General features: G+C 52.8%; 1 protein-coding gene across 1 annotated transcript; it reads right to left on the reverse strand.

Moving 5' to 3' along the window:
* Positions 1-11,695: 11,695 nt before the first annotated feature.
* Positions 11,696-41,990, reverse strand: ADAM33 (ADAM metallopeptidase domain 33). The gene is made up of 24 exons (XM_054391436.1): positions 41,867-41,990; positions 38,957-39,039; positions 30,756-30,832; positions 28,297-28,372; positions 27,784-27,860; positions 27,048-27,234; positions 26,240-26,305; positions 26,057-26,128; positions 25,423-25,589; positions 25,246-25,330; positions 24,372-24,514; positions 22,504-22,681; positions 21,876-21,965; positions 21,482-21,677; positions 20,997-21,105; positions 20,280-20,484; positions 18,313-18,390; positions 16,761-16,869; positions 16,276-16,426; positions 15,552-15,642; positions 14,390-14,635; positions 13,936-14,099; positions 13,136-13,153; positions 11,696-11,747 (listed from the first exon to the last, which is right to left on the reverse strand). The coding sequence occupies exons 1-24, from the start codon at positions 41,988-41,990 to the stop codon at positions 11,696-11,698; spliced, it is 2,844 nt and encodes a 947-aa protein (XP_054247411.1).
* Between the last annotated feature and the right edge of the window lie 30,099 nt (positions 41,991-72,089).

A 72,089-nucleotide genomic window follows, 5' to 3' on the forward strand; every position in this document is an offset into this window, starting at 1 on the left:
CTCTGTGTCCTCCAAAGGTGTTCAACCTACAGACTCCCTAAGGCTTTGTGGTTTTCTAGGGATCTGATCAAGATGCCCAATAAAGGTTGGTTCAGCTGGGAGGCCTTTATAGATTTTCCTTTTTATTGCCTTTTTTTTTTATTCTTACCTTTTTTATTTGGCTTTTCTTTCCCTCGATATGCTTGCTGGGAGTTTGCAGGGAGGAAAGTTGAAAAGTGTAGCTGTAGATGGTTCCTTCTTGCCTTCTTTCACACCCCACAAACAGGACAAGTTTTCAGTGGAGCTTCCCAAACCAATGGCAGGCTCCAGCTGCACCTACTTGCCCACAGACAGCTTGACTTTGTCCTCATCCTTCAGGTATCAGCTTGACCTCCCTCCCTTCCTCTCCCACAATGGTACCCCAGGAAAGTAGGAAACACAAAAGCAATTCCTGTCTATTCCCCATGCTATTCCCTCCAGAACTTGGACCTCTCTGAGCTGCCTCCCACCAGTTTGGCAGCACCCTGCAAAACCAGAAGACAGGTCCTTTTCTGAGGGGGAGAGCTGCCTTTGGCTGCTCCAGCATGACATGGAAGCCAAAGACAACTAAGGATGCTTAATGGCTCTCCAGGCAACGTGGCCACACGCTGCCAAGGCTGCTTCATTCTTTTCTTTGGAGGAACTGAGCTGTCATCAGTTAACACTCCTTTTATCACACTTCCCCCCAGATTAAGCAAGAGCAGGGACAGATACTGCTGGACTTGGTTCTCCTGTTCAAGCAAAGACAGAGAGTCTGCTCAACTCTCCCAATTGCAGCCACATCTCCAGCTTAGCAAATCAATCCAATTTTTCCACAAAGGGAACAGAAAGATGGCTAAAAGTGCAGCCAGAAGCTGACTATCACTAAGCAAGGAGGCACAGAGACAAGGACCAGCTTTAGTTCCCCATCGTATCAGCTTCTTCAAAACAAAAGAACACTTGGGTGATGTTCAGCCTGGAGAAGAGAAGGCTTCAGGGACATCTTCTGGTGGCCTTTCTGTACCTAAAGGGGCTGATCAGAAAGCTGAGGCAGACTTTTTAGCAGGACAAGGGATGATTCAGACTAGAGAGAGACATTTTTTACACTGAGGGTGGTGATACCCTGGTGCAGGTTGCCCAGAGAGGTGGGAGATGCCCCATCCCTGGAACCATTCCAGGTCAGGTTGTCTGGGGCTGTGAGCAACCTGCTCTAGGTGCAGATGTCCCTGCTGACTGCAGGGGGTTGGACTGGATGAGCTTTATAGGGCCCCTTTAAGTACTGAATTCCTGGAGCCTTCTCCAGGCTGAACAACCCCAACTCTCAGGCTGGCCTCCCAGCAGAGTGCTTCCAGCCCTCCCAGCATTGCTGTGGCCTCCTCTGGTCCTGCTCCAACAGGTCCCTGTCTGTGCTGTGCTGAAGACTTCAGAGCAGGCCCCAGCACTGCAGGGGGAGTCTGAGCAGAGCAGAGGGGCAGAATCCCCTCCCTCCACCTGCTGGCAAACAAATCAGAAAACCCTTCCCTGCTGAAACAGGGCTTAAATGGCAGCATCTCTGCCATCTCTTGGTGGCATCAGGGATGGTGGTTATGGGACAGGGGAGGTGGTGAGCAAAACTCTGTGATTAAGTGATTGAACTGAAGAAAACCATTCCTTGGGACCTGTCTGGAAGGTGTACTTTTCAATGTTTCCCTGGCAAATCATTTGAACAAAATGAGTCCATTTTGTTTGCTGGAGAACTTCTTTCCATTTGAAATAAATGGTTCTGTGTTTTAAACTGAAGTGAAGCAAGGGAAATGTTGTCTCAAACAGAGACACCAAACTGTGTGGGGGGTGGGGGAAAGAGTAAATTGAAGCTTTTCTTTTTCACAATTGTCTGGTTTGGTTATTTCCACCCAGACAACAGAGCAGGTTTGATATAAAACCACAGCATGTTGCAGGTGACCTGAAAGTGCATTTTTCAGAGTAAAAAGCTCCAGGTGAAAAATGTTTTCCTGGCTCCAGCAACAATGGATTCATGAGCAGAATTAGGATTTAAACCTTGAGCCACACAGTTTAATCCACTCCCCCCCTGCCCCAAACCCTGCCAAATCTGCTTTCAACAGGACCAGAGTGGAGGAGAAAAGAAGTGGGGGGGAAGGTGGGCAGAGAAATCTGCAGGGGAAATAGAAGAGCAGCCTTAGAAGGCTCTGGCATCCACTTAACTTGAAAATGAGAAAGAAAGCAGCCTAAGACCAGCACAATTAGATCCTGAGCATCACAGACCTTTCCAAAAATGAAAGGCAGCAGGGGGAATTAATGGGCATAAATGCAAGCCAGTAATTAATTGATAAATGGCATTAGAGAGTTTCTAAAGAGGAAAATTCCAACGTGACTTATCATCCCAAAGGCAGGAGACAATTTCTCCCTCCTTTCACCTTGCAGATAAGGACAGAGAAAGGGATCTTTCAGTTCTGAAGCTGGAGAGGACTCTGGAAGTTGAAGACAAAAAGAGGAAGGAGAAAGTCCCATGTGGTAGGAGAAACTACACAGGGGGCTGCTACTGACTGAGCTGCCCAACCCAGAGAAGAGCAATCTGCAACTCTTCACCATCAAATAATTCATGGAATTATTAATTACTAATTCCTCCTGCAAGGGTGAGAGCAAAGTGAGGAGTGAACTGGGAGCAGGAACGAAGCACATCCTGCTGCAAAGGCAGTGGGATTACACCTCGTAGGGAAGAGGGAGACCCAAGGGCTGGTCCACAGCTTTCTGCACAACCCCCCTTCATCTTCCTCACTAGGCAGTGGGGCAGAGCTGCAGTGTGGAGCCACTTCTGTTTGCTGAAGCTTCAACTTCCCAGCCAGCACCTCCAGCAAAGACAAAGCCCAGCTGTGGGCTTTCCATCTTACCCCCACACACACAGAGAAAGGTCTCCACCCCAGCCAGGACACTCAAGCCAATGCCCCCCACAGCTAACCTGCAGGGTCTACCATCTCCTGAGGGTCCAAGTCAAGCAGCTCTGTCACCACAGGTACCCAGCAATTCAGCAATGGTTTTTTTTCAAGGCTGAATAAGCCTAATAATTGAGACACTTCCCTCCTGCCCTGCTAGACACTTAATATTAACAACCACATTGAATCCCTAGGCAGGACTGACTGATAGATGGGAATCCATAAATTTCAGTGCCCAAGTGTAGATGTCTGTGCTCCTGCCACAGCCAGTGGAGAGCAAAGGCTCCATTCATTTTCCTGAAGTTAAGCTTCTTGTGCCATCTGAGATGCCCACAGGTACACAAGACATCTGCATTCTAGGAAGGGCTTCTTGTGATAGGACAAGAGGGGATGGAGTGAAGCTTGAGGAGGGCAGATTTAGACTGGAGATTAGGAAGAAATTCTTTACAGTGAGGGTGGGGAGACACTGGGACAGGTTGCTCAGGAAGGTCGCTCCCTGGAGGTGTTTGAGTCCAGGTTGGATGAGCATCACAGTCTAATGGAAGGTGTTGGAACTGGATGATCTGTAAGGTCCCTTCCAGCCCAGCCCATTCTGTGACCTTGTCTTTCCCAACCCACACATCATCACTGGTCCCATAAAGTGGCCTGTGACTGGAAATGCATCAAGTATTTGTCTGACACTTTGCCTCTTCCCAGAGCAGTTCCCTCCTTCCTAGTCAGCCTGGGCAGCAGGCAGAGAGAGCAGCTCAGCAGCTATTCATTCTTGCCAGGAAAATGGCTGTAATCTCCAGCCAACACATCAAACCAGTTCAGCAAAACCCTGCACAACTGCCCTGAGCTGGATCAATAGCCCCCAGCCTCATCCCTGGAACAGGTCACCTGCTTAGCAAGGAAGAGCTGAAATCATTCCTTGGATGCTCGTCCTTGTGCTGGCTTCCCTGAACTGCCCACAGCAGAGCCGTGGCCTGGAGAGTCCATTAAAACAAAAGGGCATGGGAAGAGAAGGAGGGAAGGGAGGAGGAGGAATGAGCTGAGTGTCCTTGAGGTCATGTAGCCTAACAAATCAGGGAGAAGCCATTAGCACCACGGGATGAGAGGAGCACAGCAGGGCAGGACGCTGTGCACCTGGCGCTCCCAGAGCCATCGGCTGCCCCCTGGCTCTGCCAGCCTGTGGGGCAGTGTGCAACCAGCACCACTGCTGTGCTGCTGCAGACCAGCCAGCTCCTGCTTCCACCCCAGGCTCTCTTTTGCTGCTCAGCAGGGGTCAAGGAGAAAGGAAAGAGTCATAGAATCATGGAATCAGTCAGAGTTGGAAGGGACCACAAGGATCAGCCAGTTCCAACCCCCCTGCCATGGGCAGGGACACCTCACACTAGATCAGGCTGGCCAGAGCCTCATCCAGCCTGGCCTTAAACACCTCCAGGGATGGGGCCCCAACCACCTCCCTGGACAACCCATTCCAGGGTCTCACCACTCTCATGGTGAAGTTCTTCCTCATGTCCAGTCTGAATCTCCCCACTTCCACCTTCATTCCATTCCCCCTAGTCCTCTCATTACCTGATATCCTAGGTATCCACCTCACATCACTTCTTGCACAAAGTCTGTTCATGGAAGAGTGTGACCAGCAGCTTGAGGGAGGTTCTCCTGCTCCTCTGCTAGAGTGAGGACACATCTGGAGTCCTACATCCAGCTCTGGACTCACCAGTCCAGTTCTGGGTTCACCACTTCAAGAGAGATAGGGAACTACTGGAGAAAGTCTGAGGGGCTGAGGGGCCTGGAGCATCTCTGTGAGGAGCAAAGGCTGAGAGCCCTGGGGCTGTTGAGCCCAGAGAAGAGCAGCCCCAGAGGGCATCTGATCAATGCTGGGCAAGAGCTAAAGAGCAGGGGGCAAGAGGCTGGGGCCAGACTCTTGTCAGTGGTGCCCAGTGACAGGACAAGGGGTAATGGGCACAAACTAGGACACCTTCTTTGAGGGTGCTGGAGCACTGGACCAGGCTACCCAAAAGATTGTGGAGACTTCTCTGGAGATTTTCAAAACTTGCCCTAACACAATCCTGGGCAATCTGCTCTGGGTGTCCTTGCATGATCTCTTGAGGTCCCTTCCAACCCCGACCATTCTGTGAGACTGTGTGGTGAAAAAATCATGTCAGAAATAATCTGAAACACAAAGAATGATTAAACTTTGCCTTGCAATTGTGGCTTTTCTTCCTGGAAAGGGCAAGCAGGGGGAGAAAATTCAGCAAAATGAAGCAGAAGAAAAAATAGTTGGAAAATTCACCTTTCATTTCCTGCCCAGGAGAAAATTGGGTTGTTTTTCCAAGCTGTGGCAAAATGGCTTTGCAGATTGCACTCTGACATTTAGTCACCCCAAGTCCAGTGCAGACCAGGTACCTCCAGTAACATATTGCCTAGGTGACACCTCTCCCTCTGCCCTGTGTGTTAGACTTGATGTATGCACTCAGTCCAGGTCCTGCCCTAGCAAATATATCTGTGGCTGGAGACCTTTGCACAGCAGGAGCAATCTTGATAGAGCAATCTTGTTAGGCTCTGGAGACTCTGTTTTAGTGCTCCCATGGTAGGTCCTGTTCTGCAGCTCTAAGCTCTGTCTTGCCCTTCCCCATGGGCTTTCAGCCCTCCTTCATCTTAGCAGAATCTTGCTGCAGTTCCAGAAGGGTAAATTCACACCTGGCTAGAAGATGAGTCCAAAGGCTGTACCAAGCTGATCCAGCTGGGAATGGTACAGGAACAGGCTGCTGAGGGCAGGGGTGGAGTCCCCATCCCTGGAAGGGGTAGCTGTGGTGCTGAGAGACATGGTTTAATGGTGAGCTGGCAGTGCTGGCTTAGTGGATAGACTTGATCTTAAAGGTCTCTTCCAAATCAAGTGGTGTTATGATTCTGTGACTCTTCATAAAAGAAAGGCCCCTTGCAAGGCTGCCAGCATTTTCTTGTCCATCACACACACCACAGGTGTGTGGTCAGTGACAGTGGACACTGGCACCAGGGACTCCTAATCTAGACATCTAAACTCTAGACTCTTAGACCATTCCTGCACTACTGCTGTCTAAGATGACATAAGGACTCTCTTCTTTTATCTTCATCCTTTCTCTACCAACCATGGCCAGAAGCAGAAGGGCCAAAAATGGACCAGTCTTGGTTGAGGAGAGCCAGAGAGATGAAATATTCTGAGTGCCAGAAGCTGTGTCTGTGCTTGTGAACTGAGCAGTGGACTGAACTGCAGCTGCCCAGTTGTTAGTCCTTCCTGACACGTTTGGCCTCAGCATGGAGCACTTTATGATTCTTGCATGGGTCAGCCACTTATGTGGTCCATGAATCACCCCAGCAGACAGCTTGCTGATGGCCACTTTGTTCTGAAGCTAGGAGAATATAATAACACAGCTGAAAATTGCTCTGTGCCATTGGCCTTGGGACCCTCAAAACATTCCCGAGCACATTTTAATCTACAAGCAGACATGACCACAGCTCCTTGCTCTGCAAGCCTCACAAAGTCCTCAGTCACAGGAGGTTCTTCAGACTGGAGCAGCTTCTTCATTTATTTTTATGCAAACCCAATAAAGATGAAATTATCTCTTTATGACAAAAATGTCATCCTATATCCATTTCTTTAAAGCACCTTTGGGTACCAAGGTGGCAGTGATAGCAATAAGCAGCCCTCTGTCCTTGGGTGATTCTCCAAGGATTCTCCACACAGGAAAGACTCCAGCCTGGAGAGAGTCAGAAGGAGGCCAAAAAACCTGACTGAGGGCTGGAAGCCCTCAGGCTTAGAGAGTTGGGGTTGTTCACCCTGGAGAAGAGAAGGTTCCAGAGAAACCTTCTGGTGGCCCTTCACTGATTAAATTTAGAGGCTGATAAGAAAGATGGGGATAGACATTTTATCAGGGCCTGTAGTGACAGGACAAGGGTGATGGTTTGAAACTAGAGGTTTGAACTGGATAGAAGGAAGGCATTTTCACACTGAGGGTGGTGAGACCCTGGCCCAGGTTTGAGGTGGGATGTGCCTCATCCCTGGAGCCGCTCCAGATCAGGCTGTTTGGGGCTTTGGTCAACCTGTTCTAGTTGCAGATGTCCCTGCTGACTGCAGGGGGTTTGGACTGGATGACCTTTAAAGGTCCCTTCCAACCCAAAATATCCTCTGTTTTGTGATTTAAAACAGAAAGGAAAGTTGGAGGAGGGAGAGCTGCATCCTGCTTTGACACTACTGGCACTTAAGTGCTCCCTCTCCAAGCTGGCTTTGTACTCCACAGAGCTGGGACTTGAAAGACCTCACTTCTTTAGGAAATGCTTGGAAATTAGAGAGACAAGACAACAAGACACCAGCTTTAGGCACCACTTCAGTGCCAGCACTCAAGAGGACCTCAGCCTGTCACATGTGTGCCTGTATGATATTATACATTTATTTCTCTCCTTCTCCCTGCTTATGCAGAAGTTTTTGATGCACTGAATTAAAACCAAGCTGTGCTTTACACTTTGGGTTTTGATGGAGCCCATTCTTGGCTCCAAGGAGAGGACTATCAGCCCCTGAATGGCAGGAATGAGTGGAGAGAGCAGTCGCCTTCTGCCAAAGACAAATAAAGTGAGAAGGAAGCAGAAGCCTGGAAGATGATGAATGGTTCAAGCTCCTCTGCTGCAGGAGCCTCTCTTCATTAACTGCTTCACTGCCTTTTTATTTTCTTTTTTGTTTTGTTTTGTTCTGATTTGGTTTTTCCTTTGGCTCTCTGCTTGCCTCTCTTTGTCTGCAGATGTCTGTGTGCCCAGCAGTGTGGTGTCTGCCTGCAGCTATGTGGCCCCAGTTCCAATGGCCATGCCCTCCATCTCTCCCAGCCCAGGATGCAGCATTACCTGAGAATAAAAAGAAGATAGGGGTTATGGCTTTACATCTCACACCAGCAGTGTCACCTCCTGCTGCATCCCAGAGAGCACAACCTGCCTGGTATCAGGACACCCACTGCAAACCCAGTGCAGACTTGGTGCACCTCAAACTGCAGCATCCAGGGAGGCAAAGAGGACACTTCCTATCCCAAGCTGACTTCCCCAGTGTGCTCCAGAAAAGCACTCCTCTGATATGTCTGGATCTGGTTGGGAAGTGGACATGAGATTAGCAGGACTAAGGGGATGGACCCAGCTTGTCTTACAAGATGTTACAGGGAATTGACAGCCAGCCTGCTCTCTCTCCAGCATGTAGAGTGGAAAGCCATTTGATGTAGGCATGTTCTCCTGAGCCAGCCAGCAGGTTGGTGTCTTCCCCATTTCAATGTCACAGACTCTGCCACATGGATAAATGAGAAATGTGCACAGGAAGGGATTGCTCAAACCACCAGTGAAGCACCAGCCTGAGCCTCTCAGCCTTTGCTCAAGAGCTTGCTGGAGGTGGAGTTTCAGCACGTCTCTGTAATCACAGCTCCAGGTTCTCCTTTACCTGGCTGGAGGGGGAACAGTAAGGCCCAGCTTCCCAGCATTTTGTGGACATTTTTGTGGCAAGGCCAATGTCAAAATGCAGATGGGCTAAAGCAGGCTACAGCACTCAGCTCTGGTGCTGGGCTCCAAAGTGCACACAAGACAGACGTGGCTATGAGCTGGCCTAAGCAGCAGGCAAAGCTGTGACAAGCACCCTGAAACTCCAAGGGGGTGAAGGTAGAAGTGGTCTGATCCTCTGTCCCACACCCCCTCCCTCCAAGCCTGGGGGAGACTGAAAGACAAATTTAAGCAGCATCTGGGCCCATGATGCACACCTCAGAGCCCCAGGTTTCAGCGGAATGACTGAGACAGGATCACCACCACAGAGACCTTTCCCTTTCCCCAGGCACATGCTGTCCGAGCAAGGCTGACTGCCAGGAAGGTGCCTTTGATGCTGAAGATGCAGTATGGTGATGGGCTGCTGCTCAAGCTTGCAGTGGAAGCTCCACTGTGATGGACTTAAAGCTCAGGTGACTCCATCAGAGGCAGTCGGCGACTTCATGCCCAGCTGACCCTTCTAATGGGATTGCAGGTGATGGGGCAGGGCAGAAAGAGCAAGGAAAAAAGCTGCACTGGAAGAGCTGGTCCTTGGATGTGGCAGCAGCAATTTCAAGGCAGAGCAGAAGGTTTCGTGGTCACCTGCTGCCACCTAGTGCCAGCTGGACACCGAGAGCCCTCCCCGGGCTCGGGAACTGAGCTAGTGCCCAAGCCATGCCCATCTCATGGACCACAAGCTACGTCCTACACGCGGATGCGTTGGGGTGGACATCGCCCACCTGCCCTCCCTGTGACCATCTGAAGCTGGAGCCAGCAGACAGAGCACCCTGCACCTCCCCTGCGTTCCGATCTTCTCACCCCAGTGCAGCTGAGGGGCAGGGGAGCTGGCTGGGTCTGGCTGTGTGCACCGGCAGGGCTGCTGTCAGCACTGCTGCTCTTGCCTGGGGTAAAGAGATGTAATGCAGCATTCAGCACCATGGCACAGCCAGGCTGCCTCAGATCAAATCCACTGGTGCATGCCAGGACAGCTCCCAGGTAGAGACAGGGTCTTTGAGAAGGCTAAAAATACCTTTGGGTGCCTACTATGCTGCTGAGCAGAGCCTTACACCAGTCCATCTTTGCAGGATCTCCCAGGTTCTAGCAATTCCTTTCTAGCCTGAAGAGCTCAGATTTAGCTCCTAGATGTGTGTGTCTGAGCTCTGCACTGCTGGTGAAGTTTGGACAGCTGGAGAGGGAGATCTCCCCCTCTCTCCTCACTGATATCAGGTGAAGGCGAGTGTCATGGCCAGGTAGGTGACATTAATGGGCAAGAATCCAAGCCCAGGGATGTTGCATCAGCTTGGTGCCATCACTCAACTGCTGGTCTGACAGTGAGGTAGGGTTTTGACTGCAGTGCTGTCATCCCTCACTTGGTCATTAAGCTAAATGGTCCAACTCAGTGAGTAAAGCTTTTCCCAACCACTTCATCGTTGCAGGGACTTCTCCAAACTCTCTCCAACTGTTTAACTCCCTGCTAAGACCTATGCTGGACAGCAGTAGGGAGGTCATTCACAGGCATAGAGCAGAGCTTCTCCTCTTCAGGAGGTCCTCAAGTCTGACCATGTGAGAAGTCCTCTGGAGATCATTGAAAACAATGGGACCTTGGGAAGGTTTAGGGACACTTCATACACCTTGTCCTCTGGAGGTATAAGTAGGATATCAAGAGGTTCCTGTCAGCATAAATGACATTGTGGTTTTGTGACTTACCAGAGTAGGAGAAGCTGTTGGATCCTACATCCCACTCAGATATCCACCAACCAACACAAATATGGAGGTAGAAGAGATGCTTCAGGGAAGATCCCTGTGTGTGACCAAAGACTTGGAAACAAAGTCTGATTGTAAGAGACTAAAAGCATCTTAAAGGTGGCCTTGACCACAGTCTGTAACCAGCAGCCCAATTTATAACACTGGGGGATAATGAAACACCAGAACAGTTTTCTGAGGGCTGTCCCTGGGGCTACACCATGAAGAAACTTCACATTGGTTGGACATAGCTCCAAAGCTTTGTCCCAGGATGGATGGAATCAGCACTAGGGCATGCCACACACTGTTGGACCAAATGAGCCCAGGGGTTCCAGTGGTGTTTGCACTGGTGGGGTGGGAGACCCTGAGACTTTGGTGTCTGAAGGCTCAGAGACCCTATGAGCCAGAAAAGAGGCAGAGGAGCCAGGGGACAGTACAAAGCCTTTGTTTTCATTTCAGGACCTGACAGCTGCACGTCAAGTCACAGCAAAGTTGCACCATATAGAACTGTGCAGGTCAACAGCACCTTTCATCTGAGGATTGTAAAGCCCTTTCAGGACATGAGTTTGTTAAACCTCACAACACCCCTGTGAGGTAGGTATCATCCCCTGCTCTACAGAGAGGGGCACTGAGGCACAGAGAAAAGCAACGGCTTGGCCAAGGCAACGGGCAAGCCAATGACACAGGCAGGAGGACTTCCTGCTCTTGATCCCAGCTCGTGGCTCCTTCCCCCTTTGGACAGCAGAGTGTTAGCAGCTCACAGAGCTTCTGCTGGGCTTGCCCCATGAGCAGGGAACATGCAATGTTTATGGAGGGCTCCCAAGCCCCTTGAAAGCACCCTGGTAACCAGCTGCCACCAGCACTGCAGATGTTAAATCATTTCCCAAACGGCTTCTCCTTCCAGGTACGGCCCCAGGATTGTCACTGCATTGTCTTGTGCAGGCAGGGAGGAGGCCAGGAGGAGCCTGAGAACTTGGATCCTTCATGGAAATGTCCCAGCACTGTATGGCACAGTCCAAACTGGAAACCATTTGTCTCTTGTGGCAGATGTCTCCCCAGAGACAACAGCCAGCATTGAACCCTGGTGGTGGGGTCTCACCAGGCCTGCAGGAGGAGGAGGAGGTAGCTAGAAGGCTATTACATGGCTTTCACTGCCACTGTCAGTGTTGGATGTTCTCCTGACCCCAAGTCACCCCAGCCCATGTGCAACGTCAAGAGGAAAGCAGAGCTGGAGGGATAAACTGGCAAGGAAATGATGCCAGGACCTGTGGTGGAGTCTCCCTCGTGGTCACCCCACCACCAGCCCCCCCAGCTCTTCGTTACATCGTGGTAGCGATCTCCCTTCTCCTCCCCCCGCCACTGCAGTTTTTGTGCTGAATACTTCTTCTGTCTTACAAAAATAGTCCTCTGGTATCAAAAAACAAAACAAGAGAGGAGCAAAAGACCCCTGTGGCCAGCAGCAGTGCAAATCAGGAGAGCCAGCTCAGGAGGGATGGGCTCAAGGTGTCCTTGGTTTGTCACTTCTTCAAGGGGAAGGAGGTTGATTGGACTTTGATGGCTGGGACTGGCCTAAAGCAAGAAGAAAAAGAAAGGGGGCAATTCATTTGAGTGCAGAGACCAAGCATCTACCACCTCCACCACAACCAGCCTTCCACAGCTCCAAGGAGCAGACCAGTCACTGTCCCTGAGACCAGAGGGGACCAGCACCTGGCACGGCCACCCTTGGCATGTCCTCTCTCAAATACAACCCCAAATTCTATTGCTTTGTCCCTGCTGTGGGTGCCCCTGCCTCAGCAGAGGAGTTGGACCAGATGATCTCCAAAGGCCCCTTCCAACCCCCTACCATGCTGGGGTTCTGCAGTTCTGAGGTGGTTGCCTTTGAGGTACCCTCAAAACCCTGATAGGATGCAGAGTCCACCAAAGCCTGTGGTGGTACTGGGCAGCAACAAGCAGTGAGAACTGTGAGCCCACCAACTGTGAGCACCATCTCTCCAAAGGGGTTACTGCTCTCAGCTTCCCCAAAGCAGCCAAGGAGGTTCATGCACTACCAAGAGATGTCACCAAACCAGCCAACTCCACCCCCTGTGGATCCCAGAGTCCATCTGGGAATTATGAAATCTCTCATCTCATCCATCTAGAGAATAAAAAAACCTCCCTGGACCTATCTTACCATGCTGGTGGTGTCAAGTGACTAATCCAGACCAGAACAGGGGCACATCCTGCTCCCTGGCACAAGGCTGGCCAGCCCTGGGCACCATTTCAAGAGAGGATGGCCAGGGACTGCTCCTGGTGGGCAGCAAGGACTAAACTAGGCCATCTGGAGAGGGAGCTGAGTTTGGCTGCTGGGATGTGCCAAATCTTTCTCTTTAGAGACCACAGCACAGGGCTGGCTTTAGCTACTGGATGAGATGAGCTACAGGGATTGAGCTGTGCTGAGAAATTCAGGGGCACATTCAGCCTCTTTGTGGTGGCAACTACAAAGGTGTAAGAACCTAAAATAGCCCAAGAAGATCAAAGCTGTAATTAGCAAAAGAGGCCATCTGGGGATGAGGGCCAGCTTCAGACCACCATGGTGCCTTCTCTCCATGGCTGGACATGGCCCACGAGCCAGGCTAGCAGGAGTGGATGGAAGCACAATGCCCTGAGGCTCCACTAACCTACTTCCAGAGGATTTAGCAACGTAGCAAGAGCTGAAAGTAGCAGTGACACTGCCCAGGACTTGGGCTGAACCTCCCAGCTCCAAACTGAGAAGCCCATGTCCTCCGTTCCCTTGGACACAGGTGCCCAAGCCCTGCAATTTCTTGGCTACCCAGAAGGTCTACACCCTGCTCATCTAAGAGCCTCTGGGAAGAGGGACACTGAATCCTGTCTCCTGGATCTCAGCCCCGTGCTTCACCAGAGGCCATCCCCTCACAAGCACCAAAGCACCACAGCCCTGCATGGTGTCTGTGACTCACCTTTGAGGTGGCATCGGTCTGTAGGGAGGAAAGAGGAAACAGAGCATCAGTGTCCATCACTCCACTGTCCCCCTGCAGCTCACCAAGAGCTCCCTCTGTAATGTGGGGCATGGGGCCTTATGCACCCACCCAAGGATGGCATCTCCTTTAACCTGTAAGGACCTTTTACAAGACCCAAAGCCCCAGCTTTGGTCAGTGCTGGCCAATCTTGGCCAAATCCCATGGGCTCCTGCCAGGTGGAGGCATGGCTGCAGACCCCAGACATCCCCAGGGCCCTTGCTCAGCTGAGCAGGCTTTTCCCCTGCCCCATGCAAGAGGCAGCATGGGCACAAGGCTGTTTATGTGCCATGTTTTAGGGTCCCCATCTGGACAAACACTTTGCTTGGGGTTGTTCCCTAGGTCATAACATTTGGGACATCTGATTTCCTTCTCCATCCTGCTGCTGCTCCCACATGCCCATACCCAAGATCCCTGACACCTACAAGTCAGCTACCTCAAAGCTGGTGGGCTTCAAATTTCTCTGTAACTCCAGCAGCAGGTCCAGACCCATACAGCACAGAGCACAGAGCCCTGAGCAGAGCACAGAGCACTTCTGCTGCTCAGCAGCCAGCCTGACATGCACACACCAGCCACACCAGGGAGGAGCAGGAGAAACAAGGCCACAGTGAAGACACCACGACAAGCAGAACAGAGCACAGCACAGTGCCACCTGGCAAACGTGACCCACAAGTCCCCACCCTGTGTCCACCTGCAGGAGCCCAGGAGTGGTAGGAGATAGCTCAGCTCCTCTCTCCACTCACTTTGATGGCCTGGTGGGCTGGCTCGTGGCACTTGTACTCGATGCCTTGAAGTTGGTGGGAGGGACCATGACCAGCAAGGTCTGTCCTTGTGCAGCAGGCAGCTCTTTGGCCAGAAGAGGACTTCCAGGAAGCGGCCGACGGGGAGGCTGATGCTTTGGGGCAATCTGGGGTCACAAAGCACATGGGGAGAGACAACATCCTTAGAGGCACATCCAGACACCTCCTGCTAACCTCTCCCCTCTGCTGCAGAGCTGAGAGGCTTCAAAACACGCAGCAGTAACACCCAAACTACCTTAAAATCTTCTTCTTATCTAATGAGCTTTCACCACCATTGAGACAGACTCATCTCTCAGGACAATGTGACAGCTCCCCATGAGTGCCCAACCCAGGCAGCCAACCCCAAGGGAATGTGTCTGGGCGCGGAAGGAAAGCAGAGCCAAGCAGCAGAGCTCACCAGTGGGGTCCTCACGGGGCTGCAGGGAAGAGGTTTCTTCGGAGGCGGCAGCTTAGCCTGGGAGACGACCGCTTTGGTGGGGACCAGGGGAGACTTGCTGACTGGGGGAGGTGGCCTGGCAGGCTTGGGGTCTCTTGGGCGTGGAGGCATGGAGTGGGGAGCCGGGCGAAGAGGGTGGACAACGTTGACAGGCTGGGAGCCAGGCTGGTGAGCACTGGATTTGGGGGGGAACGCAGCTCGCGCTGCCTGCAGGGACGAGAAAGGCAGAAGTGTGGAGGGAAACCTTCAGGGTGCTTTCCTGGGTGCTGAAGAGAGGATGTCCCCTCGAGGTCTGGGTGCCAGGGAGTCACAGGAGGAGCTCTGGGTATTTATTTCCCTTTCTGGGACCACCACTTTTTCCATCCCACCCGAACACTGAGCATATTTGCTCCTCATTAACCTCATGAGAGCACACAGGGTTGAGAAAGGTGCTGGGTTCAGGAGATCAGGACCAGCTCTGGTTGCCACCAAACTGAATTACAGAGATGGGAGGCATCATCCCTTCTGCCCTGCTTTCAGCCATTGTGGCTATGCCCAAACCCCCTGAATTCTTCCTAAAGTCCACCCTGGGCTTACCCATGCCTAGGTCACCAGAGCTGACACAACCAGCAGCAGAAGCATCTGCTAGCCCAGACACCCAGCACAGAGCCCCTGCCAAGCTTGGCCATGGTGAGTTTGTGAGAGAGGTTTCTGGCAATCACTGGGGTCTTTTTGAGCAGGTAGAGTTCAACAGACTCCCTTTCAGGAGGGATATATACTACTGACCAAGAGCTCACAGTGCAGGCACAACAACCAGCATGGAGCACCAGCTGCTTGCCCAGTGGCTAGAGGGAGATGCTCCTGAACATGAGGAAAATCTTTACTGTGAGTGTGCTGGAGCCCTGGAGCAGGCTGCCCAGAGAGGTTGAGGAGTGTCCTTCTCTGGAGAGATTCCAAATCCACCTGGACATTGTGATCCTGGGCAACCTGCTCTGGGTGCCCCTGCTTCAGCAGAGGGGTTGGACTGGATGATCCCCAGAGGTCCCCTCCAACCCCCACCACGGTGTGATTCTGTGATGTGATCACCCACAAGTATCAAGCCCCAGGGAGGGAAAGCAAACCTGGAAGGTGAGTTATTACTTACTTTACCAGTGTGGCTGGAGGTGGAAATGTTCCTCAGGGTGAAAGCAGCTTTGGGAGGGCCACCAGCTGACTTTCGACTGATGGTTTTGCTCCTGCCCAGGATCACAAAGGTAAATCAGAAATGGCTAAAAGACAGCAACCATTTTTGCAACAGCTGCTTCACAAAATGCTGCACATCAGCAGGATCCTGTCTCTGCTGACAGATTGCTAACAGCCAGTCTTGCAGTGCTGGCTGAGCAGGCATGACAAGTCTGTCTGGAGATAATGAGGGTAATAAAGGAAGTTGTTTGGGTCTGGGTTGCCTTTTTTTTAATCTCAGATTATTGCAGGGGCTCTGAAATCATGAGAAAATTGCAGGGGAAATAACGAGAATATCCAAATTCAGCAGTACTTTAGAGCCCTTCCAGCTCTTGCAGCCTGCTAGGAGCAGATGACGAGAAAGCTCCCCAGTACAAGGCCACCTTCACCATCATTCTCTTCAGTTGTCCTGTCCAACTTGTCATTCCTGTACTCTGCTCAGGGGATTGCTGAGTGCCTTAGATTGCCCCAGGACAGAGCTCTTCATATCTCAGCCAGGTCTCCTATCAGTTTGAAACAGACCCTGTGCACCACCAGCTCCCCCACAACTGTTCCTACCAGGCTGGGTGCTGCCACTGGCAAGAAAACAAGGTGCCAGGGTTTCACTGGGTCCTCAAGAGAGCAGGGATCTAGGAAGCATCACCCACCTGTATGTCTCCTGGCTCCTCCTCCTCATCTCCTTTATCCATTTATTCAGCAAGGAGTTCTCCCGCCGGTACCAATAGTAGATGATCATCACCAGGGCCGGGAGGAAGAACAGGAAGATGACCAGAAGGGTTATTAGGATGGCTTCATGATCTGGGAGGGAAAGCAAAAAGATGAGTGCAGGGCTGGGAGAGCCAGCAGCCTCTGTCTGCACTCCATGGAAACATCAGTCCCATCTGCCCATCCCCAGTCACCCAGGCTAGGGACATCCCAAGGGGCAGCAGTACCATCCAGTGACCTTACATTAGAATGGGTGGCCACCAAGCAGCCAGATGGGGCCACAGGCTCTAAGTCTGCCTGAATGGACCCAACCCAGAACACCTGGGAGAAGAGCTCTCAGCAGCTTTCCCTCTCCATCTCCCCTTCTGCTGGCATGGCTCCAGCCCCACCAGCACCACAAGGCTCTGGACAAGCAGTCAGGACTCACTGTCACGCTGCACGGGACCGCTGTCCACACTGCCCCCCAGCCCTGGCTTCTCACAGTAGGGAGGAGCCCAGCCAGCATCACAGTGGCAGTTCTTGTTGCTGTTGCAGACCTGCAGAGAGAGAAAGAGGGTTGGAGATCCCAAGGGATGTATGGAAACAATGCTCTGTTCTGTGAGGATGAGAGCAGCCAGCCAGTGGCAGCAGTCCAGGCTGAAGGAGCTGAAGCCCTGCCAAGATCCACTGCTTGTTTGGGGCTCTGAGCAACCTGCTCTAGTTGCAGGTGTCCCTGCTGACTGCAGGGAGGTTGGACTGGCTGACCTTTGAAAGTTCCTTCCAACCCAACCCATTCCATGATTCTGTGACTGCAGTCACAGATTGGAAGGTACAGGGACAGAACCTGACCTGGAATGATTCCAGGGATGAGGCATCTCCAAGCAACACAGGCCAGAGTCTCACCATCCTCAGCATAAAAAATTTCTTCCTTCTCTCCAGTCTAAATCTCCCTCTTTTAGTTTAAACTATCACCCCTTGTCCTGTCACAACAGGCCCTGATAAAAACTCTGTCCTCAGCTTTCTGATCAGCCCCTTTAAGTCCTGCAAGGCCATTGGAAGGTCTCCTTGGAGCCTTCTCTTCTCCAGGCTCAACAACCCCAACTCTCTCAGCCTGGCCTCATAGCAGAGGGCTTCCAGCCCTCCCAGCACTGCTGTGGCCTCCCTTGTTCCCACTCCAGCAGGTCCTTGTCTGTGCTGAGGACTCCAAAGCTGGCCCCAGCACTGCAGGGGGGGTCTCAGCAGAGTAGAGCAGAGGGGCAGAATCCCTACCCCTGCTGCCCACGCTGCTGGGGATCAGCCCAGGACATGGCTGGCTCTGGGCTGGGAGTGCACAGTGCCAGCTCATGTCCAGCTTTTCACCCACCAGCACCCCCATGTAGGGAGATATTTTTTGGCTGATGCTTTTATTTCTCTCCTCTTTGCAGAACCCTTGAGACAGGTATCTTACACCCTCAGTTTTCACAGTGCTTGCCCAGACAAGCCTGATGTCCTTAATACTTCTAGGCCAGAAGTTTGTTCAACTTCTTCCCTTTGGGATCTTCCCATTAAACCAAAGCATTGCTGTAGCCTCCTCTGACAGAGCCCTGCACCCTGCAGAGGTCAAAGCCTTGTGGCCTTTAAGATTTGTATAAGGGTGGTTCTTTCTGCTCACTGAACCACTGCCCTGCCCTGCTGCAGTCCCAGTTGTGTTTCTGACTCTCTCTTTGCTCTCAGAGGGAGCAGGCACCTGCTCTGAGCAATAAACACTCTCCAGTTCAAACTGGACCCTGATCCAAATTTTACAGCTGGTCCTTGCATCACCAGTGACCTTATTGCTCTGAACTGGGAAATGGGGACACAATGCTCTCAGCTCAGTCTCGCCCATAACTGATGCACCAGTGAGCTATGGAAAGCAGATGCCCACTGTGTTGCAAGACTCTTCCCCATGGGAGACACTTGGTTTTGCTTAAGAACCTGTGCTCATCTCAAGAGCTTCCTCTAGGGCTCAGGCAGTGACTCACCCCATGGCCATTGCACTGGGCAACACACTTCTCCAGCTCAAACAGGGAGGCGTTCTGGCAGCGGCGGTCCTTGCAAACCTGAGACAGAGCCAAGAGCCTGGGATTAGAGAAAGAGGAGAGACAGGGGCAGGAGCAGTGATCTTCTGGCTTCACAGATCCTAGAATCATGGCATGATTCGGGTTGGAAGTCATCTCGTCCACCCCCCCTGCAGCAACAGTGACATCTGCAACTAGAGCAGGATGCTCACAGCCCCAAACAACCTAATCTGGAATGGTTCTAGGGATGGGGCTTCTACCACCTCTCCAAACAGCCTGGGCCAGGCTTTCACCGTCCTCAGTGTGAAAAAAGTCTTTCTTCTCTCCAGTCTAAATCTCCCTCTTTTAGTTTAAACTATCACCCCTTGTCCTGTCACAACAGGCCCTCATCAAAATCTGTCCCCAGCTTTCTGATCAGCCCCTTCAAGAACTGAAAGTCCAGCAGAAGGTCTCCCTGGAGCCTTCTCTTCTCCAGGCTCAACAACCCAAACTCTCTCAGCCTGGCCTCACAGCAGAAGGCTTCCAGCCCTCCCAACATTGCTGTGGCCTTCCCTGTTCCCACTCCAACAGGTCCCTGTCTCTGCTGTGCTGGGGACTCCAGAGCTGGCCCCAGCACTGCAGGTGAGGTCTCAGCTGCCCACACTGCTGGGGACCAGTCCAGGACAGGGCTGGCTCTGAGCTGTGAGTGCATGGTGCTGGCTCACGTCCAGCTTTTCACCCACCAGCACCCTCAATTCCTTATCCACAGGGCTGCTCTCCATCCCTTCTTCCCCCAGCCTGTGCCAGGGGATTGCTGCTTCTCAGGTGGAGGACCTTGCAACTGGCCTTGTTGAGCCTCAGGAGGTTCATACAGGCTCACTTCTCAAGCTTCCCTAGATCTCTCTGGGCAGATCCCATCCTTCAGGCAGGTCAGCTGCACCATTCAGCTTGGTGTCATCTGCAAACTTACTGAGAGTGCACTGGATCCCACTGTCTATGTCATTGACGAAGATATTAAACAGCACTGGTCCCAGTACAGAGCCTGAAGGACACTCCTGATGGGAGTCCTCTGGAAGGCTGCTGTCCATTGGAAAATGCAGAATGGTTAAATTGCATTGTCCCAGATCAATGCATCTCACTTCAGTTTGCAGCAAAGCCCAGCAAACCTCTGCCACTGCCCATGCAGGAGGGTTCAGTGGAGACCAGCCACTACCAATCCCATGCCCCTCCCCTGACAACCCATCTGGCAGCTCCTGGAGAAGGCATTTCCCATCTGGCTCTAAAGCACAGGCACCAGCCCAGTAAACCAAGACTGCATTTCAAACCCAGCTCTCCTTCCTCATCAGAATGTCACTGTTTTGGCCTTCCACCCCAAGCTGGAAGGAAATGTTCACAATTAAAACGCCAAATGGCAAAGGCCACATCTCCACAGCCAGCTCTGCCTGGCATGCATCCCTGGCACCTTCTGGGCTTCTGCCCTTCTTCACCTTCTGAACCAGCCTTCTGTGAAAGACTTGATGAGACTGACCCTCTGTGAGAGACCTCGAGATACAGGGCTGTCAAAGAGGCTCATCCTGAGTTAGCAGCACCTGTTTGGATCTGGCATCTCCATTGCTAGCACAGCTTTCTCCTAGGAAACACCTTGTTCATAGGAGGAAGCCTCAGCCAGCAACTTCTGGGGCATGCAATTCTTGTTGAAGCTGCTCCACTGTGCAGTAAAGAAGCATGGAGGCCAGAGAGAAGAACTTGGTGGCCTCCACACAAGCCCCTGGTGATGTCCAGAAATACCCCAGCTGAGATGTCTCCAGGGCATTGTCTGCAGGTGCAGAAGAAAGGAGACCCCAAGGTCTGGCAGTAATGCAGCCAAGAACCACTGTGCACACTGGAGCTGGGACGAGAGCCAAGGAGATGATCTCCTGTAGAAGACTCCAGCCCCAGGAGGAGGTACTCACCATCCCATCTCCACATTTGGTCCCTGTCATCACCAGCCCAGGGTCAGAGAGGTCTTCCTCGTCGTCCTTCGCCGTGTACATGTAGGTGCCTCGGCACTTCACCTCCCGCCCGTTGAAGCGGATGGTGGTGTCGATGGAGACAGTGTTGGTCCCTTGAGGCTTCTTAGCTGAGCTCTGGCACTGGATCTTGCCACACATAGCATCCCTGGCAGCAGGGCACAGCCAAGGTGAGGGAAGGAGGTGCTGGTCCTGGCTGCCCCACCATGCCCTGCCCCCCTGCTTGCTGGCTGAGCCACCCCTGCGTTTATAGCCCTGTGAGGCTGTGATGGGAGAGGCTCAGCAGGGTCAGACAGGACTTAGCTACATCATGGACAGGACAGAGAAATGCTGGAAGGAACAGGCAGAGGAAGGACCTCTAACATCCCTGGGGTAGCTGGGAATACTGGAGAGCACATGCTCCCTAAGCAGCACCTCCTGCTGATGCTTTGATTTTCCATTGCTGGGCTGAGAGGTGATGCACAGTGGGACACCAGCAGGGCTGGGGACTGAGCCAGGGAAGGAACTGGTGGCTTCCCCTGGTCGAAAACGCCACTGGCCAGAGGGGTGACAGCAGAAGGCTGAGGTAAGACCCTGCCAGTTGCCTCACAGGGGTGGTCAGTGGGGGCTGTGGGTGGGGGAGGAGGAGATGGGGCAGCCCCGGGTGCCAGCTGCACTCACCTCTTGTCACACTTCACATAGCGCCCCTGGCTGTCCTTGCCACAGTTGCCATAGGTGTTGCCAGCCATGTTCACGTCCTGGAAACAGGCATCTGGGGCTGGCCAGGCACCTGCAGAGTGGGAGAAAAGGTCCATGTGGGATGGGGAAAGCAACCAGCAGGGAGAAACACCAAAACCAGGAGCAGCAGCTGGATGCCCACGGAAAAGTCACCCAGAGAGCTGCTGATGCAGCTGCAGGACCAACAACAGCACAAGAGGGGTAAAATTGCCTTGGCCCAGGGTCTTGCAGAGGGTTTGGGCCCTGGTGGATGATTTTCCCCCTATGCCTGATGCAGATTTCCTGGTGGCACCCAGGACATTCTCTCCATCCACTGCCCTCCAGCCCCATGGGAAAGGATCACAGGGACCACACATGCAGACACAGTGCTGAGACCCAAAGTGGGTCCTGCTCTTGACAGGGATGGCAAAGAGGCTGGCAGGGCTCACCTGGCCCCCAGAGCTGGACACACTGCTGGTGGTGGGTCATGCACATGCCGTTGTTGCAGTAAGCCTCGCCGTAGGCACAGGATGAGCCATCCAGCAGGTACACATTGGCTGGGCAGTAGGGGGAGGCACCTGTGCAGTATTCTGGAAGGTCACAGGATCCTGCTGCTTCCCTGCAGACGGTCCCAGCCACCTTTAGCTGTCACAGGAGAGGAGAGAAACATCAGCTCTGAGTGGCAGCAACGAACTATAGAATCCTATAGAAAGGATAAGACCTTTAAGACCGTGAATTCCAACCATTAACCCAGCACTGCCAGGTCACCACTAAACCATGGTGAGGGCCATATCTTCCTGTTCAGCCCATGGGCAGGAGGCTGGGCATGGCAATGGGGCTTACCTTGCAGCTCTGACAGCAGTCACCATGGGCACATTGGGCCCCCACCTTCAGCGTGCAGTTGTGTGCATTGCAGCATGGGTTGGTGCACTCCTGCATGGGGAGAAGGCATCACCACAGTCAGGGAACTGGCCCAGGTTGCTCAGCAAGGTAGTAGGTAGTAGATACTCCATCCTTGGAACCATTCAAGGTCAGACTGTTTGGGGATCTGCACAACCTTCTCTAGTTGCAGAGGTCCCTGCTGGCTGCAGGGATGTTGGACTGGATGACTTTGAAAGGTCCCTTCCATCCCAAACCATTCTCTGATTCCACTGCTTCCCCATTGCTGCCCCCAGCCCTTTCTCCACCTGTCACAGCACTGCTCTGCTCATCTTGTCAATGGGAACCTGAGGCATTGGGAGGGATGAAGAAGACCTGAGAAATCCAGGCCAAAGTCAAGAAGAAAGTCAGGCCCAGGTTAAACAGATTTAGGAAGGTGGGACAGGGAAGAGCCCTTGAGATGAAGCTCCTGTGGTTACCAGTAAACACCTTTTCCTTGGTAAAAGCCCTCTGCACATGGTCCACAGCTTGCCAGCCAGCAGCTGAGCTGGAAAGCCTCTGCTGGGAAACAAGGCAGCATTCAGCACTGTACCTCCACCTCCCCGCAGTCACAGGCTTCTCCTTCCTCCAGAAAGCCATTGCCACATTTCCGTCCCACCACCAGGTCTTTGGTGTCAGGCAGGTTGAACAGACACATGCCACCTCCTTTCTGGAAGTAGTTCTCCAGCTGCCTCTTGCTGCAGGAGCTGAACACACGAGGGAAGGGATGTCTGCACAGGGGAGAGATGGAGAAGGGTTGGAACCAGGGCAAAAGGGGCCAGGAGAAGGTGGAAAACCACAGTAAGAGCTGGGAAATAAAGACACTGGCAAGCTGGCATAAACCCTTCCAAGGGCAGAAGCCAGATGCTTCTCCAACCCCAAGTCACACAGCTGAGCTCCAGACCAGGAGACACCACCCTGAGCCCAAATATCCTTCCAAATGGAATGAGGTGGATGAGCAGAGCTGCTCTACACCACCCCCAGAGCATCAGCCCTTCCAGCAAGGGGGGGCTGCAAACCCCCATGGTCTGAACCTCAAAGCCCAGGAAGCAGCCATGCCTGCAGACATCTGCAGAGCCTATCTGCTCAGGATGTCTGCTAAATGCCTGCCTGTGGGCACTGAACCACTGATGGGAAATACCCTCTTGGGGCTACCTAAATACCTCAGAGGCTGAGACAGAGAAAAATCCCCTGAACATCAAATATGGGAAAGAAACACCAAAAAAAACCCCTCGTATTAAATCATTAAAGAAATATGGGAAAGAAACACCAAAAAAACCCTGATATTAAATCATTAAAGAAATATGGGAAAGAAACACACAAAAAAAAAATCATATTAAATCATTAAAGAAATATATGAAAGAAATATCCAAAAAAAAAAAAAAAGAACTCATATTAAATCATTAAAGAAATATGGGGAAAAAACACCCAAAAAATCCTTCATATTAAAGCATTCACAAGGCCTAAGCAGATAAAAAAGCAAAGAAAGAAAGCAAAGCAAAGCCTAGAACATCTAAGATCATTTCTCTCCTGGCCCAGCTGTTCCTTCCTGTAAGGAGCTGGAACAAACCAGTGATTTTTCTAAAGCTCTGAGTGTGGTTCTGTAATTTTGCACAAGTTCACATTTTGGGGTTTTTTTTGTGTGATGCATAAAGAAGGAGGAAGCAGAGAGTAAGAGCTGAGCATCTCTCTCTGCTTCAGTACAGCTTTCATTTCCTCCTCTCACTGAAACAAACAAACGTTATCTGTCATATTAGGACATCTCATTGCTGAAATGACACAGAGGGTTTTTTCTTAAAGTAATTTTGAAGTCTGGGGGAAATCTCTTGAGCTGTGGAGAAAGCTCTAAGTCCACACAAGTGAAGGGAGGGTGAACAAATTAATACAGCCAGTGAGCTGGTGCATGAATATGCAGCTATTCATGTATATGCATGTATATGCATATTCATCTACCAGCTCACTGGCTGCATTAGGACAGGCTGAAGGCAACCAAAAGTGTGGATTCTGGAATATGGCCAAAGAAGAGCAATGGAGCTGGTGAAGGGCCTTGAACCCAAGTCTGATGAGGAGCAGCTGAGGGAACTGGGGTTGTTCAGTCTTCAGAAGAGGAGGCTGAAAGGAGACCTCCTCACCCTTGTACAACTCCCTGAATGGAGGTTGGAGCGAGGTGTGGGTCGGTCTCTTCTCACACACAAGTGACAGGACAAGAGGAGACAGCCTCAGGTTGTGCCAGCGGAGGTTCAGGTGGGATATTAGGAAAAACTTCTTCACAGAAAGGGTTCTCAGGCATTGGAACAGGCTGCACAGGGAGGTGGTGGCCACCATCCCTGGAGGAACCCCTCTCCCCAGCCCACCCAGCTGCACACAGCATCCCCACAAAGGGATGGTTCAGAGCCACATCCCATTCCCACCAGCACTTACCCAGTGGCTGCTGCCATGACACAGCCTCCCTGCTCCGGGGTGGCCTCCACGCAGCAGCCTGTGCTGTCATGGCTCATGCCAAAGTTGTGGCCGATTTCGTGGGCCATGGTGGCAGCTGCTCCGATGGGCTGCTCCGAGTGGTCCTGCGTGGGCATGGGGGATGTGTCAGCACAGCAGCCAGGAGTGGTGGGGAGGGGTTGGGATGATGGAGGGACCACAGCATCCCCTGGATTGCAACTGGATCCCATGGGAGGGATGGAGAGAGGGATGGAAGAGGGCTCATGGCAGAAGTAGGGTTTGGTCTCCTAAAAGTCCTGCATGGGACTGTTAGGAAGCTCTTATGCTGATGCCAACTTCATGGTCTAGTGGCGGACTTGACTGTGCTGGGTTAACAGTTGGACTTGATGATCTTAAAGGTCCTTTTCAACCTAAACCTGGGGCCTTGGGAGGCACTTCCCAAGACTCAGAAACCTTGGTGCCCTGTGCAACCACCCTGCCTATGGACCACAGGCCACTAGGGCTACCATCACCCTATCTGGAGGAGGGTAAGAGTTATCTTGGGGTGGAGATGACCCTACAAAACCAGGGAACAGGCAGGGGCTATATGAAGGCCAAGACAGGAGATCCTGATGGTGCTGCTAGTTGCAAGGTGGGGGTGTGCCTGGGGCAGGAGACATTTAAACCAACTCTTTCTCAACCTCTTTAGTACTTGGCCAACATCTGAGAGGGGTAAGGGCCTATCAGCATCATTGTTTGCTCTCAGCCTATGTCCAAAGACCAACCCCAGATGGCTAGTCCTCCAAACCCATGAAGAACCCCAGCAAGATGGGTTGGCAATGGGAGAAGCACTGGGGGAAACCCATGAGCTTCTTACCACGCTGACACCTCCGGAGTTATCCGTGCTGCACATCCCCTCCAGCGGGGCCATGCCGATGGTCGTCCCCCTGAACGTCTTCCCCCTGCCCAGAAAGGAGAAGGGAGGGACAGTTGGCACTCCAGGGTCGGTTTGGAGCCCCTTGCCCTGCTGTGCCCAGGTCCCTTGGGTGCTCACGTCAGCAGCTGGGCATTGTCATGCTTCTTGCGTGACCTCAGAGCCTTCTTCCACTGCAGGAAGGCCCAGAGCGTGGCGTTGGCGTCGCTGGTCACAGCGCACTGGTCCCGCTCCGTCCACACCTCCAGGCCAATCAGGGCCACCTTGATGTTCAAGGACCTGTAAAACTGCAGGGAGGGGACAGGGATGGAGGGCACAGGGGCTGGCATTCACTGTCCACCCTTCATCCCTGTCAGGGCGTTTCAGCTGGTGGGTCTCCATGCTTGACCTGGATCCACCTGAAGCATGAGCTCTACAAAGACACACATGGGCACAGGAGCCACTCAGGGTGGCATGATGCCATCCATCAGCTGACAATGCCTGAACATGTCCCTTCTTCTGTCAGGGATTCCAGGACTGATCTCTACTGCCACAGCAGGGCAACAGCCAGCACAAGCTTCACTGCTGCAGCTCATCTGTTGGGTGGGAAAGCATTTTCCACCACATGCTCACACCTGACATCTAAGCTTCTAGCCCTAGTGACATGAGGTCAGTCCCTGAGGGCCACCACTAGGCTGGCCCCAGGTTCAGGTGTTTTCATATGCACTGGGAATGATGGAGGCAGTCACTAGCACCAGCAGTTCCTTCTCATTACCTTGTCCACATAGTTTGCAATCTCCACGATGCGCTGCTTGGTGTGGCCTAGGTTGAGGTTCTGGTTCCTGTACTGCAGAGAGATGGAGATGAGGAAGAGTCAACAGAGGAAGACCAGGAAGGCAGATAGGTAGGTCCTAAATTTTCAGTGGAGGACACAGTTTTTGCCCTCCACAGCACTTACCAGTGTGTGATCAGCAACGATGAAGAGCTCCATGTACTTCATGGTCCTCCAGGCATCTCTCTTTGCCTGCAAGACACACAGCAAGGCTCAGAGAAGCTAAGGACAGAGAAAGGCAGCCCAGGGATGTGGGCATCTCAGGCTTTTCAGGCACTGCAGAGTTGCTCAGGCAGAACAGTCAAGAGGAGAAACTGAGGCACGAGAAGGTAAGGAAAACCTGAGTGGCTACACTGCAATTCCTAAAGTCACTGCACATTATGTCCACACCGTATGTTCCCCCTTTGAGGTCTTCTGGCCAAACTCAGACCAGGTAAGTTGACTTTATTGTGGCTTTCCAGTACCTAAAGGGGCTGATAAGAGAGCTGGGGACTTTTTAGCAGGGGCTATTGTGGCAGGACAAGGGGTGATGGTTTGAAACTAAAAGAGGGAGATTCAGACTGGAGAGAAAGAAGAAATGTTTCACACCAAAGGTGGTGAGACCCTGGCCCAGGTTGCCCAGAGAGGTGGTACATGTCCCATCCCAGGAACAATTCCAGGTCATGTTGGATGAGGCTCTGAGCAACCTCCTGTAGTTGCAGATGTCCCTGCTGAGTGCAGGGGGGGTGGCCTGGATGACCTTTAAAGGTCTCTTCCAATCCAAACCAATTTGTGATTCTGTGACCACACAGAACCTTCACATCCCATCTGCCTGCACAGCCTTGCCCAGAAGCCAGGGTGACCACTACAAGCTGCAGACATTAGGAGGGGTGCAGTCACCCCAGCTCTCAGCACTTTGCTCCTCCACAAGCAGAGGGCTCCAGGATGGTCTTACCTGGTGGTGCAGCGGCTGGAAGAGTCGAGTGATGTCAGCAATGGTGCTCCCAAAACTGTCCCCGTGGCCACAGGTCCCACCCTGGATGGGCAGGTGCTCTGCTCGGTGGATGATGTGGTGGCCTGGCTCAGGGCTCCCCAGGGGTTTCAGGTAGTAGCTGTTGTTGCTGCTCAGCACTATCAGTCCCCTGGCAATGGAGAACAGCCCTCATTGCTCCCACAGTGCTTTCACTCCAGCTTCCCAGTCCCTGCTGAGGCCCCTCAAACTCACTGCACCTCAGCTTGATCCTTCCCCAGGGTGGGGCAGACAAGAGATGGGTGCCTCTGTCAGTCCAGCCCTGGGAGCTAACACACCCTTAGCCTTCAAACCTCTCTGCCAGTCAGGCCAGGTGAATGTGGGCTGGCAGCTGGTGCTTGAACAGGGCAAAGCTCACTTTGGGGGGTAGCCTCTGTGGGGTCTTGCCTCCTCCAGAGGATTTCCTTGAAGGCAGCTTGTGCTGCCAGGAAAATCATGGAATCATAGATTCTGTGGATTCAGGAAAATGGCCTTTCCCCTCTCTGCCCTGGGGCTGGGGGAAGGACGAGAGAAAGGGAGTGTTGGAAAAATCAGCCCAGTGAAGCACTTAGAACTGGCTTTGCAGGACCATAGGTTCTGATCCAGAGAGGAATGGGATAGCTGGATCCATCCTTCTCTTCAGCAGCCCCACAAAGTCCCCCCACCCTGCACATCTCCATACCGTATTCCTGAGCAGGTGCTGAGGACAACCCAGGAATCACCATAGCCCTTAACGTGCCCATGGTAGTAGCAGTGGTCCTGGAGAGAGGTGATGGAGACCTTCATTAAAAAACCACCCCGCAGCACAAGCCCCAGGCGCTCAAACCGAAGCCCACCCCGGTCTGCATCCCCCAGGCAGGGAAGCGGCGGGAGGGATGGGTCCAGGAGGCTGCCGGCTCCCGCAGGTCAGCCAGGGACACCGAGAGCCCCGCGCCTGGCTCGGCAGCGTCTTGGAAAGCTGACAAGTGGCGGGCGGAGGGCCGCCGGGGAGCGGAGGGCGGCGGGAGCCCGGCGCTGCCTGTGTTTATCTCCCGAGGTGCTGTCCGCAGGCCAAGAGACACAGCAGCGGCGTGCGGCCACATTCCTGCCGCGACAGGCGCCGGGATGCTGCCAGCCGCAACACCGCGGAGCGCTCGGTGGGGCTCTGCCTTCGCCCCAGCTGCCGAAGTGCTCCCAGGGATGGAGCAGAACCCACCGTGTGGTTGGGGGCTACCGTCACGGGCTGCCCGTTCTCGCTGTAATGGGTCTCGGTGTAGCCCGGTGCCAACAGCCTGTGGAGAGAGAAAGGGGTGAGGACCTGGAGCTGCTTTGGGTGTCCCAGCACAGGGCCACGCAGAGCCTCCGTGTCCATCCCTTGGCAGCTCTGCAGGGCTGAGCTGTCCCAGTGGTCCCCCTTTGCAGCCCCCCGGTAGAGCTTCAGGCAGTGGAGGAGCTGGCAGCGTGGCCATCACCAGGATGGAGGAACTGGCAGCACAGCCTGATGGTTGTGTCCTCCATCACCACAGAGGAGCTGGCCCCTGGCCAACGTGGATGTGAATTGCATATTGCTTTAAGTCTCTGCACAGGAGCCCAGCTGCCCATACATCTATCCACTGGTTCAGAGGCCATCTTCCTACCACTGAGCATGAGAAGCCAAGCAGGGTGACAGCTTCTCCATAGGGACCAAACCCTCCTTGGGACTACCAAAGTCCCCAGGGGAAACCATCTCACTGACAGAAGATGGGATCAACCCTGCACTTGGGGTCCAGCTGAGGATGTGGGAGGTTTGGGGTGTCTGACACAGCTACTATGCCCTCCAGCCCTGGAAGCCCAGGGCTTCACCTCACTCACGGCACAGCAAGGGTGCTGCTCCCAATGCAGCACGCCAGGGAGAGGGTGAGAGGACTTCAAAAAGCCAGAGCTGATGATGAGAAAGCTCAGTTTGCTCTGAGCAAAACTTGCACCCACCCTGCCTTCACCCCTGTGCCTCAGCTCCCCCCCACCTGCTGGCCATCTCCCACCGAGGCCGTTTCTGGGGCAGCCCTTGACACAGCTCCTGTTGTGGGGAAGAGCCAGAGATGAGCTTGCAACTCATGAATGTGTGGGGCTGGGGGTCCCAGAGAGCAAATGAGGGGGAGTGAGACTGAAATGACCCCGTGGGTGATGGGAGAGAAGAGAAAGGATTGAGGGTTGCCCACACTATGAAATGTGTGGGCAGATGCCAGTGTGATGGGTACGCCACCACAAGCTTGCAGGCACTGTGGGGCTGGCAGCTCCTCTGGGGAATGGTGTGCATGCAGGGGTCTCAGCCACCTAGAGGAGGACAAAGCAAGGTTGGCTTTACCCATGCTGACAGTCTGACCCTGGATGCATGGAGTTTGGCCCCATTCCAGAGGTTCTGTTCTGCAGCAGAAAACAAACCCAGCAGCCGGTCCCAGAATAGCCCTCCCGCCTCTTGCTTTCTATTTTGCAACCAGTTTGGCCCCAAAGATGTCACTGTGGGCATGTTCCTGCCTTCCTAGCCCGCCTGTGAGTGGGTGCCTGACACCAGTAATTCCAGTTACAGCAGAGAAAGGAGACAGAAGCTCCATCTGGTTCCTGGAAAAGGACCTGTGGGCAGCCTGGCAAGACAAGCGTCCAGCCAGCACGGAAGCAGATGGGCAGCTGTCCATGCTGGATGGGGACAGGCTGGCTGAGGACACTGCAGAGGCAAAAGTCTCAATGCCATCCATGCCTGAGGAATGGAGGAACCATAGCCACCAGGTATATTCTTCACTTCTCCTGGCCACACTCACCCCTTTAGCATGGCAAAGTGGTACCAAGGCAGCATTAGGGTCATGGGAAGACAGACCAACACCTCCAGAACTCAAACACCAGCTAGAAACAAGGCTAAGCTTTGCATGTGAGCTTTCAACCCGTACTTCCTGCCCTGCTCTGCCTTGGGGACACCTAGCTCCAGGAGGGACCCAAACCCATAGAGGGACAAATGCCACAAGGTCTCAGGTAGAGGGACAAGGAGAGCAGGGCAGGAGAGGGAGATGATTGCTCTCCTCGCTCCAGCCTTGACCCGAGGGGATGCCAGGCTGGGTGAGTGTCACAGGGGACAGATGTTGCTGGCACCTGCAGCCAAACCAAGCCAAACAGGAAGCCCAGAAAGGGTGGCATGAGGCAACATGGCAGGGTCACCCAGGAATGGTGCCAGGTGGCCAACCCCAAGAATGGACCAGCAGAAGAGCAGCAGATGTTTCCAAATCACTGCCAGCAGTCAGCTTTGCCCACCGTGATCTCAAGGGCCTCAAGGACCTCTAAAGAGCTCACAGGATCAGACCTGCTGTCAGGTTAGCAGCCCAAGAGTCCCCATCCCACCCGCCCTCTGCCTGGCATTTCTCCAGCCCCTAAGCACCCCACACCACCTCCACCCATGCCATGTCCTACACCATGCCATGTCCTACACCATGCCATCAAGCCAAGGCTGTTTCTTGCACAACCCAGGCGTGGGCAGCTGAGAAAGGACCATTTCAGCCCCAACTGCCACAGCAGCAGCCAGCAGGAAGCCACAACAGGCCACCCCTTCCCTTGTGGGCAGGAGGGCCGGGACAGGGCAGCTAGGATGCTGCCAGTGCAGGTGGGACCATGCCAGACACACAGCCCTCCTGCCCCAGTCCCAGCACTTACTGGTTCCTCTCCAGCACCAGGACAAGCTCTCTGCCCTCAGCCATCACAGCCACCTTTGCCCGGGCAGGTGCTGGCACCTACAGAGAAAGCAAAGGAGGAATGGGGTTAGAAAGGATAGCCCAGGATGCTGCCAGCCTGTGTCGCTGTGGGACCTGCTGCAATGGATTGTGAGCCCCAGCCCAGTCTGGGAAGGCAGGAGCTGGCATTCCAGTTGCAAAAATATATCAGGAGCAGGGAGAGCACCTGGGGGTGAGTGGGGACGTGGGGACTAGGATGTCTCCAAGCATGCCCAACCACTTTACAGGGGACATCCCACACTGACACATACCAACTCTCTCCTCCTGACAGCTCAGGTCCCCTCTGTTCAAGATGCTGATGGATCACAGGGTACACTGTGCTCTTCCCACCAGATGCTGAGTCCCTCAGCCCATCCCTGTCCCCAGCACCTTCCTCTGCTCCCCAGCTCAGGGCACATCCCAGCCTTCCCTCCACAGATATGCATGCTTCACCCAACTCCATCCTGTGCCACAAGCCCATGGAAGGTGAGAAATAAACTCCTCTGCTGGATTTCCCAGCCTAGCAGGGGACAGAAAGGGATTCACACTGAGATTCACACTGAAGACAGAGGCGAGGCAGCAAATCCAAACTCTGCTGGCAGCTTCCCCAGGGAGAGGCAGCAAGAGAGAAGTGATGTGGGACATGGGATGAGGAGCATTGCTACAAAGATCTATTGCAGGGTCTCTGTGTGCTCCATCCCTGGGTAACCATAAAGGTTGGATTCCCCCACCCTGGATGTGTTCAAGGCCTTGAACAACCTGGGCTGGAGGGAGGTGTCCCTGCACATGGCAAAGGGGTTGGAACTGGATGATGTTTAAGGTCCCTTCCAACCCAAACCATTCTGTGACTGATCCCACCAGAGATCCTGAGTCAGGGGACAGGATCTCATCCCCTGCAGAGGCTGGTCCCTGGGTGGGTCAGCACCTGCCTGCACCCCTGTGGGGGACAGAAATAAACAGCAACCACCCACCCCACCCCACCCCATCCCCCCAGCAAAACCAGCGAGGGGCAGCAAGAGGAAGTGACTGACTCAGCTTCCCCAGGATGTCAGTGGTTTTACTCACTCCCTCACTCTGGAGGGCGTGAAATGGGAACCCCACGCAGGGGTCGGGGCCAGCATGGCTCATCTGCACGTGACAGGATGGGCTGGAGCCCACACCTCCTGCCCTCCTCTGATGTCCCCACATCCCTTCCCTGGCTCCAGCGTTAGGGACACTGAAAGTGTGGCCCTGTCTCTGTTTATGGCCTGGCTGGCCCTGCTGGCTTGCTCTGCCTTGCTCAGTCCCTCCCCATCCATGAGGGATCAGGGAGCAGGGCAGGCTGCCAGCCCTCAGCACCATGCTTGGGATCCATGGTGGGGCCCCAGCACCCTGCCCATGAGCTGGGGAGGTTTCCCCAGCCCTGGAGGGAAAGGAGAGAGGAAAAAGCTTTCCCTGCAAGGCTCTGGTTCCAGCTGCTCTGAGCATCCTGGGGTGTTGCAGCCAGTCACTAGGAATGAAGCATGGTGCAGGTAAAGTTGGGTGATTCCCAACTTGGGCTAAAACAGAGGCCAGATCCTGCTGTCCCCTCTCATCCCTGTGGAGATGGCTCTCAAGGCTCCTTCTGGAACCAAGTCTCCACTGCATGCCCTGGGCACTGGAGAGATGGGGGGGGCCTCCAGCCTGGCAGCCACAGGGCCACCTTCCTGGGACCATCAGGCTTATAAGGGACAGCATCACATGACAAAGCATTTTGGGTGCAGAACAGCTCAGTACCACTGCTACTGGTCCCCAGGACACAGGGTTTGTGCACAGGGTAGTCCTGCAGGTCTACCCCAGACTGAGACCCACAGATGGAGGTGCTCCATTAGGCTGCTAAAATTGGCCTTGGGGAGTTGGTAGAGAGCTGAGGTTGGTCTCTTCTCCCAAGGAATAAGCAATAGGATAAAGAGGACACCATCTCAAGTTGCACACGGGGAGGTTTAGGGTAGACATGAAGAATAATTTCCTCCCCACAAGGGTTGTCAAGCCCTGTACCAGGCTGCCCAGGGCAGTGGTGGAGTCCCCGTCCCTGGAGGGGTTTCAAAGCTGTGTAGATGTGGTGCTGAGGGACATGGTTTAGTGGTGACCTGGCAGTGCTGGGTTCATGGTTGGACTCGATGATTTTAGAGGTCCCTTGCCACCAGACAGTTGTGTGACTTGACTCTGTGATTCTCAGCCCAGGCAGACCCATGGGGCTCCTTGTGGGGCTCCTCGTGGGGCTCCTCATAGCCACATTTCCCATGGGCAGGGAGGTGCTGACCACCCCATCCCACAGCCGCGTGGGGACACGGTGTCAGAGTCAGGCCAGCCAAGCATCCCCCCCCACGCCTCCAACACCATCTTCCCAGCTCCAAAAAAGGAGAGCAGCCACAGTCCTTATAACAAACCCAACCAACAGCAAAGCAAGCCCAGCCCCAGGCCCTGCCGCTTCCCAGCCAGCCCCTTCGGCACAGCCATGGCCACAGCCCCCAGCTCCCGGCGAGGGGCCCTGCGTGGTGCAGGGAGGAGGAAGCTGGGGCAGCGAGCTCCCCTCCTTCAGCAATGGTGGGAACAGGCTGTATTTTTAGAACATGATCTTATACAAACAGCACTGCCTGGCCAAACATGGGCTGTACATTTTTCTTGCCATTTCCCTTCTCTCCCCTTCTTGCCCTCCCTTTTTTTCAAGCTGGTTTCTCCCCATCTCTGATCTCCTGCTCCCCGCAGCCCATCTGCCCCTCCTCCTCCTCCTCCCCAAGGCCCTGCCGGCTCCTTCCCGGTTTTGAATTCCCCAGCAATTACTCCCTGCATCGATTTAAGAGCCGTTACTGGCAAAATGCTCTTTCCCAGCTGCTGTCTTAAAGGGACCTGAGTATGGGCAGCATCCATCAGCAGCTCCCTGTGCAAGCACAGTCCTGTCTCCCAGGCTGCCAAAAGCTGGAAAACAAACCACTGCCACTGGGACCTGTGTCTGAGCCCTGCGAGGTGATGCAGACAGAGAATCAGAGAATCCTTTTGGTTGCAAAAGAACTCTAAGATCATCAAGTCCAGCCATTAACCCAGGTCACCACTGAACCATGCTCTTCACATCTACACAGCTTTGAAATCTCTCCAGGGATGGGGACTCCACCACTGCCCTAGACTAGGTCTTGACAACCCTTTTGGGGAAGAAATTGTTCCTGATGTCCAGTCTAAACCATCCCTGGCACATCCTGAGGCTGTTTCCTCTTTTCCTATCACTTGCTCCTTTGAAGAAGAGACGAACCCACACCTGGCTCTAACTTCATTTCAGGGAGTTGTGGAGAGCCAGAAGGTCTCCCCTCAGCCTCCTTTTCTCCAGGCTGAACAACCGCAGTTCCCTCAGCTGCTCCCCACAAGACTTCTGCCCTAGATCCTTCACCAGCTTTGTTGTCCTTCTTTGGACACACTCCAATGCCTCAGTGTCCTTCTTGGAGCGAGGTGCCCAGAAATGATCCCAGCATTCAAGGTGTGGCCTCACCAGTGCTGAGTACAGAGGGACAGTCACTGCCCTGGTGCTGCTGGTCACACTGTTTCTAGTGCATCACAAACTCTTCCCTTCCTTGTGCCTCAGTTTGCATTAAGAGCACAGGGAGAGGCTGTGGGGAGTAGGGGACTTATCCTGGTATCATCTGGGAGGGGCTGGAACTAGCTCAGTCCCTGAAGAAATAACAAGCAGTAAAAAGAAGGAGAAGGGGCATGCAGGCACTGCTTGTGCCTGGCAGGAGTCAAATAACTCAGCTCCAAGGCCAGGAGAGGCTATTGCATTAATTAATTAACACCGATCATTGTGCCTTGAGCCTAATTTGCAGACTGCTGCCTGCCATGACATTGTGCACCAGAAATAAGCAGGGATCAGCATGATCCTGGGCTCCAGCACCCTCCTGGCCTCCAGTATTTTCCCAGGCTCCAGCACTATCCAAGTCTCCAGCACCTTCTCAGGCTCCACTATCTTCTTCTCCCACCCAAAACCTACCACCTCCTTTCTCCAGCAGCCACAAAAAGGATGCAGTAGTCCCCAACACTGGCTGCAGGAACCATCTTCTCTCAGCCCTGGCTGGATATGGAGTTAGTGGCCCCTCTCCAGGACATCCCAGCAAAACCAGTCCCACCAGGGGCTGGGCTGGGAGAGGCGAAGCGCAGCTGGGATGACTCTGCCCTGGCTGGGACCCAGCCCACGAGCATCCCAGCAGAGCCACTGGGCCAAGCTCCACTCTATTTTTCTTTTCCAATCTGCTGATTAGAAAAACCACAGCGATGTTTGCAGAGGAGCTCAGGCCAAGGCTTTGCCTTGTTCTGTGAGGGGAAAGACAATCTCTGTTTGCCCTCAGCTCCCAGCCAGCTTCCTTGTCCAGGCTGCCTCCTCCACCCTTGCTGGGAAGCCCTCAGAGAGCAGCTTGGCCAGGAGCAGGCTCAGGCAGTGCTGAGCTCCTTGGGAACTCACTGGTGAAGCCGAAATCTGGAAGCCACACTCAAATCACAGCCTGGCCATCTGCTGGGACAGGTCCCACAAGCCCTGATTTCCTAAGCAAGCACACACAAGCCTGGATGCAAGGAGGAAGCCAGGGATTAGAGTCACCAGGAGATGCTCCACAGAGGATTTAGTGATGGGTTCAGCAGCTGGAGCATCACAGCTGAGTCAGGTCCTCCCCGGACAGCTGGATCCAAGCAGCAGTTAGGGTTTGAAGAACATAGCTTGGGCACTGTCTCACCTTGTCCTAAATGCACACCAGGATCTAGATCCAAGACCTCAAGGACAAGCCTCTTCTTCTAGCTGCTGACTGGGAAAGCATCCTGGGGACAGGGGTGTCAGGGGAACCAGGACAGCCCAGGCCATGGAGGCAGAGTCAGGATTTTGGTTGCTTCAAAGCAAACTTGGCTCAGGGACCACAATGGGGCTTGCTCAGTCCTGCCACACCTCATCAAGGGAAAAGGGCTTCCCTGCAGGAAACAGATGACAGGAGTGCCTGTCCTCAGCACCTGTACCCACCCCAAACCATGGGCGGTCCTCTCCTCTCCTCTCCTCCCTTCCTCCTCCGGAGCAGGGCTGTGACCCCTGGTGTGTGTGATGGTCCCTGCAGAGGGGCTGTGCCACAGCGCTGGGGGAGGCACAGGGTATCACACTCCAGCTGTGACCAGAAGGGCTTCCTCGAGCGTTTTTCAGAGAGGATGAAGGAGTCAGCCACAGCCCACCCCCAGAACAGGGAGGCACTGGCTGCTCCAGGCACCCAGCAGACCAGCCCAGGGGTGCGGGTGGGTGGAAGGATGCTCCATCAGTGCCAAGCTGTGCTCCTGTATAGGGTGCCAGGGGAAACCCAGAGAGAGGCTGAGGGACTCTTCTGCCCAAGTGTTCCTCAGCCCTTGTGAGTTATAGAATCACAGGATCACAGAATGGTTTGGGGCATCCACATCTCCCAGCGCAACCTGTGCCAGTGTCTCACCACCCTCACTGTAGGACATTTCTTCCTTGTGTCCAATTCAAACCTTCTTTCTTTCAACTTAAAAGTATGGCAGCAAGAAACCACGCAAGAAAAAACAATCACAAAGGGAAAGAGACAAGACAGGGAACACAACAGGCAGCTCCACAGGCTGGGTGGGTCCCTAGGGTGGGGACAGGAGCTTCCCATGCCTCAGGGTTGGACACCGGCAGGACACCCGGGCCAGGATGCTGGGCACAACCTCCATTTCCAGCTTTGAAGAGCTGGAAAAGCCTATGGTCAGCTCTGGCAGCCTTCACTCCCTGCCCTCAGCCAGGGGGAAGGAGTGGGAGGAGGAGGATGCTGGATCCCACCCCAAGCGGGTGGTGACAAGGGAGCTGTTTGCAATCAAGGTCCCCACGACCTCCTCTCCAGCCTCTCTGAAATAGTTTCCATGTGTGCCAGGAGCCACTGAGCCTGCGGAGAGCTCCCCAGACAATGGGAGAGAGGAGGGCGTGGAGGGGGGAAGCAGGGTCCGGCCGCACCAGCACCATGCCAGCCCTCACACAATGGGACCAGAGGGCTACCACCACCATCCTCCTAATCTTCCCACTGACTCAACCTCACTCCTCTGGGAGGAGGGAAAGGAGATGTGGTGATGTCCCCTAAAGAAGATGTGGTCATGTCCCCAGGGCCCGTGGCACAGGCCACCCCTCAGCATCCCACCCACCATGCAGAGGAGCAGCTCCCAGTGAAGGGATGGAGGAGCCTCAGGGTGGCCAACACAGCTGAGCCATCATTCCACATGCTCAGATGTTGTCTCCTTGCAGCCTCCTGCCTTGAAGGCCAGCTGTGCCCAGCCAGTGCAGTGGGCTGGCAGCAGTCTCCCAGCTGCCTTTCTTTCCAGGATCTTTGCTGGAGAGCAGGAGGAGACAGGGCGGGGATGGGGTGGACTAAATTGTTGCTAAAAATACTCACACCAGTAGTACTAGGCTGGAAAGGGACACTGAGGATCTGCCCAGACCCTGTGTGTCCCTAACCCATCCTTTAGTTGCCACCATCCCTCCTCCACAAACTTTCCTTGCTCCCAGCTGCGACCACCCTCCCTCTCCCCTCCTTCCTTCACTCACTCTGAGGAACAGGAGTCTCCTTGTTTCAGGCTGGCTGGAGCCAGCAGAAGCAGAGCAGATGCCAGGAAACCTGCCAAGGCCTGCCCAGACATCCCATCCCCAGCCGGTGGCCGTCCCAGTCCCACCAGCCCTGGCACCCCCTGGTGTGCCCTGTGCCCGTGATCTGCGCTCGCCCAGCATGAGTTTGGGAAGCCAGGGTGAGCAAGAGTGCAAATAAAGCTCCTGCTGCCACGCCTTCCCCAGCCTGAGAGCCCTCCAACCTAAATATAGACCGACCTGGGGCTGCTAGGAAGGGAGGGGACATTGCTGCAGGCTGGCCACAGCATCCCCAATGTGATGGGCACAACTCCCAGCAGCTGGCACCAGTGGGAGCTCCCAGTTCCTTTGGGAAAAGGCATTGTCCAGCCCCTCAGAGGAGGGAGAGCAGCACAAAGCCCCTTTCCACCTCAGGGCTGGGAAGCAGGGCTGACTCTGCCTTTGGGATCTCCTTCCTGGAGCAAGGAAATGTCACTTGGAAGCATCTGAAGTGGCTTCAAAGCTGCATGCTCTGTTCCTGCTCCTGATAAGATGCCCCCACAGAAGGTCACTTCCCAACACTGAGTCTTCTCAGAAGTGAATATGCTCAGCCCCAAAACACAGTAGTTTTCTGCAACCATCCACCTCAGTGCTAGTTGTGCTGGGAAGTGATTTGATCTACCCTGAAAGAGCCCACAGTCCCTGAGACCCTCCCAGCTGCTGGGCACAAGGACCAGCTGCTGCAGCTGATGGGCAGCTGCAGAGTCAGTTGACCCCAAAGCCAGGCAAGTCGCCAAATCCAGGCAAGACTCACCACAAACATCTCATAAAGTAGATTTGGAGATGATGGGGGTGGTAAGGAGGGTGTGGCAGCCCAGCAGAGCAGCCCTGGGAAGCCATGTCCTCTCCTCCCCACAGCCCATGCCCAGCTTCTCCAGAGTCTTCCCAAAGACATCACTCTTACACCTTGCAGCACTCGCCCTAAAGGGCTAACCCTGGTGGCCAAACCATCAGTCTGACAAACTGCCTCCAGCTCCTCTGTTCTACAAACTGCCCAGCTCCTCCCTACAGCTCTTATTCCTTCCTACTGCCCAGTCATAGCATCATAGAAAGGGTGGGATGGAAAGGAACCTCGAAGATCCTCTAGTTCCAATCCCCTGCCACAGGCAGAAACATCTTCAACTAGATCAGGTTGCTCAGAAGCCCATCCCAGTGTGGCCTTGAACACTTCCAGGGATGGGGCTTCCCCAGCTTCTCTGGGGGACCTCTTTAGCATCTCACCGTTCTCACGATGAAGACCTTCTTGCTTTTATCTCATCTACATGTACACTCTTTCACTTTAAAGCCACCACCCCTCATCCTGTCAAGAGTTCAGACCACATTTAATTAACTGCAGTGAGTTGCATCCTCTGCTTTCCCTCTTCATCACCTGAACAGGGTGATGGGTCCCATAAACTCCACATCCTACTCGTGGGACCTGCAAACTTGGCATCTCCCACTCCCACCACAAAGACCTCCAGGTGCAGGCACATGGTTCAAGGGGCAGAAGCCATCTCTGTCCTTACCTTCTCATCCAGGCTGACAGCTCGTCTGGTACGGCCCCCAAGGAGCCAGTGTGGGGTGACTCGCTCTCCATGGGGTGGTGGCCCTGGGAATGAGAAGACCTGGTGAGAGCACGAGCAGACCTTGCAAGGCCCTCAGAGAGGGAGCTCCTCTGCAGCCACATCAAGAGAGAAACAGGGGGAAGGGACAGAACTGAGGATTCTGGCCAACATCCAGGGCCACCTCTCGGGTGTTTCTGGAGGATGGAGACCAGCATGAAGCCAAAGCATCACCCCCAGTACAGGCCAGCACCCTCAGCACTGGCCCAGCCTTGCAGGAGCATCACTGCCCAGCTGGGACCCAAACCAGTGGCCTAAATCCCATGGAATCCACTCTGAAGAAGTAGGCAGCACATGGGTGGCATCACCACAGCCCCACTAACATCCCAGCCATCACCAACCAACCCAGGTGAATCCCACCAAGCACCCCAATAGCACCCCACCCCGGGAAAGGGCAGGGGCTGTGCAAGCAGCAGCACACTCTGCTGCCTGCTCCACCTCTCCTGAGCCACACAGAGGTTTTTTTGGCTTTATGCTTTGTCACCTTTGATTATCATCACTGACGGGCTGGGGAAGCATGGTTTGATCACCCCTAAACCAAGCCATCACCTTTCCAGCCAGGGCTGGGCTGGAGCAGGGAGCAGATGAGCTAACACAGGAGCTAACATAGCTGCAGCACGTCCTGGGTTCCTCTGAGCTATGCCAACTCTCCAGGGCAGAGCAGCACAAGCAATTCCTTGGCTCCATTAAAGCCAGCCAGAGACAGACTTCCGAAGATATTTATTATCCCTGCACGATGTGGCTGCGCTGAAGGCAGCAGCTACTGATGACCTAAGCCTGGACAACAACAGCAAGAAGCCAATAACATCTGAAGGTGCCACAGGGAGGGGATGAGATCTAGCAGAAATGCCAAGGCAATGCTGGACCACCTTGCCAAGCCAAATGTTGTCAGAGAAAGCTTGGATCTAAGAAACCTCCCCCAGCAAAGGGCAAAGGTATTCACTAAGGGAGTGGAACAACAGAGCCTTATGGCTTCATCATCTCACAGGCTTGTTTTGCTTCCTCCTGCCACGACTCTGGGGGGATTTGGCTTGAGGAAAGATGAAGTTATTGAGCAGGAAAAAGGGAAAAAATATAGAGTTATTGACTGGGAACTGCAGATGGAAGGTTTAACATGATGGAGCTGCCCTGCCCAGCCATGTCTGTCCCACCAGGCCCCAGGCTGTGCCCAGCGCTATCACACAGTGGCATTTAATCAGCGTTCATTATATATAGCATGCCATCAGATTCCAGGAATAACTGCAGATAAGGTGGTGGCACCAGCCCAGCTTCCTTCTCCTCACCTCCCCTGACCCTCCACCACCACCTCCACCACCCAGCCCTGCTGCAACCTTATTTTCTGGTGGGGAAACTAAGGCACAACGACAATGTGAGCTGCCTTCAGCCAGTTTGCTGCCTTCCCGTTACTGAGCAAACGGGGAGGGGGTGGGGGAGAAATCCTATTTCTCTCCTTAGCTGGCGGCCACGGCGGGAGCAGGGCAGGAAGAGGCTGCCTCTCCCGGCTCGCTGCACAGCCCTTCTTTCTCCCACGCTGTCTGTGGAGAGGATGGGATGTGAGGGGCGCTCGTTCTGCTGGGATTACTGGGCTGGGCTTCGGGCCACGTCGTAAAAGCCTCGGGGTTATTATATTAAGCTTCTCGCTGTTTTGACTGTAGCTTTTGGTGGGAGTCAGAGAGACTCAGAGCATGAGACAGAGCCTTAAAAATGTAAGTCAAATAAACTCAAATGTAGCACAGAGGGGGCTTCCCACCCCCTTCTCTCTCTGTTTTTTATTATTATTAGTTTTTATTATTATTATTTTTCCCTGGAAAACACTCTCAATCCCAGCCCTTTCTGGGAACACTGCCTGGCTCTGCTGTTTGGGATGTCTGCACTGGTGTGACTGTGCAGCCTCACGTTTTGGGGGATGCCCGAGCCCAGAGATGAGCGCCACAGCATCCCCAGGCTCCAGCCGAAGTCGGCAGCTTTCCCATCTGCTCCTCCTCGTCTCTTCCATCCAAACAGAGGTTTCTGGCTCCCACCACTGTTCCCCTTCCTCCTCCAGCTGCATGGCTCGCACGGGTCTCTCTTGGAGTTGTTGGAAAACTTATTTTCAGCAGCAGCAGAGAACCCAGCAAAGCTCGGAATTGAAAAAATCGTGATAAAAAAGGGGACTTTGAGGGGGCACCAGCCCCAGCTTCTTCGTGAGGTCGTGGAAGGAATTAGTGCCGGAAAAGAAGGACTACAGGAGGTTGAGCCCCAACCTGACAACCCCCCCCCCCCCCCATTTGAAAAGTGATCGGAACCTCTGGGGAAAATAATGCACTTCCTCCACAGCAGAAAAAGCCACGTTTCACCTCAAAATATGCAGCAGCAGCACCAGTCACAGCCAGGCACCTTTCGAGGTGCCAGAGTCGGGTCGGTTGTGGGGAGCCAAGGGAGGTGTGGGATGAGGCGGCGAGGGGTGTCGTTGCCGTTCGGGGGCTGCTGGGGGTGAGGAGCCCAATCCATGTCCTCTCTCGGAGGGGGTGCCCTGGCTGGTCCCACCGCTCCCATCCCGACCAGACCATATAGAGTCATGGCGCGGAGTCCTGCCGGCCCGGGCAGAGCCGGGATGCGGCTGGGGGAAACCCACCGGGAGGGGCGATTTGGGGGCTGGGGACATACCCCCAGCAGGGCGAGGAGCCTGACGGGAGGGAGCGCTGCCCACACCCCGTCCCAACACAGGGACGCGACCTTCGCTCCCTCCCCAAATCCACATCCACGCTGCAAATCCCGGAGTACCCCCACCCCACGGACGTGGGGCGCGCCTCCCCCTCTACCCCCTCCTCTTACCTTGTGGTCCAGCAGCATCCCCCTGCCCGGGCAACAGCAACAACCCCAGGGTGAAGATGCGGCTCCCCCAAAAAGCAGCCAAGCCCCGGTGACCGGAGGGCTTGCGGGGGGCCCGCCCGGCCATGCCGGCTCTCCCCGGGGTTGTCACCGCCTCCGCAACTCGCTGCCGGCCCTGCCTTCCCTTCTTATGCTCTCGGGTCCCCTCCCCTCCGCCCGGTTTCCCCCCGCCAGCCCCATTCACTCGCCCCCCAGCCGGCCCCGCTCGCCGGCGGCCGGAGCCCCGGTTCCCGGCTGGGCGCTGGGCTGGGCTCCGGGAGGAGAGGCGGGGAGGGGGGGCATTGTTCGCCTTTATTTATTGCTGTGTTTCTTGGCCCAGCCGGGCCCGCTTAATGAAAACCAGACCCGAGGAGGAGGAGGAGGAAAGCTGCTCCCAGGCTCCCCCCGCCGGGGCAGCCCGCAGCAGCCGCGCCGGCAGCCGCCGACCCCCGCCCCGGGCTCCCCACTGCTGCTTCGCCCCCATCCCCGGGAGGGGAAGCGAGGGGGCAGGGGTAGGAGTTGTTGGCGGGGGGGGATGAGAGAGGGAATGAAATAACCTCATCCGCCCCACCAGGGTGACAGGCAGAGATGCTTCTGCAACCCTCCATGCACCCCACACTTTTTCATATTACTATTCATATTGTTATTAATATTTTTCCAGCAGCAGATGGGTGCCAGCATCCAACCCCATCACTACTATTCCATCTTTTTTTTTTCCTAACAGCAGGGGTGAGAAAGGCCCAGCCCCCAGGGTGACAGGGCAGAGACACCTCTGCAACTCTCAATACACTCCTCAAATTGTTAGTATTATTATTAAAATTACTATTAATATTATTTCTAGCAGGAGACAGGTGCCAGTATCCAACCTCATGAATTATTATTAATTTTAATCTTTCTTTCTTCAACAGGAGGAGGAGAAGAAGGCAATTAAATAACTCTATCCATCCATCCCTCCATCCCTTCCTCCCTCTCACCAGGGTGAGACAGGTCAGAGGTGCTTCTCTGACCCTCAGTATACTCCACAGTATAATAATAATAATAATAATAATAATAATAATAATAATAATAATAATAATAATAATAATAATAACAACAACAACAATAATCTAACAAGAGGTGGCTGCCAGCATCCTGCCCCATACATTGTTATGAATACTGATTTTTTTTTCCTAACAGGACATAGGAAAAGGTAATTCAAGAACCCTATCCATCCATCCCTCCCTCCCTCCCTCCCTCCAAGATGGGTCAGAGATGATTCTGTGACTCTCAATACACTCCACAGTTGTTGTTGTCATTATTAACATTATTATTATGAATATTGATTTTTTTCTCACACACACTCAGCACCTTCCCTGCTTCAGAGAATTATCAAATTATAGAATCTATGAGGTTGGAAAAGATCTTTAAGATTGGTCCCTTTGTGGGGTCACCCAACTCTCCCCCAAAGCTCAGGGCAAGGATTCAATGATAGCTATTGAAGCCCTAATAATGTTGATTATCTCCAGTAATCAAAGCTTTGCAAATGATTTTACACTAAAAATGGGAATAGGCACAGGAGCTCTGGGCACTCCTGCTCCAAGGTGACCTTTGAGGAGAGAAAGGGACAGGGGACTTCTCTGGGGTTTGCCACAGAGGAAACAAACCTAACTGGCACATCCCTGGGCAGCAACACAGTCAGAGCCCTCCTGGCACTCAAACAAGAGTGGAGGTCCTGTTAACAGAGCCCCCAGAGTCCACCAGCAGATGCAAACATCTGGACAGTGTTAGAGAGCCCTGCCCAGCTCAGCAGCACCTCCAAGGCCCTGTGGTTTGGTGGTGGACTCAGCAGTACTGGGTTAATGGATGGGCTCAGGGATCTGAAAGGCCTTTTCCAACCTAAGTGCTTCTATGATTAGCCTCAGCTACAGCGTTTCTTGGGTGGGTTAATGCCACTCAGCATCACCTCACTCTCACCACAAGCTCTCCCAAGCAGCTTCTGCCCCTTTTGGGCCAAGCTCTACACAGCACCAGGAAAGACTCTCTTAAGCTTGAAGATGGTCTCCTTCTAAAGCTGATCACAGAAAGGTTGTGTAGGTCCCAACATCTCCATGAGAAGACAATCGCTGCAAAAAATAAGAGTCACACCAAAGAATAAACCTATGGAAGCGTGGTGAGAAACAAAGGACATTGCTGTCCCTTCCCAGGTCCAGGCAGCTCAGTGGAAGCTCAGCAGGGCAGCTGAAAATCAGCAGCCTGGCACACAACTAGGATGGATTCAAAAGCATGAGAGGGCTTTCAGCCATCAGGAAACCATCATCAGCGAGGCCCAGAGGGACCAGGCCGAGCAGAGCTGTAGAGTGCTTTCCAAGAAAGGGCAGCTGGTGGCCAAGACTGCCACAGAGGGGTGAGCCAGGGGAAACCCTGGGCAGCCAACAGGCTCCAGTCTTCCCCAGCACCCCATCAATCCCAGCATAGCTTCACCATTACTGCATGGTAAGGGACAGTTCTCACTCCTCCACTCTCTCACCCAGGAGAAACTCCTGAAGGCAGCATGGTCTGAAGGGCAGCTGAAGGCAGAAGTCTCTCAGCTTCCCACCAGCACAGAGAACCTGAGCATAGCTGTTGGCCATAGAGAAATGCATGGCCCTGAACCAGGCTGGAGATGGCAGTGGCTGGGGACTATCCAGAGCAGCTTATCAAAGGCCTTTTTGTGCAAAGGAGCAGGCATCCCTCCTCCTGATCGCTTGATGGCTTTGCTGACAAAAGCCTCCAGAAGCCTCCAGGCACCTGACCATGGTCTGCAGCTGGATCACACAGCCTGCCAGCTGAGCCTGAGCTCAGGGAGTTCTGCACCCTGGCATCAGCCAAGAGCAGCACATGGGAAGCAGGGGTGGGAATCACTCACAGCTCTGGAATTAGAGACAGGAAGAACCCTTGGGTATCTCTTGTCAGGGTGCTCCTGTCATCTCAGACACTCCTTCTTCATTGTCAGGAAGGAGGCAACCAGCACATCAAGCACACAGGAAGACTCCAGGTAGCCACACTTTGAGTCATCCACTGCTTCACAAGCACAAACTCCATCCTTCTCAGCCTGCTATGAGGCTTCTACAAAGGTCAAGGATAGAAGAGTCATAGAATGGTTTGGGATGGAATGGACCTTTAAAGGTCACCTAGTCCAGTCCCCATGCAGCCAACATCAACTACAGCAGGGTGCTCAGAGCCCCAACCAACCTGACCCAGAATGGTTGAAGGGATGGGGCATCTCCCATGTCTCTGGATGACCTGGGCCAGGGTTTCACTACCTTCAGTGTAAAAAACATCTTCCTTCTCTCCAGCCTATATCTCCCTTTTGGTTTCAAACCATCACCCCATGACCTGTCACAACAGGCCCTAATAAAAAGTCTGTCCCAAACTTTTTCGTCAGCCCCTTTAAGTGCTGAAAGGCCATCAGAAGATCTCCCTGCAGCCTTCTCTTCTCCAGGCTCAACAAGCCCAACTCTCTCAGCCTGGCCTCAAAGCAGAGGGCTTCCAGCCCTCCCAGCATTGTTGTGGCCTCCTCTGACCCTGCTTCAACGGGTCCCTGCCTGTGCTGAAGACTCCAGAGCTGGCCCTAGCACTGCAGGTGGGGTCTCACTAGAGAGGAGTAAAGGAGCAAAGTCTCCTGCCTCAAGCTGCAATGTGGCACAAAACTTCATAAAAACTTGTGCCCTGATAGACACACAAATAATGTCTCCTTAGACCACATTTCACACAGCCTGCTACTGCAATGTCAACTTAGGCTGCACACAATGCCACTGGAACTTAACTCCCCATGCAGAGGGGTGCAGGAGGCCCAGCTACCTCCTCCAGATCCAACTGGTGAGTCTCAGAGTCCAAGAGTCTTACTCGTCTCTGGAGGAAGGTCAGGGCTGGCTGCTCAGCAGATGACTCAACAAGGCTTGGCAGGGGCCAGCAGCAAGCCCCCTCTGGCAGAGTGATTCACAGGACATACCAAGTTAACTGGGGTAGAGGAGCCAACACAGCTTTGGGAGAGGGAGCTGGAGCTCCTCTTTGGGATCACAGAGACAAGTTTGAAGCATGGAGCTTCAATGGTGACAGGGCTGCAGCACTTGGGTATGTGAACAAATTTAGAGTCTCTTAAGAAGTCCTTCTTCTTCCCCATCAAGACCTCTTACAACTGTCCTCATCAGCGTGGAATTTGAGTCCCTTCCAGAAGTGCATTTATCACCAGGGCTTTCATTTGTCATGAGGAGGTCACTCACCCTCCCACAGGGTCTAATCTGGTCTGGAGAATTCAGTTTATCTGCTGATGGAGGGAGGACAATGTTAATAAAAGTCTGACTTTCAAGCCTTGCTCGTGTGAAAGAACCCTGCCTGCTCCACTTAGAGCAGCTTGGCTGAAGGCCTTTCCCAAGCCCAGAGCAACCATGGGCAATGGCTTCACTTGTCTGGAGTGCAGCTGCCCAGCTGGCCCACCACTAACTGCAGCAGAAAGGAAGCAATCCATTAGGTCTTCCTTACTGGATTCAAGTCTGAGCTGGACTCATGAACAGGAAGTCATTTCCTCATCAGGATATTGTTTCAGAAGTGAATTACAGACCAGGATGCTCCCATGGGGAAGTCAAACTCCTGTACCCAGCACTGGTGAGGCTGCACCTCAAACAGCGAGTTCAGTTTTGAGCCCCTCACTCCAGGAAGGACATGGAGGTGCTGGAGGTTGTCCAGAGAGGGGCAACAAAGCTGGGGAAGGGTCTAGAGCATAAGTCCTGTGAGGAGCAGCTGAGGGAACTAGAGTTGTTCAGCCTGCAGGAAAGAAGGCTGAGGGGAGACCTTCTGCCTCTCTACAACTCCCTGAAAGGAGGCTGGAGCCACACGGGAGTTGGTTCCTTCTCCCAAGGAACAAACAATAGGAAGAGAGCAAATGGCCTCAACTTGTACCAGGAGAAGTTTAGGTTGGACATGAATAACAATTTCTTCCTCAAAAGGGTTGTCAACCTGTGGCCCAGGCTGTCCAGGGCAGTGATGGAATCCCCATCCCTGGAGGGGTTTTAAAGTTGTGTAGATGTGGTGCTGAGGGCCACGGTTTAGTGGCGACCTGTCAGAGCTGGGTTAATCAATGATCCTAGAGGTCTCATCCAACCAAAATAATTCTGTGATTCTCTGAAGCAATTCCCTTACTTGCTTTCCATTGGTTCAGATCTCCCTCTTCAGTCTCCTCCTCTTCACATCATTCAGTTGCTTTCTCCTATACAACCCCTAACAAATTCATCATTGACAGAGGCTTCTGGGAAGCAGTTCTCTAGAAGTCAAGCCCTGTGGACCTGGCTGTATCTAGACAGACATGCAACAACATGACCACATTCTGTGGGGAGCAACTTCTTCCAAGGAAGTCACACACTTCAACTGTGTTCTTACATCACCCTTGCAACTGGTTTCCATGGCAACCCTTCCAGTGATGAAAAGAGATGAGGGAACATGTCCCACATCACATCTGCTCCAGCTCCTCACATGTCCCCTCATCACTGCCTGATGTGGCAGTGCTCTAACTGCAGGATGGTCCTCCATGGGAAGGACTCCTAAAACATCCACCAAGAACCGGAGGACTTACCATGTCATTACAGAAGGTCCATCAGGATGGAAACTACAGAAAGTAGAACTTAGTGGCAATGGTCATGAAAGAGGAAATGGAAGGTGCTTCTGAAGGGCAAACAAGACTTCTACTTTAAAATAAGGAACCTTCCAGAGCATAAAGTGGCTCTTCACGTTCCTTTTCTCTGCCATTTCTTTGTCTTGTCCACCAGACCCACACATCCACCACACTTCCCACCTCAAGCTCAGTCTGCAGACAGTACATCTACAGTACATCATCTACTTGATGATGAACAAGGTACAGATGAACAATGATCAAAGCTGCTTTCAGTTTCTGGAGACAACTCAAAAGCTGTGCTGCTGTCACCCACTTTCTGATGTAGTAGCTGCCATAGCTGGCCTCTTGGTGAGACTCCAACATGCATTTGGTACCTACAGAACAATCACTGTGAGGAGTGCTCAAGGCAAATGCTGATCACAGAACACTTCTGGTTAGTTCAAAACAGAAGCCTGCTCCTGTAGGGTTAAAAAAAAAAAAAAAAGATAGTTCTGCCTTCTTTAAACTCCCAAAGACTTGCAGAACTTACCCTAAAAGTCTTTGTGCAGCAGGGGATTAAGCAGAGATGACTCCACTCTGGAATCAACACAAACGTAATCTCTTGAGTTTTTGGAAAGAGGTTTTGCTGGTTGGAACCAATGAATTCAAATGTCAGCAGCCTCCTTCCATAAAACTATAAACACTGGATGCTTTGCACCCAGCACAAGCTTCTTCTGACCCAATGACAACAAGCAGTGGTAGTGGAATGGGTGTGAGTCAGCTTCATTGGAAAGCCTCACGGAGGGCAGATGATAGCAGAGCAGGAGGCTGAGGAGGAGGTTTGCCTCCTTTAAACCTGGACCTCATTTGCAGTTCTCAGAAGTTCCAGCTCTTCCTGATTTCATCCAGGACTGGAGGTGCTCTCTGCTCTGGGGAGAAAAGTCAATCTCACACTGCTCCTTTACATACCAGATTGGACAGGAAGAACAATTTCTTCCCAGGAAGGGCTGTCAAGGCCTGACCCAGGCTGCTGAGGGCAGTGGTGGAGTCCTCATCCCTGGAGGGGTTTCAGGCTGAGCAGATGTGGTGCTGAGGGCCGTGGTTTAGTGGTACCCTGGCAGTGCTGGGTTAACAGTTGGACTCAGTGATGTTAAAGGTCTTTTCCAATCCAAACAATTCTGTGATCCTCTAAACCTTTCTCTTCTCTGTGTGCAAGAAGAGCGCTGCTGTACAGCACTCCTGAAAACAGAGCACAGACTCTTTGTGTGGCCTGAGCCCAGTGCACAACATACAGGCACAGCCTCCAGATCACACATCCTGATGTATTAAAGCCTGCCCAAACAGAAGAATTTTAACAGAAGCAAACACTTCTCCCTTAGCCAAGGCAAAAAACCACCACCACATTATGACCAAATGAGGAGTCACAGCTACAGGGCACTAAAGCTCTCGAGCTGCAGCTCTGATAGTTCCCAGGACAGTGACTGCTGGGTTACTCTGGCAGTCAGTGAATAGTTTTAAGCAAGGTAAAACCAGACAGATTTTGCAGCAGCAATTTGTTTTGAAAGGTTTTACAATGTGTAGTTTCTGCTTGGATGAGGATGGGTACTCCAGCCAGCTGCAATGGACTGCCTCCACCTTTCCCCACTCTGCTCTGCCCCAGTCAGGCCATATCTGGAGTATTTGCCCAGTTCTGGGCTCCCCAGTTCAAGAGAGACAAGGAATCACTGGAGAGAGTCCAGCAGAGGCTACAAGGATGCTGAGGGGCCTGCAGCATCTCTGTGAGGAGGAAAGGCTGAGAGCCCTGGGGCTGTTGAGCCCAGAGAAGAGCAGCCCCAGAGGGGATCTGATCAATGCTCATCAGTATCTAAAGAGCAAGGAGCAAGAAGATGGGGCCAGACTCTTTCCAGTGGTACCCAATGACAGGACAAGGAGCAATGTGCACAAACTGGAATCAGACAACACTACAACAAACCTTAATGTAATTTACTGTAGCTCTACTGAACTTTATGGGACTCACATTATTCCCCATCATGTGAAGATCCCAACATGAACTCTCTGGCAAAGGGCAGAGCTGGGCCAGAGCATCCACCCCTGGATAGCTTAGCCAAGGGGTGAGACAAGAAGTTCTAGCAAGTTCTTAGTGAAGACAAGTCAAAATCTCTGAGCTGTGCCTCACCCCCCCCAGAACTGGGTGCACCCTTACAGCTGTTCCTTGAACAGAATTACCCTGAAACATCTTTACAGAAAAGAGGAAACCAAGCAGCCACTTGGTTATCCTCAGATGTCTTTTCCTGTTTATAGGTCGCATGAACTCCATGGTGATGAAAGGAAACTGAGACTTCAGGCTGCTACCACCAAAACCCACAATCTTTACATTTCATCTTTCTCCACCCTGATGAAAGTTAAATGCACAATGAAGCATCCAGTCAGAGGGGCTCCAATCTAAGGAAAGGGGCTTAAGAATTCCCAGCATCGTAACATTTTCTCTGAATAGTCTCTCCTGGTTCATACAGAAAGGCAGCAAAGCAAGTGACAGGTGAGTGAAAGGTCACAATTCCCCAACCCTGTCAGTGCTAACAGTGTCCAGTTCAAACAGCCATTAGTCACCTGCTGAGATTTTAAGTTCTGTGCTGGGCAGAGTAAGAGATGATTGGGGAACCAGGGGCCTGGAGCATCTCTGTGAGCAGCAAAGGCTGAGAGCCCTGGAGCTGTTGAGCCTGGAGAAGAGCAGCCCCAGAGAGGATCTGATCAATGCTCAGGAAGAGGTAAAGGGTGAGGGGCAAGAGATTGGGGCCAGACTCTTGTCAGTAGTGCCCAATGGGCAACATCCAATGGGCACAAACTGGAACCCAGGAGGTTCCATCTGAACAGGAGGAAAAACTTCTTTAATGTAAGGGTGCTGAAGCCCTGGAGCAGACTGCCCAGAGAGGTTGTGGAGGCTCCTTCTCTGGAGAGATTCCAAACCCACCTGGCCATTGTGATCCTGGGCAAGCTGCTTTGGGTGCCCTGCTTTAGCAGGGGGCTTGGACTGGATGATTTCAGAGGTCCCTTCCAACCCCCACCATGCTGGAATTCACAATCACAGATGGTTTGTTTGGATGTTGCCCATATGGACAGCAAAGATGCAGTTCACAGTTGCTGCCAGTCACTTCAAAGTGATCTGATGTTATTTATTTAAGGGGGGTTTTTGCAGTACAAAACATTACCAGTAAATTCTTACACTGTGAAGGGAAATAAAAATCACTGTTAAAAACTGATTTAAAAATAAATATACAACCCTGCTATAGCCATCATGTAGCTATAAATATATTATGAAACAAGAACTTCCAAACTATGTTTGCTTTGAAAGTATAAAACACCACTACAGGAAAAAAAAAAACAGTTATTTTAAAAAATGTCATTCATATCAAATCATTGATCCTTAAATATCTTCAAAAGAGGGCAAGACTGGCACCAAAATGACACCAGGGAATACCACAAAGCCTACACTGCACAAGCATTTACTGCAGCATCTTTTCCACGCCGTTATCTCCTTCACGCTGCACCTCCATTTGAAGAGGAGATGCTTATCAGTTCCAAGGCACCTTTCTCCCTAAGACATGGTTGGTGATTTTCTGAAAGATAAAAACCAAGTTGCAGAGGTTAGTGTTCTCCCTGAGAAAAGCACAAACACAAAGGATGAGGGCAGTGGAAGACACAACCACATAAATTAGGACTCTTCGCTATGGTGGGAGGGAGGAGCAATGGCTGAAGGAGAAGAGATGAAAGGAGCCTGCAGCAGGTGAAAAGGGAATATTGTTTGTAGACTCTTCCAAAGGAAATCTGAGGAGGCACTGCATAAAAGAACATAACCCAAAACACTTTGTGTGAGCCAGCAGTCCTGTGCAGTTACCCTGTGGAACTCTGCCCTGTGGTGCTGGGAACGCCAGGGGTTTCCACCTCACAAAGCAAGTGAATACATTCAAGACAGAAAAAGAGAACCAAATCACCAACCTCAAGATGAATTCAAAGCCCCTTGGACCCAAATCACACCAGACTGTTGGAGCATCTTTTGAGAAGTACTGCAAGTGATGGCTCCGCTATGACACTGTCTCCCAGAAGAATGACAGCCCTTCTTAATGGCAATGGGCATCCCAGAGAGTGACCCACCACAGGCCACTGACACTTTGAAGCATGGAATGTATGTTACATGGCTTTAGAGAACTGCAGGGTAATGTAAGAGCTTTGGCTAACTCAAACCATAGAATCATAGGGTTGGAAGGGACCTCTGGAGATCATGAAGTCCAACCCCCGCTGCTAAAGCAGGGTCACCCACAGCAGCTTGCTGAGGATCACAATGTCCAGGAGGGTTTGGAATCTCTCCAGACAGTTCCCTGCCTCTCTAACAAATACTATGTGGCTTTGGAGAAGAGCAGGACAAAGTAGGAGCTGTGGATAACTCATCACTAACAGCAGGGGGAATGGCACAGCCATCACCTGAGGAGACTTACTGCATTGAACAGATGAATGCAACATGCAGCTCAGCTCTTTAAGGACAGACACAGACACAGACTGAGCATGCAGTGTGAGCAGAGTGCACACACACCATGCTCAGTGTCCAGAGCACACACACACACCATGCTCAGTATCCAGAGCACACACACAAACCATGCTCAGTATCCAGAGCACACACACACCATGCTCACTATCCAGAGCACGCACACACACCATGCTCAGTATCCAGAGCACACACACACACCATGCTCAGTATCCAGAGCACACACACACAAACCATGCTCACTATCCAGAGCACACACACACACACCATGCTCAGTATCCAGAGCACGCACACACACCATGCTCAGTATCCAGAGCACACACACACAAACCATGCTCACTATCCAGAGCACACACACACACCATGCTCAGTATCCAGAGCACACACACACACCATGCTCAGTGTCCAGAGCACACACACACACCATGCTCAGTATCCAGAGCACACACACACACCATGCTCAGTGTCCAGAGCACACACACACACCATGCTCAGTATCCAGAGCACACACACACACCATGCTCAGTATCCAGAGCACACACACACACCATGCTCAGTATCCAGAGCACACACACACACCATGCTCAGTATCCAGAGCACACACACACACCATGCTCAGTGTCCAGAGCACACACACACACCATGCTCAGTATCCAGAGCACACACACACACCATGCTCAGTGTCCAGAGCACACACACACACCATGCTCAGTATCCAGAGCACACACACACACCATGCTCAGTGTCCAGAGCACACACACACACCATGCTCAGTGTCCAGAGCACACACACACACCATGCTCAGTATCCAGAGCACACACACACACCATGCTCAGTGTCCAGAGCACACACACACACCATGCTCAGTATCCAGAGCACACACACACACCATGCTCAGTATCCAGAGCACACACACACACCATGATCAGTATCCAGAGCACACACACACACCATGCTCAGTGTCCAGAGCACACACACACACCATGCTCAGTATCCAGAGCACACACACACACCATGCTCAGTGTCCAGAGCACACACACACACCATGCTCAGTGTCCAGAGCACACACACACACCATGCTCAGTATCCAGAGCACACACACACACCATGCTCAGTATCCAGAGCACACACACACACACCATGCTCAGTATCCAGAGCACACACACACACCATGCTCAGTGTCCAGAGCACACACACACACCATGCTCAGTATCCAGAGCACACACACACACACCATGCTCAGTATCCAGAGCACACACACACACCATGCTCAGTATCCAGAGCACACACACACACACCATGCTCACCATCCAGAGCACACACACACACCATGCTCACTATCCAGAGCACACACACACACCATGCTCAGTGTCCACAGCACACACACACACCATGCTCAGTGTCCAGAGCACACACACACACCATGCTCAGTATCCAGAGCACACACACACCATGCTCAGTATCCAGAGCACACACACACACCATGCTCAGTATCCAGAGCACACACACACCATGCTCACTATCCAGAGCACACACACACCATGCTCAGTATCCAGAGCACACACACACACCATGCTCAGTGTCCAGAGCACACACACACACCATGCTCACTATCCAGAGCACACACACACCATGTTCACTATCCAGAACTCACAAACACACCATGCTCAGTATCCAGACCACAAACACACAGAGCACACACACACCCCATGCTCACTATCCAGAGCACACACACACCCCATGCTCACTATCCAGAGCACACACACACACCATGCTCACTATCCAGAGCACACACAAACCATGCTCACTATCCAGAGCACACACACCCCATGCTCACTATCCAGAGCACACACACACCATGCTCAGTATCCAGAGCACACACACACACCATGCTCAGTCTCCAGAGCACACACACACACCATGCTCACTATCCAGAGCACACACACACCCCATGCTCAGTATCCAGAGCACACACACACACCATGCTCACTATCCAGAGCACACACACACACCATGCTCAGTCTCCAGAGCACACACACACACCATGCTCTGTATCCAGAGCACACACACACCATGCTCAGTATCCAGAGCACACACACACCATGCTCAGTATCCAGAGCACACACACACACACCATTCTCACTATCCAGAGCACACACACACACCATGCTCAGAGTCCAGAGCACACACACACACCATTCTCAGTGTCCAGAGCACACACACACACCATGCTCACTATCCAGAGCACACACACACCCCATGCTCAGTATCCAGAGCACACACAGACACCATGCTCACTATCCAGAGCACACACACACACCATGCTCACTATCCAGAGCACACACACACACCATGCTCACTATCCAGAGCACACACACACCCCATGCTCAGTATCCAGAGCACACACACACACCATGCTCACTATCCAGAGCACACACACACACCATGCTCAGTATCCAGAGCACACACACACACCATGCTCACTATCCAGAGCACACACACACACACCATGCTCACTATCCAGAGCTCTCACACACACCATGCTCAGTATCCAGAGCACACACACACACCATGCTCAGTATCCAGAGCACACACACACACCATGCTGAGTATCCAGAGCACACACACACACCATGCTCAGTGTCCAGAGCACACATACACCATGCTCAGTATCCAGAGCACACACACACACCATGCTCAGTATGCAGAGCACACACACACCATGCCCAGTGTCCAGAGCACACACACACACCATGCTCAGTATCCAGAGCACACACACACCCCATGCTCAGTATCCAGAGCACACACACACACCATGCTCAGTATCCAGAGCACACACACACACCATGCTCAGTGTCCAGAGCACACACACACACCATGCTCACTATCCAGAGCACACACACAGACCATGCTCAGTATCCAGAGCACACACACACCATGCTCACTATCCAGAGCACACACACACACCATGCTCAGTGTCCAGAGCACACACACACACCATGCTCAGTATCCAGAGCACACACACACACGATGCTCAGTATCCAGAGCACACACACACCATGCTCAGTATCCAGAGCACACACACACACCATGCTCAGTATCCAGAGCACACACACACACCATGCTCAGTGTCCAGAGCACACATACACCATGCTCACTATCCAGAGCACACACACACACCATGCTCAGTATGCAGAGCACACACACACCATGCCCAGTGTCCAGAGCACACACACACACCATGCTCAGTGTCCAGAGCACACACACACACCATGCTCACTATCCAGAGCACACACACAGACCATGCTCAGTGTCCAGAGCACACACACACCCCATGCTCAGTATCCAGAGCACACACACACACCATGCTCACTATCCAGAGCACACACACACACCATGCTCACTATCCAGAGCTCTCACACACACCATGCTCAGTATCCAGAGCACGCACACACACCATGCTCAGTATCCAGAGCACACACACACACCATGCTCAGTGTCCAGAGCACACACACACACCATGCTCAGAATCCAGAGCACACACACACACCATGCTGAGTATCCAGACCACACACACACACCATGCTCAGTGTCCAGAGCACACATACACCATGCTCAGTATCCAGAGCACACACACACCATGCTCAGTGTCCAGAGCACACACACACACCATGCTCAGTATCCAGAGCACACACACACACCATGCTCACTATCCAGAGCACACACACACACCATGCTCAGTATCCAGAGCACACACACACACCATGCTCACTATCCAGAGCACACACACACACCATGCTCAGTATCCAGAGCACACACACACACCATGCTCAGTGTCCAGAGCACACACACACCATGCTCAGTATCCAGAGCACACACACACCATGCTCAGTATCCAGAGCACACACACACACCATGCTCAGTATCCAGAGCACACACACACACCATGCTCACTGTCCAGAGCACACACACACACCATGCTCAGTATCCAGACCACACACACACCATGCTCACTATCCAGAGCACACACACACACCATGCTCAGTATCCAGAGCACACACACACACCATGCTCAGTATCCAGAGCACACACACACACCATGCTCAGTATCCAGAGCACACACACACACCATGCTCACTGTCGAGAGCACACACACACACCATGCTCAGTATCCAGAGCACACACACACACCATGCTCACTATCCAGAGCACACACACACACCATGCTCAGTATCCACAGCACACACACACCATGCTCAGTGTCCAGAGCACACACACACACCATGCTCAGTGTCCAGAGCACACACACACACCATGCTCAGTGTCCAGAGCACACACACACACCATGCTCACTATCCAGAGCACACACACACACCATGCTCACTATCCAGAGCACGCACACACACCATGCTCAGTATCCAGAGCACACACACACACCATGCTCAGAATCCAGAGCACACACACACCATGCTCAGTGTCCAGAGCACACACACACACCATGCTCAGTATCCAGAGCACACACACACACCATGCTCAGTATCCAGAGCACACACACACCATGCTCAGTGTCCAGAGCACACACACACACCATGCTCAGTATCCAGAGCACACACACACCATGCTCAGTGTCCAGAGCACACACACACACCATGCTCAGTATCCAGAGCACACACACACACCATGCTCAGTATCCAGAGCACACACACACACCATGCTCAGTGTCCAGAGCACACACACACACCATGCTCAGTATCCAGAGCACACACACACCATGCTCAGTGTCCAGAGCACACACACACACCATGCTCACTATCCAGAGCACACACACACACCATGCTCACTATCCAGAGCACACACACACACCATGCTCAGTATCCAGAGCACACACACACACCATGCTCACTATCCAGAGCACACACACACCATGCTCAGTATCCAGAGCACACACACACACCATGCTCAGTATCCAGAGCACACACACACACCATGCTCAGTATCCACAGCACACACACACACCATGCTCACTATCCAGAGCACACACACACACCATGCTCACTATCCAGAGCACACACACACACCATGCTCAGTATCCAGAGCACACACACACACCATGCTCAGTATGCAGAGCACACACACACACCATGCTCACTGTCCAGAGCACACAGACACCATGCTCAGTGTCCACAGCACACACACAGACCATGCTCACTATCCAGAGCACACACACACCATGCTCACTATCCAGAGCACACACACACACTATGCTCACTATCCAGAGCACACACACACACCATGCTCACTATCCAGAGCACACACACCATGCTCAGTGTCCAGAGCACACACACACACCATGCTCACTATGCAGAGCACACACACACACACCATGCTCAGTATCCAGAGCACACACACACACCATGCTCAGTATCCAGAGCACACACACACCATGCTCAGTGTCCAGAGCACACACACACACCATGCTCAGTATCCAGAGCACACACACACACCATGCTCAGTATCCAGAGCACACACACACCATGCTCACTATCCAGAGCACACACACACACCATGCTCAGTATGCAGAGTACACACACACCATGCTCAGTGTCCAGAGCACACACACACCATGCTCAGTGTCCACAGCAGACACACACCATGCTCACTATCCAGAGCACACACACACACCATGCTCACTATCTACAGCACACACACACACCATGCTCACTATCCAGAGCACACACACACCATGCTCACTATCCAGAGCACACACACACACCATGCTCACTATCCAGAGCACACACACACACCATGCTCACTATCCAGAGCACACACACACACCATGCTCAGTATCCAGAGCACACACACACACCATGCTCAGTGTCCAGAGCACACACACACACCATGCTCACTATCCAGAGCACACACACACACCATGCTCAGTGTCCAGAGCACACACACACACCATGCTCAGTATCCAGAGCACACACACACACCATGCTCACTATCCAGAGCACACACACACCATGCTCACTATCCAGAGCTCACACACACACCATGCTCAGTATCCAGAGCACACACACACAGAGCACACACACACACCATGCTCACTATCCAGAGCACACACACACACCATGCTCACTATCCAGAGCACACACACACACCATGCTCAGTATCCAGAGCACACACACACACCATGCTCACTATCCAGAGCACACACACACACCATGCTCAGTATCCAGAGCACACACACACACCATGCTCAGTGTCCAGAGCACACACACACACCATGCTCACTATCCAGAGCACACACACACCATGCTCAGTGTCCAGACCACGCACACACACCATGCTCACTATCCAGAGCACACACACAGACACCATGCTCAGTATCCAGAGCACACACACACACCATGCTCAGTATCCAGAGCACACACACACACCATGCTCACTATCCAGAGCACACACACACACCATGCTCACTATCCAGAGCACACACACACACCATGCTCACTCTCCAGAGCACACACACACACCATGCTCAGTATCCAGAGCACACACACACACCATGCTCAGTATCCAGAGCACACACACACACACCATGCTCAGTATCCAGAGCACACACACACACCATGCTCACTATCCAGAGCACACACACACACCATGCTCACTATCCAGAGCACACACACACACCATGCTCAGTATCCAGAGCACACACACACACACCATGCTCAGTATCCAGAGCACACACACACACCATGCTCACTATCCAGAGCACACACACACACCATGCTCAGTATCCAGAACACACACACACCATGCTCACTATCCAGAGCACACACACACACACCATGCTCAGTATCCAGAGCACACACACACACCATGCTCACTATCCAGAGCACACACACACACCATGCTCACTATCCAGAGCACACACACACACCATGCTCAGTGTCCAGAGCACACACACACACCATGCTCAGTGTCCAGAGCACACACACACACCATGCTCAGTATCCAGAGCACACACAAACCATGCTCAGTATCCAGAGCACACACACACACCATGCTCAGTGTCCAGAGCACACACACCCACCATGCTCAGTGTCCAGAGCACACACACACACCGTGCTCACTATCCAGAGCACACACACACACCATGCTCACTATCCAGAGCTCACACACACACCATGCTCAGTAACCAGAGCACACACACACACCATGCTCAGTATCCAGAGCACACACACACACCATGCTCAGTGTCCAGAGCACACACACACACCATGCTCAGTGTCCAGAGCACACACACACACCATGCTCACTATCCAGAGCACACACAAACCATGCTCAGTATCCAGAGCACACACACACACCATGCTCAGTGTCCAGAGCACACACACCCACCATGCTCAGTGTCCAGAGCACACACACACACCATGCTCACTATCCAGAGCACACACACACACCATGCTCACTATCCAGAGCACACACACACACCATGCTCAGTATCCAGAGCACACACACACACCATGCTCACTATCCAGAGCACACACACACACCATGCTCAGTATCCAGAGCACACACACACACCATGCTCAGTGTCCAGAGCACACACACACACCATGCTCACTGTCCAGAGCACACACACACCATGCTCACTATCCAGAGCACACACACACACCATGCTCACTATCCAGAGCACACACACACCCCATGCTCAGTCTCCAGAGTACACACACACACCATGCTCAGTGTCCAGAGCACACACACACACCATGCTCACTATCCAGAGCACACACACACCATGCTCACTATCCAGAGCACACACACACCATGCTCAGTATCCAGAGCACACACACACACCATTCTCACTATCCAGAGCACACACACACTCCATGCTCAGTATCCAGAGCACACACACACACCATGCTCACTATCCAGAGCACACACACACACCATGCTCAGTATCCAGAGCACACACACACAGAGCACACACACACACCATGCTCACTATCCAGAGCACACACACACACCATGCTCACTATCCAGAGCACACACACACACCATGCCCAGTATCCAGAGCACACACACACACCATGCTCACTATCCAGAGCACACACACACACCATGCTCAGTATCCAGAGCACACACACACACCATGCTCAGTGTCCAGAGCACACACACACACCATGCTCACTATCCAGAGCACACACACACACCATGCTCAGTGTCCAGACCACGCACACACACCATGCTCACTATCCAGAGCACACACACAGACACCATGCTCAGTATCCAGAGCACACACACACACCATGCTCAGTGTCCAGACCACGCACACACACCATGCTCACTATCCAGAGCACACACACACACCATGCTCACTATCCAGAGCACACACACACACCATGCTCACTATGCAGAGCACACACACACACCATGCTCAGTATCCAGAGCACACACACACACCATGCTCACTATCCAGAGCACACACACACACCATGCTCACTATGCAGAGCGCACACACACACCATGCTCACTATCCAGAGCACACACACACACACCATGCTCACTATCCAGAGCACACACACACACCATGCTCAGTATCCAGAGCACACACACACACCATGCTCACTATCCAGAGCACACACACACACCATGCTCACTATCCAGAGCTCACACACAGACCATGCTCAGTAACCAGAGCACACACACACACCATGCTCAGTATCCAGAGCACACACACACACCATGCTCACTATCCAGAGCACACACACACACCATGCTCAGTATCCAGAGCACACACACACACCATGCTCAGTGTCCAGAGCACACACACACACCATGCTCACTATCCAGAGCACACACACACCCCATGCTCACTCTCCACAGTACACACACACACCATGCTCAGTGTCCAGAGCACACACACACACCATGCTCACTATCCAGAGCACACACACACCATGCTCACTATCCAGAGCACACACACACACCATGCTCACTATCCAGAGCACACACACACCATGCTCAGTATCCAGAGCACACACACACACCATGCTCAGTATCCAGAGCACACACACACACCATGCTCACTATCCAGAGCACACACACACACCATGCTCAGTATCCAGAGCACACACACACACCATGCTCACTATCCAGAGCACACACACACACCATGCTCAGTGTCCAGAGCACACACACACACCATGCTCAGTGTCCAGAGCACACACACACACCATGCTCACTATCCAGAGCACACACACACACCATGCTCAGTATCCAGAGCACACACACACACCATGCTCAGTATCCAGAGCACACACACACACCATGCTCAGTGTCCAGAGCACACACACACCATTCTCAGTATCCAGAGCACACACACACACCATGCTCACTATCCAGAGCACACACACACCCCATGCTCAGTATCCAGAGCACACACACACACCATGCTCACTATCCAGAGCACACACACACACCATTCTCAGTATCCAGAGCACACACACACACCATGCTCAGTATCCAGAGCACACACACACACCATGCTCACTATCCAGAGCACACACACACACCATGCTCAGTATCCATAGCACACACACACCATGCTCAGTGTCCAGAGCACACACACACACACCATGCTCACTATCCAGAGCACACACACACACACCACGCTCACTATCCAGAGCACACACACAGCATGCTCACTATCCAGAGCACACACACACACCATGCTCAGTATCCACAGCACACACACACACCATGCTCAGTGTCCAGAGCACACACACACACCATGCTCAGTATCCAGAGCACACACACACACCATGCTCACTATCCAGAGCACACACACACCATGCTCACTATCCAGAGCACACACACCATGCTCAGTATCCAGAGCACACACACACACCATGCTCAGTGTCCAGAGCACACACACACACCATGCTCACTATCCAGAGCACACACACACCATGTTCACTATCCAGAACTCACAAACACACCATGCTCAGTATCCAGAGCACAAACACACAGAGGACACACACACCCCATGCTCACTATCCAGAGCACACACAACCATGCTCAGTATCCAGAGCACACACACACACCATGCTCACTATCCAGAGCACACACACACCCCATGCTCAGTATCCAGAGCACACACACACACACCATGCTCAGTGTCCAGAGCACACACACACACCATGCTCACTATCCAGAGCACACACACACCATGCTCACTATCCAGAGCACACACACACCATGCTCAGTATCCAGAGCACACACACACACCATGCTCAGTATCCAGAGCACACACAGACACCATGCTCACTATCCAGAGCACACACACACCATGCTCACTATCCAGAGCTCTCACACACACCATGCTCAGTATCCAGAGCACACACACACACCATGCTCAGAGTCCAGAGCACACACACACACCATGCTCAGAGTCCAGAGCACACACACACACCATGCTCACTATCCAGAGCACACACACACCCCATGCTCAGTATCCAGAGCACACACAGACACCATGCTCACTATCCAGAGCACACACACACCATGCTCACTATCCAGAGCTCTCACACACACCATGCTCAGTATCCAGAGCACACACACACACACCATGCTCAGTATCCAGAGCACACACACACACCATGCTCACTATCCAGAGCACACACACACCCCATGCTCAGTATCCAGAGCACACACAGACACCATGCTCACTATCCAGAGCACACACACACACCATGCCCAGTATCCAGAGCACACACACACCATGCTCACTACCCAGAGCACACACACACACCATGCCCAGTATCCAGAGCACACACACACCATGCTCACTATCCAGAGCTCTCACACACACCATGCTCAGTATCCAGAGCACACACACACACCATGCTGAGTATCCAGAGCACACACACACACCATGCTCAGTGTCCAGAGCACACACACACCATGCTCAGTATCCAGAGCACACACACACCATGCTCAGTGTCCAGAGCACACATACACCATGCTCACTATCCAGAGCACACACACACACCATGCTCACTATCCAGAGCTCACACACAGACCATGCTCAGTATCCAGAGCACACACACACACCATGCTCAGTATCCAGAGCACACACACACACCATGCTCACTATCCAGAGCACACACACACACCATGCTCAGTATCCAGAGCACACACACACACCATGCTCAGTATCCAGAGCACACACACACACCATGCTCACTATCCAGAGCACTCACACACACCATGCTCAGTATCCAGAGCACACACACACACCATGCTCAGTATCCAGAGCACACACACACACACCATGCTCAGTATCCAGAGCACACACACACACACCATGCTCACTATCCAGAGCACACACACACACCATGCTCACTATCCAGAGCTCACACACACACCATGCTCAGTATCCAGAGCACACACACACACCATGCTCAGTATCCAGAGCACACACACACACCATGCTCAGTATCCAGAGCACACACACACACCATGCTCACTATCCAGAGCACACACACACCATGCTCAGTATCCAGAGCACACACACACACCATGCTCAGTGTCCAGAGCACACACACACACCATGCTCACTATCCAGAGCACACACACACACCATGCTCACTATCCAGAGCACACAAACACACCATGCTCAGTATCCAGACCACAAACACACAGAGCACACACACACCCATGCTCACTATCCAGAGCACACACACACCCCATGCTCAGTATCCAGAGCACACACACACACCATGCTCACTATCCAGAGCACACACACACACCATGCTCAGTATCCAGAGCACACACACACCATGCTCACTATCCAGAGCACACACACACACCATGCTCACTATCCAGAGCACACACACACACCATGCTCAGTATCCAGAGCACACACACAGACCATGCTCAGTATCCAGAGCACACACACACACCATGCTCACTATCCAGAGCACACACACACACCATGCTCAGTATCCAGAGCACACACACACACCATGCTCAGTATCCAGAGCACACACACACACCATGCTCAGTATCCAGAGCACACACACACACACCATGCTCACTATCCAGAGCACACACACACACCATGCTCAGTGTCCAGAGCACACACACACACCATGCTCACTATCCAGAGCACACACACACCATGCTCACTATCCAGAGCACACACACACACCATGCTCAGTATCCAGAGCACACACACACACACCATGCTCACTATCCAGAGCACACACACACACCATGCTCAGTATCCAGAGCACACACACACACCATGCTCAGAGTCCAGAGCACGCACACACCATGCTCACTATCCAGAGCACACACACACACCATGCTCAGTATCCAGAGCACACACACACACCATGCTCACTATCCAGAGCACACACACACCATGCTCACTATCCAGAGCACACACACACACCATGCTCACTATCCAGAGCTCACACACACACCATGCTCAGTATCCAGAGCACACACACACACCATGCTCAGTATCCAGAGCACACACACACACCATGCTCACTATCCAGAGCACACACACACACCATGCTCAGTATCCAGAGCACACACACACACCATGCTCAGTATACAGAGCACACACACACACCATGCTCACTATCCAGAGCACACACACACACCATGCTCAGTATCCAGAGCACACACACACACACCATGCTCAGTGTCCAGAGCACACACACACCATGCTCACTATCCAGAGCACACACACACACCATGCTCACTATCCAGAGCACACACACACACCATGCTCAGTATCCAGACCACACACACACACCATGCTCAGTATCCAGAGCACACACACACACCATGCTCACTATCCAGAGCACACACACACACCATGCTCAGTATCCACAGCACACACACACACCATGCTCAGTATGCAGAGCACACACACACACCATGCTCAGTATCCAGAGCACACACACACACCATGCTCAGTATCCAGAGCACACACACACACCATGCTCACTATCCAGAGCACACACACACACCATGCTCAGTATCCAGAGCACACACACACACCATGCTCACTATCCAGAGCTCACACACAGACCATGCTCAGTAACCAGAGCACACACACACCCCATGCTCACTATCCAGAGCACACACACACCCCATGCTCACTATCCAGAGCACACACACACACCATGCTCAGTATCCAGAGCACACACACACACCATGCTCACTATCCAGAGCACACACACACACCATGCTCACTATCCAGAGCACACACACACCCCCCATGCTCACTATCCAGAGCACACACACACACACCATGCTCAGTATCCAGAGCACACACACACACCATGCTCAGTATCCAGAGCACACACACACCATGCTCACTATCCAGAGCACACACACACCCAATGCTCAGTATCCAGAGCACACACACACACACCATGCTCAGTATCCAGAGCACACACACACACACCATGCTCAGTGTCCAGAGCACACACACACACCATGCTCACTATCCAGAGCACACACACACCATGCTCACTATCCAGAGCACACACACACCATGCTCAGTATCCAGAGCACACACACACACCATGCTCACTATCCAGAGCACACACACACACCATGCTCAGTATCCAGAGCACACACACACACCATGCTCAGAGTCCACAGCACACACACACACCATGCTCACTATCCAGAGCACACACACACCATGCTCACTATCCAGAGCTCTCACACACACCATGCTCAGTATCCAGAGCACACACACACACCATGCTCAGTGTCCAGAGCACACACACACACACCATGCTCAGTATCCAGAGCACACACACACCATGCTCACTATCCAGAGCACACACACACACCATGCTCACTATCCAGAGCACACACACAGACCATGCTCAGTATCCAGAGCACACACACACACCATGCTCAGTATCCAGAGCACACACACACACCATGCTCACTATCCAGAGCACACACACACACCATGCTCAGTATCCAGAGCACACACACACACCATGCTCAGTATCCAGAGCACACACACACACCATGCTCAGTGTCCAGAGCACACACACACACCATGCTCACTATCCAGAGCACACACACACCCCATGCTCAGTCTCCAGAGTACACACACACACCATGCTCAGTGTCCAGAGCACACACACACACCATGCTCACTATCCAGAGCACACACACACCATGCTCAGTGTCCAGAGCACACACACACACCATGCTCAGTATCCAGAGCACACACACACTATGCTCAGTATCCAGAGCACACACACACACACCATTCTCAGTATCCAGAGCACACACACACACCATGCTCACTATCCAGAGCACACACACACCCCATGCTCAGTATCCAGAGCACACACACACACCATGCTCACTATCCAGAGCACACACACACACCATGCTCACTATCCAGAGCTCACACACACACCATGCTCAGTATCCAGAGCACACACACACAGAGCACACACACACACCATGCTCACTATCCAGATCACACACACACACCATGCTCACTATCCAGAGCACACACACACACCATGCCCAGTATCCAGAGCACACACACACACCATGCTCACTATCCAGAGCTCACACACACACCATGCTCAGTATCCAGAGCACACACACACACCATGCTCAGTGTCCAGAGCACACACACACACCATGCTCACTATCCAGAGCACACACACACACCATGCTCACTATCCAGAGCACACACACACACCATGCTCACTATCCAGAGCTCACACACACACCATGCTCAGTATCCAGAGCACACACACACAGAGCACACACACACACCATGCTCACTATCCAGATCACACACACACACCATGCTCACTATCCAGAGCACACACACACACCATGCCCAGTATCCAGAGCACACACACACACCATGCTCAGTATCCAGAGCACACACACACACCATGCTCACTATCCAGAGCACACACACACAGCATGCTCAGTATCCAGAGCACACACACACACCATGCTCAGTATCCAGAGCACACACACACCCCATGCTCAGTCTCCAGAGTACACACACACACCATGCTCAGTGTCCAGAGCACACACACACACCATGCTCACTATCTAGAGCACACACACACCATGCTCACTATCCAGAGCACACACACACACCATGCTCAGTATCCAGAGCACACACACACTATGCTCAGTATCCAGAGCACACACACACACACCATGCTCACTATCCAGAGCACACACACACCCCATGCTCAGTATCCAGAGCACACACACACACCATGCTCACTATCCAGAGCACACACACACACCATGCTCAGTGTCCAGAGCACACACACACACCATGCTCAGTGTCCAGAGCACACACACACACCATGCTCACTATCCAGAGCACACACACACCATGCTCAGTATCCAGAGCACACACACACACCATGCTGAGTATCCAGAGCACACACACACACCATGCTCAGTGTCCAGAGCACACACACACCATGCTCACTATCCAGAGCACACACACACACCATGCTCACTATCCAGAGCACACACACACACCATGCTCAGTATCCAGAGCACACACACACACCATGCTCACTATCCAGAGCACACACACACACCATGCTCAGTATCCAGAGCACACACACGCACCATGCTCACTATCCAGAGCACACACACACACCATGCTCAGTGTCCAGAGCACACACACACACCATGCTCAGTATCCAGAGCACACACACACACCATGCTCAGTATCCATAGCACACACACACCATGCTCAGTGTCCAGAGCACACACACACACACCACGCTCACTATCCAGAGCACACACACACCATGCTCACTATCCAGAGCACACACACACACCATGCTCACTATCTACAGCACACACACACACCATGCTCAGTATCCAGAACACACACACACCATGCTCACTATCCAGAGCACACACACACACACCATGCTCACTATCCAGAGCACACACACACACCATGCTCAGTATCCAGAGCACACACACACCATGCTCACTATCCAGAGCACACACACACACCATGCTCAGTATCCAGAGCACACACACACACCATGCTCATTATCCAGAGCACACACACACCCCATGCTCAGTATCCAGAGCACACACACACACCATGCTCACTATCCAGAGCACACACACACCATGCTCACTATCCAGAGAACACACACACCATGCTCAGTATCCAGAGCACACACACACACACCATGCTCAGTATCCAAAGCACACACACACACCATGCTCAGTGTCCAGAGCACACACACACACCATGCTCACTATCCAGAGCACACACACACACCATACTCACTATCCAGAGCACACACACACACACCATGCTCACTATCCAGAGCACACACACACACCATGCTCAGTATCCAGAGCACACACACCATGCTCAGTATCCAGAGCACACACACACCATGCTCAGTCTCCAGAGCACACACACACACCATGCTCACTATCCAGAGCACACACACACCATGCTCAGTATCCAGAGCACACACACACACCATGCTCAGTATCCAAAGCACACACACACACCATGCTCACTATCCAGAGCACACACACACACCATGCTCAGTATCCAGAGCACACACACACACACCATGCTCAGTATCCAGAGCACACACACACACCAAGCTCAGTATCCAGAGCACACACACACACCATGCTCACTATCCAGAGCACACACACACACCATGCTCAGTATCCAGAGCACACACACACACCATGCTCAGTATCCAGAGCACACACACACACCATGCTCAGTATCCAGAGCACACACACACACCATGCTCAGTATCCAGAGCACACACACACACCAATCTCAGTATCAAGAGCACACACACACACCATGCTCACTATCCAGAGCACACACACACCATGCTCAGTATCCAGAGCACACACACACACCATGCTCAGTGTCCAGAGCACACACACACACCATGCTCACTATCCAGAGCACACACACACCATGCTCACTATCCAGAGCACACACACACACCATGCTCAGTATCCAGACCACAACACACAGAGCACACACACACCCATGCTCACTATCCAGAGCACACACACACACCATGCTCACTATCCAGAGCACACACACACACCATGCTCAGTATCCAGAGCACACACACACACCATGCTCACTATCCAGAGCACACACACACACCATGCTCAGTATCCAGAGCACACACACACACCATGCTCAGTATCCAGAGCACACACACACACCATGCTCAGTATCCAGAGCACACACACACACCATGCTCACTATCCAGAGCACACACACACACCATGCTCAGTATCCAGAGCACACACACACACCATGCTCAGTATCCAGAGCACACACACACACCATGCTCAGTATCCAGAGCACACACACACACCATGCTCACTATCCAGAGCACACACACACACCATGCTCACTATCCAGAGCACACACACACACCATGCTCAGTATCCAGAGCACACACACACACCATGCTCAGTATCCAGAGCACACACACACACCATGCTCACTATCCAGAGCACACACACACACCATGCTCAGTATCCAGAGCACACACACACACCATGCTCAGTATCCAGAGCACACACACACACCATGCTCACTATCCAGAGCACACACACACACCATGCTCACTATCCAGAGCACACACACACACCATGCTCAGTATCCAGAGCACACACACACACAATGCTCACTATCCAGAGCACACACACACACCATGCTCAGTATCCAGAGCACACACACACACCATGCTCACTATCCAGAGCACACACACACACACCATGCTCACTATCCAGAGCACACACACACACCATGCTCAGTATCCAGAGCACACACACACACACCATGCTCAGTATCCAGAGCACACACACACCCCATGCTCAGTATCCAGAGCACACACACACACCATGCTCACTATCCAGAGCACACACACACACCATGCTCAGTGTCCAGAGCACACATACACCATGCTCAGTATCCAGAGCACACACACACCATGCTCACTATCCAGAGCACACACACACACCATGCTCAGTATCCAGAGCACACACACACACCATGCTCAGTATCCAGAGCACACACACACACACCATGCTCAGTATCCAGAGCACACACACACACCATGCTCAGTATCCAGAGCACACACACACACACCATGCTCAGTATCCAGAGCACACACACACACCATGCTCAGTATCCAGAGCACACACACACCATGCTCACTATCCAGAGCACACACACACACCATGCTCAGTATCCAGAGCACACACACACACCATGCTCAGTATCCAGAGCACACACACACACCATGCTCAGTATCCAAAGCACACACACACACCATGCTCACTATCCAGAGCACACACACACCATGCTCAGTATCCAGAGCACACACACACACCATGCTCAGTGTCCAGAGCACACACACACACCATGCTCAGTATCCAGAGCACACACACACCATGCTCACTATCCAGAGCACACACACACACCATGCTCAGTATCCAGAGCACACACACACACCATGCCCAGTATCCAGAGCACACACACACACCATGCTCAGTGTCCAGAGCACACACACACACCATGCTCAGTATCCAGAGCACACACACACACCATGCTCAGTATCCAGAGCACACACACACACCATGCTCAGTATCCAGAGCACACACACACACCATGCTCAGTGTCCAGAGCACACACACACACCATGCTCAGTATCCAGAGCACACACACACCATGCTCACTATCCAGAGCACACACACACACCATGCTCAGTATCCAGAGCACACACACACACCATGCTCACTATGCAGAGCACACACACACACCATGCTCACTATCCAGAGCACACACACACACCATGCTCACTATCCAGAGCGCACACACACACCATGCTCAGTATCCAGAGCACACACACACCATGCTCACTATCCAGAGCACACACACACACCATGCTCAGTATCCAGAGCACACACACACACCATGCTCAGTATCCAGAGCACACACACACACACCATGCTCAGTATCCAGAGCACACACACACACCATGCTCAGTATCCAGAGCACACACACACACCATGCTCACTATCCAGAGCACACACACACACCATGCTCAGTATCCAGAGCACACACACACACCATGCTCAGTATCCAGAGCACACACACACACCATGCTCAGTGTCCAGAGCACACACACACACCATGCTCAGTATCCAGAGCACACACACACACCATGCTCACTATCCAGAGCACACACACACACCATGCTCACTATGCAGAGCACACACACACACCATGCTCAGTATCCAGAGCACACACACACACCATGCTCAGTATCCAGAGCACACACACACACCATGCTCAGTATCCAGAGCACACACACACACCATGCTCAGTATCCAGAGCACACACACACACCATGCTCACTATCCAGAGCACACACACACACCATGCTCAGTATCCAGAGCACACACACACACCATGCTCAGTGTCCAGAGCACACACACACCATGATCACTATCCAGAGCACACACACACACCATGCTCAGTATCCACAGCACACACACACACCATGCTCAGTATCCAGAGCACACACACACACCATGCTCAGTATCCAGAGCACACACACACACCATGCTCAGTATCCAGAGCACACACACACACCATGCTCAGTATCCAGAGCACACACACACACCATGCTCAGTGTCCAGAGCACACACACACACCATGCTCAGTATCCAGAGCACACACACACACCATGCTCAGTATCCAGAGCACACACACACACCATGCTCAGTGTCCAGAGCACACACACACACCATGCTCACTATCCAGAGCACACACACACACCATGCTCAGTATCCAGAGCACACACACACACCATGCTCAGTATCCAGAGCACACACACACACCATGCTCAGTATCCAGAGCACACACACACACCATGCTCAGTATCCAGAGCACACACACACACCATGCT

The sequence above is a fragment of the Indicator indicator genome, chromosome 23 (assembly GCF_027791375.1).
Source record: "Indicator indicator isolate 239-I01 chromosome 23, UM_Iind_1.1, whole genome shotgun sequence".
Taxonomy (NCBI): domain Eukaryota; kingdom Metazoa; phylum Chordata; class Aves; order Piciformes; family Indicatoridae; genus Indicator; species Indicator indicator.

Excerpts from the sequence above, each read along its gene's own strand:
- ADAM33 (XM_054391436.1), bottom strand. The coding sequence starts at position 41,990 with ATGGCCGGGCGGGCCCCCCGCAAGCCCTCCGGTCACCGGGGCTTGGCT. Across the intron at positions 27,861-28,296 it reads CGGTAGCCCCCAACCACACG|GACCACTGCTACTACCATGG; the intron begins GTGGGTTCTGCT and ends ACCTCTCTCCAG. Across the intron at positions 20,485-20,996 it reads TATGTGAAGTGTGACAAGAG|GGATGCTATGTGTGGCAAGA; the intron begins GTGAGTGCAGCT and ends CCCTGCTGCCAG.